This window comes from Chenopodium album, chromosome 6, assembly GCF_948465745.1.
Source record: "Chenopodium album chromosome 6, dcCheAlbu1.1, whole genome shotgun sequence".
NCBI lineage: Eukaryota > Viridiplantae > Streptophyta > Magnoliopsida > Caryophyllales > Amaranthaceae > Chenopodium > Chenopodium album.
In genome coordinates, this window is record NC_137839.1 from 58,997,094 (window position 1) to 59,069,182 (window position 72,089).

The 72,089-nt window shown below is 34.0% G+C and overlaps 2 protein-coding genes across 2 annotated transcripts in view; both read left to right on the forward strand.

Moving 5' to 3' along the window:
* The first annotated feature begins 31,436 nt into the window (after positions 1 to 31,436).
* LOC145634936 (cytochrome b561 domain-containing protein At4g18260-like) lies at positions 31,437 to 37,300 on the forward strand. Its single transcript, XM_081686263.1, has 4 exons — positions 31,437 to 31,766; positions 32,238 to 32,405; positions 36,215 to 36,363; positions 36,772 to 37,300. The coding sequence occupies exons 1-4, from the start codon at positions 31,638 to 31,640 to the stop codon at positions 37,124 to 37,126; spliced, it is 801 nt and encodes a 266-aa protein (XP_081542389.1). The 5' UTR covers positions 31,437 to 31,637; the 3' UTR covers positions 37,127 to 37,300.
* A 32,076-nt stretch (positions 37,301 to 69,376) lies between these two features.
* LOC145636118 (urease accessory protein G-like) overlaps positions 69,377 to 72,089 on the forward strand; it is a 6,361-nt gene continuing 3,648 nt past the window's right edge. The window contains exons 1-3 of the mRNA XM_081687577.1: positions 69,377 to 69,511; positions 69,664 to 69,852; positions 71,698 to 71,758. Of these exons, the coding sequence (XP_081543703.1) occupies positions 69,447 to 69,511; positions 69,664 to 69,852; positions 71,698 to 71,758 (315 nt within the window). The 5' untranslated portion in view covers positions 69,377 to 69,446. The remainder of the gene's footprint in view (positions 69,512 to 69,663; positions 69,853 to 71,697; positions 71,759 to 72,089) is intronic.

Here is a 72,089-nt window from a genome sequence, read left to right on the forward strand (position 1 = left end):
GCTGCTCGAGATCAAATCATGCAAGCTCACTTATTTGTGCTTCATCATATTGCGGAGGTTCACCCATATTTAGAAGAGCACATGGATAGTTTGCGTGTTGAATATCCATCAAAAGGGGAAAGAGCACTAATGCAGTTGCATAATAAGATGTTTGTGAAGTGGTTCCATGGTCGTGTGATGCGTCAATTGGATGAGACTTTGTCTGATACAATAAAGTGGCTAGCTTATGGTCCAAAGGAAGATGTTCATTCATTTGAGGGATATGATATAAATGGGTACACATTTTGGACTGAAAGTCGGGATCAGAAATCCTCATCGACTCAAAATAGTGGTGTCACTCTTGTGGCTTCATCAAGAGAGTTTGCAAGTGCGAAGGATACATCACCAGTTGACGCACTTTTATCATACTATGGACGAATTCAGGAAATATGGGAACTAGATTACCGTGACTTCAAGGTTGGTCTATTCAAGTGTAAATGGGTCGATAATAATAGGCGCAACGTGAGAAATGATGACTTCACTCTTGTAGATCTTGGCCACTTGCGGAATAGTCTTGAACCATTCATCCTTGCATCTCAAGCTAAGCAAGTGTTCTATGTAACTGACCCGTCCGATCCAAGATGGTCCATCGTCCTGTCTGGAAAAAGGAGAATTTTAGGGGTTGGAGAGGTTGAGGACGAGGAAGAATATGATGCATTTGATGATTCTCCCCCTTTCACTGCTCCTACACTTGATGTAGCAACTAATGTAGATGATGATGCTACTTATATTCGATCTGACCACAATGAGGGAATACACGAATGAGGTACTTTTATTAATGCATGTTTTATTTACTAAATATCTTATGCTCCAACAACTTTGTTTATTTCGGGAAGTGTTTTATTTTTTTGTATTTTCAACGTATAAGCATGTAATATGAACTAAATATATGAATTGTTTAGAGGATTATATATATGTGAATTTGTTATGAAACCAAAGAAGTTGGGTAAGTGTTTGTCTTTCATCGTGCCTCAGAATTGATTGCCATTACTGATGACTAACAACATGCTTTGCTTGTTTACTATAGGTGTGCGCATATCATGGATCCTGATGAGAACCTTCATTCTGATGAGGATATGGATGATGATGATGGAGACGAGTTGTATGATGTTAATAAGGAGACGGATATGGGGGAACCGGAAGACCAAGCTTATGACCAGTTCCAACATAAGCTTGATGAATTTGAGCGTATAGCTGAAACTGCCCCACCTATTGATAATAATGTGGTTACCGAAGTTGTAGGTGATTCACATTGTGAAACTCAAATGCAAAGGCAAGTGAAAAAAACCGGTGGTGGAGGAGGGGTAAAGCCACCGGTGAACAGAAGGAGTAGGGGTGCAACTAAAGCTTTCAAGAAATCCGGCGTTCCTATGGTGCTTGAGTTTGATGAGTTATGTCAACCTACTGGCCAATGGCGCGACAAATTTTCTAGTCAAGTTGGCATTGTAACTCGTAAAATACCAATCACACTTGAGTTTGCCGAGATACCTCACGGGTTGCTTCAAACATTTTGGGACGATACTATGGTAAGTATTTATTTCAATCAAACTTTTATTTTAAATTCATATATATCAAAAAAAAAAAATTGCAAAAATAACCCCCGGCCTAACCCGAGGGTTGCAGCCGGCAGCTGCCTGGGTGCTGCAGTTGCCCGGGGCTGCTGCCTGGGTGTTGCAGCAGCCTGGGTGCTGCAGCTGCCTGGGCTGCTGCCTGGGTGCTGCAGCTGCCCGGGGCTGCTGCCTGGGTGCTGCAGCTGGCCTGGGCAGCAGCCTGGGTGCTGTAGCAGCCTGGGTGCTGCAGCTGCCTGGGCTGCTGCCTGGGTGCTGCAGCTGCCTGGGCAGCAGCCTGGGCTGCTGCAGCTGCTGCCTTGCCCGATTCTCGGGTTTTTTTTCATTTTTTTTTCTCTTGCCTAACGTGGATGTTTGCGCCAATTACAGAGTATGTTCCATATTCCTGATGAGCCGGCCAAGAGAAAAGTCTTTGAAGCTTTTGTACAGGAGAGATTCAAAAACTTCAAGAGTTACTTGAGGACGAGATGGATCCATAAGAGAAGAAAGAGAAGACCAAAGAAAAATGTGCCTGCAGATGGAGAAGAAGAGAAACCTGATAAGAAACCGTGGGATTAATATCCACAAATAACGGTGGATGATTGGGAGAAGTTTGTGGAAAATCTTCCACTAGGGCCGCACTTGTATGTTTTTATTTATCAATAGAGTCGGCTACTCATATTTAGTTTCTTACAATGACTGATGCTAACATATATTTCTGAATGTGTAGGAAAAAAGCGAACAAGCTAGAATCAATGCCGGAAAGAAATTGTATAGCCATCATATGGGTTGTAAGACCTTTGCAGAGTCAAGACCAAAGTGGGTCAAAGCGGGTCTATACCCCAAATCCATAATGTCATCAACTGATAAACCACTTTCTTCCACGGTCACAACTTTGGTTAATCGTGCAATCGACTGGTGGTGTGCTATGCATGGGATGGACAAGGAAACCGACAAGTATGTCATGCAACCGGATAAGAAAGTAGTAGCAGATGCACTTGTAAGCAAATTTTTCTACTTATTAATTATATTTCCTTGTCAAGTACATTGTACTAAGATCTGATAAATTTTTGTGTTGTTAAAGCTCGAGCATACTTCGGAAGTGATTGAAGGCAAGCTGACTCCAAGCATCGAACATGATCCTTTCACTTTAGCTTTGGGAAAACCATACCACCCTGGGCGAGTAATTGGTTTTGGCGGGAAACAACTAGGGTGGGAGAAGGTGATGGGTTCAGAATACACCAAATCAGCAAAAAGCAGATCAAGTGTTAATTCGCCACATCGGATTGATGAGAAGGAAAAGGAATCAATTAAGGCGGAGATACGCGCGGAGCTGCAAGAACAGATGCAAAGTCAATTCAATGCCATTCTGAAGCACATGAACTTTCCGCCTTTGCCATTTCCCACGAGTACCCCAGTAGACTCATGTAGTCACCCAGGAGGCCCCGAGGACGATCCAGTAGTTGAGAGAGAGGTAATTTTAGTACAAGGACGAATTACGTCATATGAAGTTCATCTAATGAGGTCATTTGCATGTTTAATTATTTTACTTTTTGCAGGATCCAAGTACTATGGATGCAGAGTCACTGAAGAGAGCAAATCCGATGCCTGAACCTTTCCCAGATGTTAAGGTGAACTTCACTACGTAATCAGCTTTTCTTATGTTAGGCTTTCGTTTATTATTTCTTAACTTATGTCCTAACTCCTAACCAAATATGTAGGAAGAGACGCCTTGTGAGCTTCTTCACCCCGGGGAAACAACTGGTGGACAGTTGCAGTTGGTGGGGTATGGTAGTGCACAACCTTTTGACAAGGTGCATTTTAAGTCTAATACTAGCACCCATTACATCTCGGTCGGGATCGATTCTATAGTTGCTGGGTTTGAGGACTTACCACTACCGGTGCCTAGAGAGGAATATGATTTTTTTAAGCTGCGTGACGCGACCGGGAGCTTTGTGAAATGGCCACGTGATCGGTTGAGGTTGGTAGGAGGGGTAAGTAAACAATACTTGTATGTAACTACTTATATGTAACTAGATTAACATGTGCTTTGTGCAATGACCATGTTTTTTTATGCTACTAGATTACTATGGAAATTCATTCCGCTAAAAGGAAGAAGGTGGAGAAGCAAAAATCCAAGGAAGAAGGTCCTCCGAAGATGGAACAAGGACAAGTGTCGAAGAAGAGTTCGAGAGCTTCATGTACTCCACTAGTAGAAGCCAAAGTCCTTAGGCCGCTTTCGAAAGCGTGTACTTTTCTTCACAATCGTGTTAGTGAGTTGCCTACGGGTACACATATTCAAGTGAACTTGCCTAAGGCATTGTTCCACTATGATGAGGATTCGATCGCATACATTTCTAGAGAGGATGTGACGGAATTTCTAACCGGTTCCATGCTTAACATTTCCATCATTCAAACATTCATGAGGTAAATTAACGAGACTATTTCTAAACATATAGTATTTTTGATATTTTCATACCAAAACAATGCAATTAGTAATTACTTGCACACATTACTTTCTTGAAGGTCACTACAGGAGCTCCTTGCTAGTAAACCCGATGGTGAAGCAGCAGTTGGGTGGTTATGGCCCGAGCAGACCTCCGTAACCAAATGCTTGCATAACCCTCGTGATGTGATAGATTACCTTGAGCGGGGTATTAGAGAATCAATGCGTGCAGGAAACAAGTTCTTATTAGCCCCTTGTTTTGTGGAGTAAGTTTAAATATGTCACTCTTAATTTGTTTGTTAAGTATAGATGTTGACGCATAACAATTGATGGATTGATATTTGCTTTAATATACATGTAGTCTACATTGGAGCCTTATGGTGATTTGTGTTTCCAATAACACAATCTACTACTTTGACTCGGCTCGTATATGGCCACCAAAGAAGTTGCTAGTGAATAACCTATTGAATAGGTACATACCGCTTTATATATTTTGTTTTGTATCATCACCTAAGTGATTGAGTGGCTATGTTCCTAAATCGTTTGTTTTTTATTTTTTTGAAGTGTTATGAAGAAGTTGAATTGTCGTTCAGTTGCGGGTCCCACGTGGAAATATGCGAAGGTAAAGCCTTGATATATTGATTTATTTAATAAAATTGCCTTGAGTTTTATCATAGCATGACTATTTTAACTTTGTGTCATTTTAGTGTGCGCAACAAGACAACGGCGTTGACTGTGCCCTATACGTGATGAGGTTTATGCATGACATAGTCAATAGGTGCACTAAAGCCCAACACATTGAGGAGGTACTTGTTTTTACTTTTTTCCGACCCGATTTCGGGTAAAAGTCGTCCTAAAACTAAGTATAATGATAATTTGTTATGATTCCAAACATTAGACACCTAAGACAAGTTGTAATTGACATGTTATGATAAAGAAATAGCTCATTAGATAAGAAATGTAGAAATCGGGCAACGTAGTAGTGAAATAGGCGATTTCGGGTAAAAGCCGTCCTAAAACTTAGTATAATGGTAATTTGCAATGATTTCAAACATTAGACACGTAAGACTAGTTATAATTGACATGTTACGATAAAGAAATTGCTCATTAGATAAGAAATGTAGAAATCGGACAAAGTAGTAGTGAAATAGGCGATTTTGGGTAAAAGCCGTCCTAAAACTTAGTAGAATGCTAATTTCCTATGATTTCAAACATTAGAAACCTAAGACTAGTTATAATTGACATGTTATGATAAAGAAATTGCTCATTAGATAAGAAATGAAGAAACCAGGCAAAGTAGTAGTGAAATAGGCGATTTCGGGTAAAAGCCGTCCTAAAACATAGTATAATGGTAATTTGCAATGAATTCAAACATTAGACACGTAAGACTATTTATAATTGACATGTTATGATAAAGAAATTGCTCATTAGGTAAGAAATGTAGAAATTGGGAAAGTGAGCACCCGAGGCAACTACAGCACCCGAGGCAACAGCCTCGGGTTATGCCAGGCAGCTGCAAGCAGCCAGCCACCAAACTGCAACAGCTGCCAGGCAGCCGCAGCAGCAGCCTAGGCAGCTGCCCAGGCAGCAGCAGCAACAGCCTAGGCAGCTGCACAGGCAGCCGCAGCAGCCACCTGGCAGCTGCAGCAGCAGCCACCAGGGAGCTGCACAGGCAGCTACAGTAGCCACCAGGGAGCTGCAGCAGCCACCAGGCAGCTGCCTCCTCCTGCAGCAGCCCAGGCAGCGTCCGTTCAAGAAACCGAGTCGTTCATGCAATTTTGTGTAATTTTTACGTACTTGCATTGTTAGTGTATTATGGGCAATGTTTGTGAAAAAAAATTCCAAATGGAAAAAAATGTAAAAAATGGGCAAGTAGAAGTGGAATAGGCGATTTTGGGTAATTGCCGTCCTAAAACTGAGTAAAATGATCTTTTGCTATGATTTAAAACATTAAGACACCTAAGACTAGTTGTAATTGACATGTTATGATAGATAAATAGCTCATTAGGTAAGAAATGTAGAAAACGGGCAAAGTAGTAGTGAAATAGGCGATTTTTGGTAAAAGCCGTCCTAAAAATTAAAAGAATGCTAATTTGCTATGATTTCAACTATTAGACACCTAAGACTTGTTGTAATTGACATGTTATGATAGATAAATAACTCATTAGATAAGAAATGTAGAAAACGGGCAAAGTAGTAGTGAAATAGGCGATTTTTGGTAAAAGGCGTCCTAAAAATTAGAAGAATGCTAATTTGCTATGATTTCAAACATTAGACACCTAAGACTTGTTGTAATTGACATGTTATGATAGGTAAATAGCTCATTAGATAAGAAATGTAGAAAACGGGCAAAGTAGTAGTGAAATAGGCGATTTCGGGTAAAAGTCGTCCTAAAACTTAGTAGAATGCTAATTTGCTATGATTTCAAACATTAGACACCTAAGACTAGTTATAATTGATATGTTATGATAAAGAAATTGCTCATTAGATAAGAAATGTAGAAATCGGGCAAGTTAGAAGTCAAATCGGCGATTTTTGGTAAAAGTCGTCCTAAAACTTAGAAGAATGCTAATTTGCTATGATTTCAAACATTAGACACCTTAGGTAGTTGTAATTGACATGTTATGATAGATAAATAGCTCATTAGATAAGAAATGTAGAAAACAGGCAAAGTAGTAGTGAAATAGGCGATTTTTGGTAAAAGCCGTCCTAAAAATTAGAAGAATGCTAATTTGCTATGATTTCAAACATTAGACACCTAAGACTATTTATAATTGACATGTTATCATAAAGAAATTGCTCACTAGATAAGAAATGTAGAAATCGGGCAAGTTAGAAGTCAAATAGGCGATTTTTGGTAAAAGCCGTCCTAAAACTTAGAAGAATGCTAATTTGCTATGATTTCAAACATTAGACACCTAAGACTAGTTGTAATTCACATGTTATGATAGATTTTAGCTCATTAGATAAGAAATGTAGAAATGTAAAAGCCGTCCTAAAACTTAGTTCGTTGAATGCTAAATCGGCAAGTTAGAATGATGTTTGAAATATTTAACATATATATATTATTATTTTTTAATTATTAGTTTGAATTTTATGTAATATATGAATGATGTTTAATGTTTGGTATTTTTTTCTTTTCAAAGGTTTGTAAGATTCAAAGGGAAGGCCCTTTGACAAAGGAAGAAGTTGATGAAATTCGCGACATGTGGGCTTTTTTTGTGACATTTGATGGCATCTAGGTAGAATATATAATATATATGTGTTAGTTAGATAATGAATTTGATTGAGTTTTTTTTTTTTTTATGAACAATTAATATTTAATTAATTAGTTACCATATCTTTTTTATTTTTAGTATGTAGTAAATCCATATGTACATTATATTACTTATTTGTAATTAGTACTATACATTATTTATGAGTTTTATATATGTTATTATTATTATGCATTTTATTGTTATTGAATTATTATTATTCCAAAATTTGTAATATTTTTAATTAATTATTATTAATTATTAATATTAATTAATAATATTAATTAATAATAATATTAATAATAATAATAATTTTTAAAAAATTGGATTAATGTGCATATCAAAACAGGTCACTAATAATATTATTATTATTTATTATTATATATATTAAAATAAAAAAAATAAAAAAAAAATAAAAAAAAACAAATGGGAAGCGGTTTGGCGCCAAAACCGCTTGCCATTTGCACTGCACATAATCTAATGTGAAGTGCAAATGGCAAGCGGTTTTGGCGCCAAACCGCTTGCCATTCCCCCCAAATGGGAAGCGGTTCTGAACCACTTTCCATTTACATGGCAATTGGCAAGCCCCCCAAACCCATGCGGTTCAGAACCGCTTCCCATTTGGGGGTTTGAACCGCTTCCCATAATGTTTTTTGTACTAGTGTATATAATCGTACAATTGATGGCTAATATTATCCTTCAAATTCATATGAAGCAATCCACCAAAACCAATGTCTCTTACATCCTTCTTTTGCTTATCACTTAAATCTTCCAGAATTTGACAAAGATGATTAGGACCAGATTTATTACCAAGTTCTAAGTTTGAAATATCATCTTTAGTAAGAGAACTGAAAATTTGAAAAGTAAAAAATCACATTAAAATTGAGATCTATATAAAACATTCTTATTCATGATAATAATTATGTTATTCCTGATAATAGTAATCTTATTTCTGAGCATAAATATCTTTTTCCTAATAAAAAAAAACTCATTTCTGACCAAAATAATCTTATTCCCGATGAAAAAATTACTATCCCTAACTAATGTAATGTGATCACATATATATCTTATTACTGATAAAAGTAATCTTATTTCGGATTGAAGCAATATTATTCCTCACTGATGTAATTTAAATACTGACAAAAAGAAATTAATTTCTGACAAAAAAAAACCTAAATCCTGACAAACATAAACTATTATCAAAATAAAATAATCAAATTCAAGACAAGCTAATTTGTATATATATAATTTATCACAGAATAATAAGGTAATTTCTGATAGAAAAAATATAATTCCTGACAAAGTAATTGTAAATCCTAACAAAAATAATCTATTATCAAATTACAATATAATAACCAGATATGATATGTTTCCCAAGAAAAATGATTCTATATAAAACAACAAGTACAAAATGCTATGTCTTTTTGCGAATTAAATAGAATAGAATTTCACACCTAATAGGTCGACTTCGTTTAGAACCAGGTTTAGGACCACGCTTCTTTATTGGAGGTTCTGAATCGACCCTACAGAACGAAATAATAACTTATAAAAATGGATTTTTTAAAAAACAATATAACTGAAATATAATAAACCTTTCAACCATTGCAATTGTCTTCTCCTTTTTTCGTGCTTGTTTACTTCATTTAAAATAAACTTTTAAGGGAGAAGAATCTTTAATCGACGGAATGTCAGCCATTAATGGAGTCGAAAATGACGAAAGTTAGGGTTTATATAAAAGAAGTAAAAATTAAATACATGCAAATAAAATTAAAGATGGAAAATGAAGTAGTGATGCGAATAATTCGGAAACGTGAAGTTAAGACGATAGTAATGGAGTGATACTGATGAAAATGGAGTGAGAATGCAGAAAACATGGGTGAGAAGAAGAAGGAGAAAGGCGGAACTTTGGGTTTTTGTTTTTTTTTTTTAATGATGGTTATTTAATGTTCAGGCCGAGCGCGGGCTGAATTTTAAATAAACGGGCCGAGTGTGGGCCGATTAATAGAACGTGAGTCCGTTCTACACAGTATTTTTCGTTAAGGTCTAGTATCACACCCAACACCATATATCAAGCAATTTTTTTGGTACACATGCCCTAAAAATCTAAAATAGTAGAAACTTTCGAAATAAAGAAATTGTCACTTTGAATACGGTCGTTTTTCAAAATGGTAACGCTTAAATAAAATATAAGGAAAACAGATTAAAATTGAATTGTTAACGAAAAATAGTACTAACGTAAGTTGGTGAAGTGTTTTAGTAAACAGCATGATTTGTTCTTCTGGTAGTAAACCGACAAATCACATGCATGGATAATCAGTAGTAGTAGTTACAAGATCATATATAAGTTGGTCACAAATATAAAAATTAGATAAGACTTTACAAATCCTAATTATTAAGCGTTTCCAGAAGCTATATATGAGTTATGATGAGATGATAACAAACACCATTTTAGATGTGTTATCATGGCTCTCAAGAAAAGTTCTAAAATTTTCAATTGATTGCTCATATGGGACAGTAAGCAACTTGCTTTAGTTAATGCTAGAATCACAATTTTTTTGAAGTACTAGTTTATGATATTGGTCAACTATATAGATTATCGTTTTAAAAGTAAAAAAAAAAAAGAAAAAAAAAAAAAAGCAGTAAAAAAGTTTAAAGTTGCAAATTTAAAGAATATCACGAAAAAACTGAAAATTCTAATGTAGTCTTATGGCTTTTGACTACCACAATTTCTATAAAATGGACCGCTAAGATCATTTGTTTTAAATTTATTTTTAACTAGTAAATTTAATTATAAAAATTATTTTTTTTAAATTTTAAATATTTTTTTTTCTTTGCAACAATAAATTTTTTTTTTTTTTGTTTCTAGCATTTCAAAAATATTAGAAATGATTTCTGGAAGATAAAAAATATATTTAAAATAATTATTTTTAATTAAAATTACTAATTAAAAATAAATCAAAAAATAAATAATTTCAGCCGTCCATTTTAAAAAATTATGATACTCAAACGTCAAAGACTATATTAGAATCATCTCACGAAAAACATGTAGATTGTTCAATGCACAACTTTTTTTCCAAGTAAAAATGCATATTTTATTTCAACTACTAAAAAAAAAAAAAAAAAATCAACTGCTACATGTGTGTATGATTCTTGAGCCAATAATACATTTTTCATTTGATCATTTGCAACAACATTTGGGAGTGGATTGGAACTTAACCACCTAGAACTTTGACCATGAATCACAATAATATATAAGAACATTTTTTTTTTTTTTTTTTTTTGACAAGAGCTTAAACAACAAGAAAACCTAACTATATGACAAAATTAAAGGAGGATAGACTACTGTTCGCCGTGGTAGCAAGAACGTGCGCCCTGTCCACCACAGTCCGATCTACCTTCAGAATGGTACACCAATCAAAACTGTTGCTAATTTCCCGAATTCGAGCGACAGTCCATCGAACGGGAACATCTGAATCCTGCGCATCCCGAAGACACCTAACAACTCCAGTAGAATCCGTGTAAATAGTAACTTCCGAAATCGACCTAGCGAGCGCCCATTGTAACCCCGCCAAACAGGCATTCATTTCTGCATGTAGAGCTGACTGAGCAAGGCCACACGAGGCCCCCTCTAGACACCCCTGTTCTCCGTACTGACGTACCTCCGGACACCAACCCATACCTGATCTTCTAGTGCTACTGTTCCACGAGCCGTCAACCAGGATGATTGTTGTCCTCGACAGGTTACCCCTTCCTGAATCCCGCAACACAGCGCAAAAAAACCCGGGCGGGTACTCGTTCACCCCTTCTGGTGGGTGCAAGGAGCGAAGGTTCTCATTTTTCTTCGCAGTTAAAAGACCCTGTTGGCGAAGACCTTCCGAAATAATAGCCCGCGTCGATAAACTGACAGTGTCATGCGCGGTGAAGACCCTTTGATTACGCGCTATCCATAACCCCCAGAGAGTGGAAATAAAAAAGGTTGTCCTGTGTCCCTCCAGACCATCCTGGCTTATAAAAAGCCGGATATATTACAGAATCCAATCGCCAAAGGATTGGTCTGCGTTAGCTTGTGAGAGGATATGTAAAATTCCCCCCCTCCATGCGTCCTGCGCATTCCTGCAAAATCTGAACAAGTGTTGTAAATCTTCAACTTGTGTCCTATAGAGGTCACAATATATGCCTACCGCCAGACCGCGTCTTTCCAAATTAGACTTTGTAGCAATTCCATTCTGTAGTAGTTTCCACATAAACAATTTCCACTTAGGCATGATGTTAAGCGACCAGAAGATTTTATAGAGACCTGAGACGGGGTCAGTGAAACATGCAGAATTCGATCATTTAAGGAATGCATACCCTGTTTTGACTGTGTAATTACCCGATTTATGGAATTGCCAGTACAAGTAATCCTCCGAGCCATTACCATCACTCGGTAGCTCCATACTAGCCTTTAAGGAAGCATCTGTGTGGACAAACGCCGAACTTATGCGGGCGAGGTTCCATTCACTTCCCGACGGGCAAATGAAGTAACTCGCTTTCCAATCCTTAGCCTGGCGTAAAGTGACCGAAGATTTAAATTCTGGTACTCTTCCATTCAACCACCTATCCTTCCCTGCCACTATTGATCTACCATTTCCCACCTTCCAACTACAACCCTCGAGCAGCGTATTCCCCGCTCTTATCAAACCCCTTAAACCCCAAGAGAAATTTCTATTCCGATACTGAACCTGAAGACCTTTAGCTAGCGGACTCTGATACCGGGCAGTGCAAACTTGCGCGAGTAAGAGCTGAGGGTTGTGAAATAAACGCCAAGCTTGCTTCATTAGCAAGGCCGAATTAAAGGATCCGAGACTCCGGATCCCCAGACCTCCCATACCCTTAGCCATGCATACTTTGTCTTTACTCACCCAGTGTATTCCGTTGTTATCTCTATTAGACCACAGGAAACTTGCAACAAGAGAATCCACCTTATTTGTAACCGAGATCGGCATCTCGAAACAACTAAGGACATGGGAAGCCATGGCAATGAGAATAGAGTTGATCAATATTAATTTCTGAGGCTGAGAAAGATTAACTGCATTCCAACTTGAGATACGTTTTTTGATTTTATCGACGACGAATTGAAATGCTGCCCCTTTTCCCTTCTCCAAGTCAGACGGAGTTCCGAGGTGGTTCTCAAAGCGATCCACCTGCGGCATGCCCAAGATATTCTTAAAGGACTGCTGAACGGAAAGCGGAGTATTGGGGCTTACTTTGAAGTGTGACTTGGCAAGGTTAAGTTGCTGTCCTGAAATGTCGGAAAATCTGTTAATAATATCTGAAATGGCCTGGGTACTGGAAACATTTGCTCTGTAGAATAATAGAGTATCGTCTGCAAAGAACAGGTGAGAAATTGTGGGACCCCTTCTACCCAGTTTTATGCCGTCGAAAGTTCTCATGTCGCAACCTTGTTGCAGCATTTTCGAAAGGACGTCCATACAAAAGAGAAAAAGGTAGGGTGATAAAGGATCCCCCTGTCGTAGGCCACAACAAGGTCTAAACTGCTCACTTGTCTCCCCATCTAGTAAAACCTTAAACGATACTGTCGAAATGCACTGTCCTATCATGTGCAACCAAGCAGGAGGGAAACCATAATATTGCAGTACCCGGTTCAAGAAAACCCAATTTACCCTGTCATAGGCCTTGCTCATGTCCATCTTAACTGCCGCTAAGTAGTCCTGCCTTGTAGTCTTTTTGTTGATCTTGTCTAAAACCTCATGGCTCAGAAGGATATTATCAGACATGAGTCTACCTGTAATGAAAGCATGTTGTGACTTAGAAATCAGGTCTGGTAATGCTCTCTTCATACGGTTTACCATACATTTAGAGATGCACTTATAGACTGTGTTACAGAGGCTAATGGGTCGAAGATGAGCTGTTGTTTCAGGAACATCAATCTTTGGGAGCATAACCAAGAGGGAGTGGTTCCATTCCTTTAAAAGGTAACCAGTGGTGAAGAAGCTCTTGACTGCCGATACTACCTCACCTCCCACCTTCTCCCAATGTTTTTTGAAGAAGGCGGCCGTAAACCCATCAGGCCCGGGGCTTTTTCCGCCATCAAGGATAAACATGGACCTTCGAACCTCCTCAACAGACACTGGCGTAGTTAAAATAGAAACATGTCGATCACTCAATGTCGGAATATCTAACTCTCTCAGAAGCATGCTTGTTTTAGTATCCGTATCCGTAGAAGTAGTCGAGCATAAAACCTTTTTCATTGAATCCACAACCAACTCCCGTACCTGAGTTATATCCTCCCTCCATACCCCCATATCATCCTGCAGAGCGTGAATTTGATTCCTCTTATGACGCATCTTAACCCTGGAGTATAAGAGCGAGGTGGGAAGATCCCCCACGGCTATAAAGTTTTCTTTCATTCGTTGTTTCCAAAAAGCAACCCCCAACGAAGCAGTACTCATCGTTTCCTCTACATTCGTAACGTATGTGTGTGCCATTGGGAGAGTCGAAACTGACCTACCCTGCGAATCCAAGTCTGTAGTTAACAATTTCCAGTTGACACCCCAAAGCTTAGTGTTCCGCAAGCACCAGCGACGTAGATGGGCCCTAGTCATGACCTGCTTCCTAGAGACAGAGAACATAGGAGACCCTAGAGTAGGTGCATTCCATGTTTGAGTGATAATCGAACCTATGCAGCGTATTAATTATTTCAATTTCAATACAAGTTTTTAATACCAACTTTTTACACTTTTTACACATTTTTAATACCAAGTTTCCTTTATTTCACTCTCTTACGTTCAAATAAATCCACATAAGATAAGATAATGACTGATAAGTTTAGATTGATTTTTTTTTTTAATAGCAAAAATATTTCATTAATTAAAAGTCATATGACATCTACAATAGAGATTCGACGTTAATAAATACATAAGATATTGAATCAAATAGAATTTTCCTTCATAAAAACTATGATCATCGAGTAGATCTTGCACCGCGGAGCATCTCCGGCTTATATCGCTGAAAATTACATCCTTGTTGGAGAGACAATCTAACGATCCTTTGTAGCCGTGAGGATGTTTTCCTTCTGATTCATTTGTTCGTATTCAAAAACTTGATAACTTTTTCACCAACGAAATAATTTCACGACAATCCATTAGCTACCATGGATTCAAAACTAAGAAATTTCTCCCTCGAAAAGAGGAGATAAACCTTGTCTTTCGAAGGAGGTCGAAAAACCCTTGTCTTTCGAAGGAAATCGTAAACCCTTTCTTTCGAGGGAGAAAAGTTCCTCCCAAAAGGAGGAAGCATTATTATAAACCTAAAAAAACAATAAAGAAACAAGGATTGGGGCTTTCCACCGATTAAAATCGATGGAAGCCCCTTCAAAATTCAACAATGGAGGCTAGGGTTTTGGAGAGAGAAAGGAGGAGAGAGAAAGGAGAAAAAAAAGGTCTAAGAGTTAGATTGATTATTTCATATAGAAAAAATTGACATGAATAACCCAACTCTTAATTATTTTTTAATAATCTGAACTTTAATATGAATTTGCTTTCAACGGCCCCAATTGACCAGTACCATGTTGAATAGGTAATTTATTTTTTAACAAAAAGTTTTAATGTACATGTGTCATCATGTAATTGGACAAAAATAAGTTTAAGTTTAATTTTAATTTTAATTTATATTATTGGTTTAATTATTTAATTAATTATCAAAAAATATTATTAGAAAAAACCACCAATCCAACCACTCCTTGTAACACCACTGATTAACTAACTAATAATAAACAATAAATAAAGGAAAAATAGACAACCTTTAAATAAAATTGCGGAAGCATACACCTAAATCGGAGGTATCACCGCCACACTCAACAACCTGTCAACTGTTAAGGCTTACAAAATCCCAACTATACAACTCAATAAATTAAGTGAGCTATTTATACAACTTTACAAACTCTTTATAGCAAACTAATCGAAACACTTGAGCTCCTTTAGCTACGATCATTTGATTAACCTGTCACAACCTTGACTGCTCACCATTAAGGTAAGGACAAATTCTAGAATAGATCATCACAGGGCCACCATAAGAAAAAGACATGTCCGCAAACACAAATAGCACAACAAAACAACACACACTGCACACGTCAGCAAAAAGCCGAGTAATAACCACATATCATAATACAGAGTATAATAGGATAATCAACATTACTAGCTCAATTAAATAATGTAGTTTAAAACTACATTACACATTGTACTCTGAAAATAACCTCTATCAACTCAACCTCGAATAATAATACAATCCTCCACTCAATTAACTCATAACCAATAAGTGTGTCATGCTCTTTGTTCTATACCTAGCCTAGGACATGAGTAATTCGAATAAATAAATCAACAAGTATAAAACTTGAATACTCTCAATAACCATAAAAACACCTTGAACCAGACCACATGCGGGCCAATTCCCACTGAAGGGAACCATAGAAAAATATAAATAAAGATTGTACCTCATTCTTAACTCATGATCATTATCTCATTACCAATATGCCAAGGACTAAGGTCTATAACGCCGAGCCTCAAACCAATAACAAAATAATAATTCTCAACCTTTTGATCTCATACTTATCAAATCACCATTCACAAACTAATAATAAAAACTCAACAATGGCACAGGATCCCAAATAATACAACAATTCGAACTCAATTCAATAATAGAATATCTCAACTCTTATAGGGCAATAAAGCTAATACCCAGATATAATCAAATCTCAACCCAAAAATAAAACTCCGCATTAGCAACCCTAAAACTTCGATAAAACAATACTCCTTATAGAAACAATATTAAAACCCTAGAAATAATATATAACACAATCAATCATATAATAATACAAACACTAATTGCACATATATAAATCTTGATCATACAAATAAGAAATCATAAAATTTACAAATAATAATGCGATATACAATCAATAAAAACAATAATCTATATCAAACAACTCTAAAATTTAATTAAGACTCGTGTGGTTACCTTTCAACAAAATACTATCAACTACGATATTCAAACCAAGAAATAGATTGAGCAACGTCGCAAATCGCAGCCTTCATTATACATACATGTCGAGGGATTTCTTTACAAATCGATAAATAAGATAATGAAGAATGATAAAAGTCGTGAAACAACAACTTTTAACAAGAATCAATCTTTTTGGGTTTGGCTAATGAATCCCACGCACAAAAGGAATCGACAAACCATTTTTTTCTTTGATAAAATCGTTTGAGGGTTAATAATATTTATAGGGTTTAAAATAGTTTATATACGCTTAAAAATTATAGAGTCTTATTTAAACAAAATAGGGTTTTAAAACTTTTCGAACTCTAAAATAAAAATATGAGATTAGTAAAGTTATTTAATAAATAAAAATAAATTATTTTTTTTAATAAAATATATTATATAAAATCATAAAATATTCGGGTATTACACTCCTGCTCTCAAGCCAGCCTGATCCCAACCACCGACCGTTGGCGCCTTGTTGGCCCATTCCCCCCTATCCCGCCGACTCATTTCCCCCCTCCTTCGGCAACAAAGCCCACCCCACTCCTCTCCCCTTTCCGTTTGGTATTTAGGTTGTTTTGGGTTTTCTAGGTTGTTTTGGGTATGTAGGATTTACGGTTTTGGGGGACAGTGAATAGGGGACGTGGTCATTTCGGGGAGGGTAGGGGCTTTATGCGGTGGATTTGGAGAAAATGGGAGGAGGGTGGAGCGTCGCGGTGGGGGAATTTGGGAAAAGAGAAGCAGCATGCTACTAAGGTTGTTCATGGGAAGGGGAAAAAAAGGTGAGCTTCGCCGGCGTGGGAGGAAGAAAGGAGTAGGCGGGGAAGGGGAGAAATGAGACGGCGGGATCCGACAGCTGGGTAGTAGGCCAGCTAGGCACCGACAGTCGAGGTAGGGGTCAAGCGTTGGGCGGCAGTGGCTAACAGGTGGAGGTTTTTTTAAAAAAAAAATTATAAAGTTTTTTATTTTCCTTTTTACTCCTTCTATCCCAAATTACTCATAACGTTTTGACTTTTTGCACTATTCACACATCTCACTTTGACTTTCTCTTTTCGCTATTATATGAAAGTCAATGTAACCATGTAAGATGTTATTGGGTCTATTTTAATGTAAAGTTTTCTATAAATTTTATAGCTTTTATAATGTATAATAAAAGATATCGACAGTTATGAAATATGTGCATCAGCAAGCGTGTTCAGTTAAAATGTTGCAAGTAAATTGGGACAGAGAAAGTAGTTAATTATCTAAATTTAATTATAAAATTAATTTTTTTTTACATATCACTTCCTGACACGTGTCAAGTGACTTGTTATAACTTATAACAAGTTTTTTTTAACTAGTTGGGACCATTGGAAGCTAATTCATATTAAAATTCAGATTATTAAACAATAATAAAAAGGTGGGATTATCTTGAGCGAATAGAGCAAATTTTCCTATAATAATATAAGCTAATATAAGGGCTAATTAATTAATTTAGACAATATAAGATTAGGGTTTATAAGTTCAATTGGTATAATAAGAAAATGGTTTTTTTTAAGATGTGTTCCATTCTTCCAATTTTCACTAATCTGAATATAACTAAACTTAACATAACATATCTGAACTTAATTGAACTTTTCTAAATTTATTAGAACTTATTAAAACTTATTTTAATTATAATTTAAACTTGAAAAACCCCTATCATAACTTATTTCTCCTGAATTGGATTTATCTAGCCCTTGGCCTAATTTTTCCTAATCTAAATTTATCTATATTTATTAGACCTGAAATAAGTGAAATAATAAAGTGAACAAAACATACCTTTAATAGTAAGTTTCAATAAGGTCTAACAATACCTTATACCTAAGGTCTAATAAGGATTGATAAGTTTAGATAAAATAATACACTATAATACAATACAATATAATATAATATAATATAATAGAAGGGTTTATAAGTTCAAAAAAGATAAAATAAGAGATACTAAGTTAAAATAATACTGCTACTTATAATATAAGTGAAATTTAATTAGGTGAAAAGAACTCTAAGAAATATTTAGAGTAGGTCGTAAATAGATAAATTTAAAGAAATAATTTCATACCAAATATGAAGAAAGTGTTAATTTGCTACGGTTTAATTTTTATAGCTTAACTAGCTTAGGTCCCGTGCCATGCACGGTAAGTTTAACTTTTGTTATAAAAAAAAAAAGTATATCTAATAAATAAAAGTGATGCTTTAAAGTAATTTCTTTAATATAACAATAATATGAATCAATTTTACTATAGAGTATTACTTTTTTGACAAAATCTAACATTACTCTAATTGTTAAATGATTAAAAAAGAGTTGGAATAATATTTTAGGGAATATTTTGTCATAAAAATAATATAAAAGATTTGGAATAATATAAATATATTATTATAGGCGTATCAAATATTCACAAAAAAAAAAAAAGTTAAAAGGAAAAGGGGAGTTTTGGAGGGAAAAAACAGCACCAGGATGTACAACACGTGTCACTCCCGGTGTCTGTTTCAGTATTAAGTTATTGATTATTGATGATTGATTTTGTCCGTTTATCTATTCTAATCACTTAATTGCTATAATGAGCTTGAATGTTAAAAGATACATCCAAGAGACTTGTGAAATTAAATATCAAGAGGAACATTCTTTAAAGAACGGAGGGATACATGTTAATAACTACCCGTGCAATGAAAGTATATACCACATCCATCCCTCTTTTGTCAGCATACTTTGACCGGCACAATGCATGTTTTATACAATTTTAATTGAACTTTCTTTTTCTTTTTCTTTTTTTGGTGATAGTTAATTATCATTTTTTTAGCTATATTAATGATGTTATTAATTATTATTATTATTATAAATAAATCAATAAACATATATAAGTTAAGAGTCAATTCCAGTTGGAGCAAAAAAAAACTTTCAAAGAATATATACAAATTTGAATGATAGTATACTTTAATATATTATCTTATGTTTTTTATTTTATAGAAAAAAATACCTAATATAAAATATATGAAAAGTATAATAAAATATTATATTTTTTTTACCAAAGAATGACATTCTCGTTTTCGCTTTTAGTATATAGTTATTGATGCCACATTTAACAATCAAACAACATTAATACATATCTTTAGTACTATATAAAGAGAGACATCTTTGGTTGATAAATTTGACATTTCCCAAAATACCCCTCTGAAAATGTAAAATTACACATCTTTTACAATTATTTATGCTACATAGAAAAAAGTACGTAACCACCAATAAAAATTGCTTTTTTACAAAAAAATAAAATAAAAAATATGTATCACATCCAAAAACTTTTTTTTTTTTAGTTTAAAAAAAATACTTTAAAAAAAAAAAACAACTCTCTTTAATCATACACAAGCTAAGAGAAACACGCTATGCGTGTACTGTATAAGAATTTTATATTGTACAAGTGTAGTGTGTACCTCTTAAGTCATAAAAATATAAGGATGAGGAGATTTGAACACCCAACCTTGTACGAGAAAGGTGGTTATTTAACAGTCTAAGTCAATAATCATGTAAATAAATGTATATAATTGCAAATTACAAGGTCTAAAAAAAAAAAAAAAAAAAAACCATAAATAATATGAGTATTAAATACATACAATATAATCACAAGGTTTAATTAAAATTGCAACCCGATACAACGCATGGACTACACACTAGTTTTCAATCTTAAACATTGCACAGCACTGCAAATATGCTACTTGTACTCCACAGTCGTACCGGGTTGTAGAAACCAGCAAAGAAGGAAGGAAAATGTAGTGGGTTGGTGGGCGTAGACAATGTGAGGTAGTGAAGGCTTTTAGAATGTTGGGTGCGCCTGACAAACTGAACATCTATATATGGTCAATATGGACATAGTGAGTGCATATATATATATGCAATAATGCATGGGGTATGTTAGTTGTACTGTATCTTGTATGTAGTGCCTTCAATTAATTAGTGCATTTTTGTATCATCCGCTAAAGTTATCCATCTTTGGTTTGTATCATCTTAGTATTATTATTAGTGGCCTCTTGTTCCCTTACATTACTGCATTGCATTGCTGTTCCACTTAGTAGGTGCACATGTACGGAGAGTTCATAAAACTACTTCATGTCTTCATTTATTTTATTTTATTTTATTTTTTACTTCATGTCTATTTGAAGATCTGATAATGTAATAAAAGGGTTTTAGTTATACTCTAGGGTTTTAGGTGCGATTAACAAAAGTTTAAGAATCATTTTTGTAATACTTAAATGTTGTATCGTATGTATACAAGCAATACGAATCATACTATGGATTAGAAATACAAAATTTGATGCGTGATTATTAAGCTAAGTTTATTTTTCCTCTTTCTTAGTTTATTTCTTTAGAAATTATACTAGAGTCTCAAATGTTTCTCTTCCTCTACTTTTATTCCACAATTCAAGAACAGATCAAAGCTAGCTCCACATATACTAGTACATAAGGATGAACAATTCTTCTCTTGCTGATAGAATATATAAATCGATCATGGGGTTCAAGCATCATATATTCTATCACTTGCTTTTAAGGAGGGGCCGGCCATAGGATAAGAGAAATCGTGTTTAATTTTCTTTATCACTGTTGTCTTCATCTATATCACACACATTTCTAGTCTAAACTATAAAGTAACATTTAATAACGGTAAATTTTGCATCTCTTCACATTTTAAATACATGACATAATATATAAGTGACGTAATGGTCACTAGTTCATGACATCATGGGTTAAGTCACTTAAGTGTATGTATTATTTTTCCTTGATCCACTGGTTATGGTGTGACCTTATAAAATCCGATTAGTTAGTAGTTGGCCTAGTTTTCATTAGCCCACAGATGGGCTGGGTCCTTTGAGAAGGGAGAAAGGTGAGGAAATCACCACTCAAAGTGTTTAAAGTGGGTTTAATCTGAACCTATGCAAATTTTTCCAACCACTAAATCTTTTTTTTTTTTTTACAGCTATGACAAAGGGCACCTAGTCCCCAGTAGCCTTAGTACACTGAATGTTAAAGCAGTGGAAATTAGGAATTAAAGATAGGAGTTCCTGTATTTTTCTCCTACCATGAATGGCTCCTGTTAAATCTCCTTACATCCACTTGATTGCTCTTGTATCATGAGATGTAACCTTCAAGTGCCTCTGATTTCTCTCCAAGGCCGAGCTAATACCTGCAAAAAGTAAATCAAGGGTAATGGGAACTCTGTTAGCGTGATGTTGGGTGGTTTTTCCTTGATACACAGCGCCGTGTGGAGTTTTTAACACCCAGATCCCCGTGTTGTGATATTTGTTTCCTGTTTTCTTCAGCTCCAGAGTTGCCATCCTACACTCACCCTTCCCTACAATAAGTTGCACCTCAGTGTTCCGCCGTACTGTTCTCTTTTTTCCAGCTCCATCTTCAAAACCCGGGGGTAAGTTCTAATCAGCATCAGTCGAATCAACCACATCACTTGAGTTGTTGTTTGATCTATAAGCTGCCAATTTATGCTCCATTGTTTTAATCGTGATCCCTGCATTTTGCTTTGTTTTCCTGAAGATCAGGTCATTTCTCGCTTCCCATATGCTTTCCAACACTGTTAGGAAAAGGATATAGCTGCCCTCTAGCCCTCTCTTGCTATCACATAAGAGCCTTTGCCAGTTATGAATCCAATTGGCTATTGGAATGTTAGCTTGCTGAGAAACGTTAATACCCAGTGCACTACCTCTCCATATGTGACTAGCAAAAGAGCAATCACGGAAAAGATGCTCCAAGGTTTCCAGATCTGAATGATCACTTCCAGGATCATTTTGGCATAGAACACAACAATGATCCAGCCCCAAACCCCTTTTCCTTCTCTCACTTCCAACTGGAAGCGCTCCTTGTAGAATTTTCCAGATCAGAATTTTTTGTCTAGGATTGCCAGGAAGCTTCCAAACTTTCTTCCAATTTATCACATTCACCTCAGTTTGCTGAGCAGGTGTGCGGTTTACTCTGTATAAATGATTGTACCCTCCCCGAGTAGTGTAATTGCCTCTCCTGTCGCTATCCCAGATAATTATATCCTCGATCCCAGGGGTCAGGTTGCCCATGGTGGATATCTCCTTTACTGTATTTTCATCGAAAAGCACCTTACAGTCGGTAATATTCCAACCTCCACTTCTGTCAAGTAAAGAGGAGACGCTGTCAGTTGAAATCACATCTTGTATCCTCCAAACAGGCTTCTTACCGTGAATCCATGGGTGGTGAATTTTCGCTAGGCACCCATCCCCTATTGACCACGAGCTGCCTTGTTTAAGCAAGTGCAATCCCCACTTGATACTTTCCCATCCCCACGAGCCTGACTTCCTAGCACACCAGTTGTTGTCAAAGAGGGTGGTCTTACAAATGCCATATTTGGCGCTAAACACCTTGCTAACCATTGTATCCGTATTATTTATAATGCGCCACCCCTGCTTAGCAAGCAAATCTTGGTTAAATAAACGAGCATCAAGTATGCCAAGCCCCCCTTCTTCCTTTGGACCAGTGAGATGTCTCCAACTTTTCCAGTACACCCCTTTGCTGTCTCTATTACCCAACCACCAAAACTTAGCAACTATACTATTTATTTTCTTGAGAATCCCCACAGGGCACTTGAAAACAGAGAAAACATAAGTCCCTAGACTATAAAGAACCGATTTTATGAGAGTTAGCCTTCCTGCGTGAGACAAAAAAATGGAGTTCCAGGCATTTAATCTTTCTTTCACTTTATCCACCATAAACCCGAAAATCTCCCTCTTGTTAGCACCAAAATCTGCTAGAATTCCCAAGTAAATTCCAAATTTACTACTTCTGTTAATTCCTAAGATACTGCTGAACTTGTTATTACCTGATCCTCTAAATTCGGACAAGGGAGGAGCACTGACTTTGTTTGACTAATAACTTGACCAGAGGCTGTGCAATAGATATCAAGCACGGTCTTTAGGGCTGCCACATTACTTTCTTTACCTTGAAGAAAGAACGCCGAGTCATCCGCAAAAAAGAGGTGACTAATTTTGGGAGCTCTTTGGCTTACCTTCAACCCTGCAATGTTATCCAAGGCTTCCTCTCTTCTAATAAGACCAGAGAGTGCTTCCATGCATAAAATGAATAGGTAAGGTGATAAAGGATCACCTTGACGGAGGCCATATTTTGGCTTAAAAGGCTTTTGAGTACACCCATTAACGATCACCGAGAATGAAACCGAGCAAACACAAGACATTATGGATTTTACCATCAAACTAGGTATTCCAAATTTGCATAAGACACCCTCAAGAAAATCCCACTTGATTCTATAGTATGCTTTACTCATATCAGTTTTAATGGAAATTTTTCCCTTCACCCCTTTTTTGTTCTTCCTAATATTTTCAAGCAATTCGTGGGCAAGCAAAATGTTATCTGGGATTGCCCTCCCAGGAATAAAGGCATTTTGGAGTGGGCTAACCAAATCATTGATCACTCTCCTAAGCCTGTTAGTAATGCATTTTGAGATAATTTTATAAATCACATTACAAAGTCCTATAGGCCGCATGTTATCCATAGTCTCCGGAGTGTCACATTTTGGGATTAGAGCAATGTTAGTAAAATTGAACTCTCTCAATAGGTTACCTGAAGTGAGAGCCGATTAAACCGCTTTTGTAACATCCTCCTAGACCCAGGCCCAATTCTTTTGATAGAACCCCGCTTGTATCCCGTCCGGCCCCGGTGACTTCCATGGTTTCATTGCAAATAAGGCATTCTTGATTTTGTGTCTGGAATATGGCTTTGAGAGCCAGTCCTTTTGGTCTTCTGTTAGGGAAGCTGTGATGCCTTTTAACCCTTGAGCAATTTCAATCTCCCTATTCTGGGATGAGGCGTGGGTATTACAGTCATAGAGCTGACGAAAGTAGCTCACAACAATGTTCCCAATTTCCTCCCTTTCTGTTATCCATTCCCCGTTCCCATTTTTAATGCCCTCAATGCAATTTCTCGCCCTCCTTCCTTTGACAGAATCAAAGAAAAATCGTGAACAAGTGTCACCTACATAATTCCAATTTATTTTTGCCCTTTGCCGCCAATAAAGTGCCATGTTTTTGGAGTACTCTTTTAGCTTGCTACTGGCTCTTAGAAAATCTTCCATCTCCCCGTTTTCTTCCAAGAGTAATTTTGCTTCTAGGAGGTCTTTTTTAAAGCTATCCCAATCTCCATTCCATTCACTTCTTTTATCAAGACTCCATCTTTTGATTCCTAGTTTCGTAAGCTGGATTTTCCTAGCTAAAGAGAACATGGGCGAACCGGAATGGGCCTTATTCCAATTCTCACGGGCTACTTCTATACAATCCACATAATTAAGACTCCACCTTTCCAGTTTATACCCACTTTTTTTCTTAATAGGGGAAGGTTGAGTTTGGAAAATTATGGGGGCGTGATCAGAAATTTGGATGGGTTGGTGGTTTATTAATGAGTGCGGGAATAGGTTTAACCATCTTGTGTTTGCATAACCTTTATCTAATCTTTCAAGGACCAAATCCTCTCCCTCTCTGCCATTCGACCAAGTGAATCTTGGCCCTTGGAAGGTAATATCATGGAAATTATTTTGGACTTTCCATTCATTGAAGATGTTGGCCCCCCTAATAAGACAAGAGTGCTGCCCCGTTTTATCTAGATTAAAATCTACTTGATTAAAATCCCCCAAAATGACAATTGGCAAGTCAGTTAGGGGGTTTATCCATTGATTAAGACTATCCCAAACTTCACCTCTTAGGGAAGTGCAAGGCTCACCATACACCAAAATCAATCTCCAATTCCCATTAATAGTATCATTGACGTTTACAACGAGGAAATTGATACAAACAAAAACCACATCGAAAATGGATTTGTCTTTCCATGTTAACCAAATCCCACCACTAGAACCCTAGAATCTACTCCTTTAAAGAAATTAAAACCTAGACATCTTAAGCGATTAAAAACTAAACCGAACTACATTTAGTTTCCGTTAGGAAAATAAAATCCGGACCAAAAGACCCAACAAGCCTCTTAATCTTTGGAATTATCGGTGTTGTTGGGCTTTTAATACCCCGACAATTCCATAAAAGTCCAATCACTGATCGAGAGGCGGTTGATTTGGGTCAACCACCGCAAGCCCAATACCTGCATAAACAATGGAAAGACAGGCATCAAAAGCAAAAGATGGACCTGGGCCGGCTCCAGATTTTGAAGTGGACGGGCCATCATGCGATCCACTAGCAGTGTCTTTCCCTTTCTTCTTCTTCCTTGTGAGTAGAGAGTCAGCGTCATCTTCTATCTCGTCTATAAAATCGATAGAGACAAGATCAAGGTCCGAAATAGCTTTTCTTTTAAGGGGGCAGTGCTCAGATCTAAATCGCCTCTTTTCCTTCCTCTTCTTGAAGCGCTTGTTTTTCACCCTTCTTCCTCTTCTATCCTTTTCACCCCATTTTGTAAAGAACAGGGCACTATCTGACATAGTCTCAGAAGGTGCTTGCGTCTCCATATCCCTATTCCCAGTAATCACCACCTCAAGTCGTTCAATCCCAGGTTGAGGTTGATTCAGCGCATCTGCTTGTTCGATGTTGTTTTCCTCGAGTTGGTTGTCTTCATCCACCTCGATCTGGATTTTTTTTTCCCATGGATTAAGGGGGTCTTCTGGGATTTGACCATTGGGGAAAGCGTCATTCTCCTCATCTCCCTGAAAATCCATCGGGTCGTACTCCGGTGAATCTGGTTCCTTAATTTCCACCGCGCGTGGATTATTCTGATCATCGAATTCCACAAAAAACCTCTGATTGTAGCTCGAATTATCTAGGCGTCTGGCAGCAATCTCGTCATTCAATTCCACTCTTGAATGTATCGCCGAACTCATGAGAACATCAAAGCGTATTCTCTCGATTTCCGGGCCGTAATGAGGTACATCCAGATCTGAATTGGTTGTCGGGGCTAGTGGTTCCGCTCCCTGGTCCGTCACAGCCGCCGCCGCCGCCACTTGATAGGGATCTTCAGTCGCGGTGTTCGGTCTAGGGTCGCCCACTAGAGCAGCAGCCTCGCCAGTGATCGATTGATTACTCAGTACTTCCCCCGGAGCCACACCACCGTCTTCCACCTCCATTGCAGTAGTTGCGTTTTGAGGAGAAACCTGAGTTGGGCCCCCTGAATTTCCCACCACCGGACCCCTAAATGGAGCTCGCATTCTATTAAATTGTTGCCCTGGGAGCACCGTTCTTCCTCCATTCTGAATACCCAGGTCAAAGTCCACCAAGATGTCGGAAGCTCTGAAGGTTAGAGAAGGGGGTATGTCCGGCTCGTCGATTAGACGTACCTTGGTGGTGATGGTGCGTTCCGATGATGGCGTAGCCCTCAAATCTAGGCTAAACATGGAGAACCCCTCCTCATTCTCCATGGTTGGGATTCCCCTGTTTAAGTACTCCATCATCTTGTGATCGATGTCAATTTTGATGAGGTCTTCATGTCTTGTGCATCTAGTGTATTTGTGGCCTATTCTACCACAACGAGTGCAATACTTGAACAGTTGCTCATACCTAAATTGGATCCAGATGATTGCATCATCATCCAATTTCAGGAAGAAACCCGGAATTAGGGGCTCCCCTAGATTGATCATCACATTTATTCGTAGGTAATCGTTCCTAGGAACTAAGCTTGGCTCAAAGTCAATAGCGTAAGGCAAGCCTAGCATCTCACCTATAGTCTCTGCCATGTGTGAATTAAGGTACTCACATGGCAGTCCACAGATACGAATCCAAAATTTTGCACGCCTAAACCTTACCGTCTGTGGCGCCTGATTAGGCCACCACGGGAAGAAGACCATTAGAGCATCATCGAAGCACGCCTTTGACATGTCAAGCATCTCCCTTTTGTCGTCCTCATTGGTGCATTTGAACACATAGAGGTGGTTCATTTTAAACACCTCGATGTGGCCTCTCTTTCTCCATCTGGTGTTTATGAAGCTGCTGATTGAGTTAACACTAAGGCTACGGTAATCCATAAGATACCCGTAGACACAATTCTGCCAGAAGGCCCTGCTCCCTTGCACCCTATACGATTCAATCTCGGCCAAGGGAGCAGCTCTATTTATATTATGCCTATTAAGATTTTGGTTACTCATGATTAGGAAGAAGGAGGAGAAAAAACAAAAATAACAGAGTAAGGGAAGTAGATTAGAGAGAAGAAGAATAGTGATGAGGTAGAGAACGGAGTGGTTTCATTTATAGCAGCCACCTTGTCAAGGAGGCGTTTTAATTTTGTCTTGGAGGAGGTGTCCATTCCATGCAGATTAGCGTTGGATACACCAAAAGCAGCTACCGTAACTCAAATCTTGCTCCGTAAGACGAAATGGCAACAAAGACAGATTCTGTTAACTTCATAACGCTGTTAGAGGACAATAGAATAAAAAAGGAGGGTTGAGGGTTAACGGAGCTTAGAACAGAGAATAAGAATTAAGACACTGTTAGTTAGTAAATGATTGCATATCTAAAAGCTATTGGTCTTTAAAGGGGGCACCAATACAGCAAGCCACGTGGCAGCCAGAGAGAATCCTAGCTAGAAAGGAGGAGCCATAGGTACTACTCACCGCTAATTTGAAAGGATGAGCTTAAGCTAGGTAAAACAAAAAGGAATGAGACTAATTGGGTGGCTGCCACCACCAAAAGTCACTTTTTTGGAGGAACTCTATTTCTAGAGTGAGAAACTCTATTTCTAGAGTGAGAAACTTTGGGGCTTTTCTTGGAAATTAGGAGTTTTTATTATGACACAAATTTCCAACCACTAAATCAAATCTTGCTTGGTAATAAGATTATTGCGTAATAGCATTTCTTAAGCTACTAATTAGGGTGCGGTGATTGGCCATGAAGCCCATGGCTTAGTGTATCTTAAAAAGTTTGAGATAACTTTTATAATAGTGTTTGGATAATTATACATGTTAAAATGTTTATTTAGGGCTTGTTTGGTATCATTTTTGGTTTCAGTTTCCTAATTTTTTTTAAAATTAAAAACCAAAAGCAGGAAACAAGAAAAGGTATTTTTACTTTTTTGTTGTCGGTTTTCAAAATTATCATGATTTTAATAAGCTTATATAATTTTTGATTCATTATGGGACATATATCGATCATATATTTTTAAAAAAACAACAAACCAAAAAACAGAAAACCACAACAATGCAAAATGAACCCTTATTTATTTATTCATTAATATTAACTGTCTTTTTTTTTTAACACATAAATAGGGTGCGGACGTTTATGCTTTTCAAAATACAGAGTATTTGATTACATACTTTCCCTCGTTATTGCTACTAATAATTTAAGTAATTATGATATAAGGTCAAATTAAAAGAGCTCCTTAAATATTGGCTAACTCCGACACATGCGTTAGCCGCCCTAAAGAAATAAAGTGTAGCAAAATAAATGTCTTAGCTTAGTTTATGTATTCCGTTGTAACATCATACAAACAACTTAGCACCTTCAAAAAAAAAAAAAAAAAAAAACTTAGAATAATTAGAATTAGATGTCAATTAAAGTTAAGCAAGCACTTTTTATTAATGTGTAAAATAAACATCAGGTCACATCTAATCTATCAAAACCTCATAATAATACAATGTATCCACTTCAGCATCCATTACAAATTCACATAAAGTGATGAAGTCAAAAATATGAGACTACGTATCTTTCTTTGTGTTAAAAGTTCTAATAATAATTATGAGTTTAAAATATGTTTTGGACCATTTTGATTGTTGAGGAGAATAAAAGAGAATCATAAAATATTTGATAGAGTTCTTGCCACAAATATCCAAATGTGTCACATTCAACATATTGATTAACTTCTTGTCGTTTTAACTTAATTGTGCTTATTTAATTAACTTAAAAATGTGATTATTAACAAATCAATGTCGTGACTGAGTTGTTTTACGATAGCCCATTCCAAAACTTCATTAAATAGCCGCCTCCCTTCTTCTCAATCTTTTCATCTCTCAAATCCTAGCTAGCTTCTATAATCAGTGAAATAAACTAGATATAAGAGGGGCTCATTATTTTTCCTGGGGGTGCGTGCTAATCAAGTTGAACAGTTTACGAGCAACTTGAACTTAATTCGTCTAAAACCCGACTCGAGTTAGATCGACTCAAGACGTTAACGAACACAAGTTGAACAAGCTCTGACTCGACTCGATGAACTCGTGATGAGCAACTCAATAATAAATTTTTTTATAATTAATATATAATTTAAAAACAAATTGAAGTTACCATAATTTAAAATTTTCAATGCTTAATAAGTGTTAATTAATATTATATAAAAATAAAAGAGTAAATTTCAAATAATAAATAAATAAAAGTGAAAACTTAATTATATAAAGCATGTAATAATTCTTCAAAAAATTAAAAAAAATTAAATAAATAAAAAGTAAGAAAAAATTGCATGTAATTTAAGAAGCACCAAATTAAAACTTTTATGAGCAGATCATAAGCTACTCAACTCGACTCAAACCTTTAACGAGCACTTGTCAAGCAATGACAAAAAACTCTTTAATCTTTATAATTTTGTGTTTTTTTCTTTAATTTTTTGTTTTATAGTTTAAATGATTCTTAGGGTATGTTCACTTCAGCTTAATTTCAGTTCAGTTCAGCTCCAATCAGTTTAGTTTAGTTCAGTTCAGCTCCAATCAGTTTAGTTCAGTTTAGCTCCTAATTTCCTTCTTTCATCATAAAATACTCATTTTAGCTCACTTTAGTTCAATTTAGTTCAGCTCCAATTAGTTTTGTTCAATTCAGTTCAACTCTAATCAGTTCAGTTCATTTTAGTTCAGCTCAACTCAATTCAGTAAATGTGAACAAACCCTTAATTTCTCTTTTTGTGAGGGCATTTTCACCCTTAAAAGAAATAAAAAAATTTCCTCTCGTTGCTAGAGACTCTTTTTTTTTTTTAACCCAAAATAGAAATATTTGCTAGAGACTTTCTTTTCAAGAATTTCATATCTTTTATAGAATGTCATTCATGAGAGAGGATCGATATTCAAAAGGGTTTAGGGTTTTTCACTTTTTCATCGATTTTCAATTCGATCAAACAATTGTAATATGATGAAATTAGAATCTTATAGCTTTTACTTGGAATAGCTTTTACTTGGAAAAATTCAAAAACATTGGAAAACAAACACTACTTGCGTCATGACAAGCTATGGGGATGAAGCTTAATGATATCCCTTTTTCCGTCACAAATAATGCTGGTTTATGATAGAAATTTCTTAGACAGTTACTTTTATCCTTAGCAATCTAGTTACTTATTCCTAGTAATGGTACGTGGTACTAGTATATCATAAATTAAAAAGACAAGCCAAGGTATCACATGTCACTCTTCATTTGAGTGTTGTGTTTTTACTAAGTAATTAAAATCCAATATAGTTTTTTTTTAAAAAAAAACATATATAATATTTGTTAAGTATTTGAATACCCAACGGATTTCGAGTCCAAAAAATTAAGAGCCCAAATTGATCAATTTTATCACCCAATATTAAATTCAATAGATTTAATTCCGGTTCCAAAGCCATCAATTACTAATACTTTAGCATAATTGGTTATCCAAAAGGCCAAAATTTTATTGATCAACCCTTATACCAACACATATCACAATACAATAGTAGAGCTCTCAACGAACCAATCCAAAATCTTTATACTCTACACTAATAAATTCAAAAAGGTTTGTAAAATATTAGACCCACATCATGGATAGTAATCCTCCAACCCTACCCCCTCTTTCCCCACCACTTCAATTTTGTAATTTTTTGGTCACTTGGGATTCATTGGGAAAGTTGAATAAAAATCACACAATTTGACAAACAAATAATCTAAGCTTTTTGTAGTAAAAGAAAGCCATTGGTTTTTACACATAGCATCTACCCAAAGATTTTCTTAAAGACAAAAGGAATTATTTATATCATTCTTTTAACTAATAACCATATCTTTTGCCCCTCAATCATCTCAATAAAGTCTTCCATTGCCATTATTCAATGGACCTAAGTTATTTTCAAGCCAAATGATGAAAGATTTGAACTTTACTCTCTTTTTATCTATATTATATTTAATTTTTAATTTTTGGGTGTGTGTGAAAGATTGAAAATGAGGATAATGTATTAAATAGGGCTCTTACCTTATATTATCTCTACAATACAAAGATAGCTAAACAAGAGAAAAAACCTCTTTATAAAAGCTCCCTTATAATTTATTTTCCTCAAAGGTTTTAAATAAAGTATTGCATGTAAACCATATTCCTAGACAAGCAAAGAGTAAGTATAATCTTCAACAATGGATTCATGGAAGAGTAATCTCACTTCTTTCGCGCTCATCGTGCTCATTCATCTTCCATTGGCTTGTTGTTCATCCCTGAAAGAAGCAATGCCCGTTTCCAGTCACTTGGAAGATAATAGTCATAATGTAAGTTTTTTTTTAGTTAACCTTTTTCTTATTAGTCCACTAATATGTTTTAAGGGTTTTATTAAACCTAATATTCAATTTTATTCATTAATAAAAAAAAAAAGTGTCATTAATAAGCAAATTCATCCAACTTATTTTACTTCATTCAAACTATTTCAAAATAATGAAAATAATATACTACGATATGTATGTATGAAAAACCACAGTTCTATCATTAAGCTAGTATTTTTGTATAAATCCATCTTGGTGATTTATTTATTTATTTGTTTATCCTATCATTTATTGACCTCAAATTTGTATTGACAAATTAAGGATTTTTATAAACCTTTATTTATAATGTTTTAGTGCATTTTAATTTTATACTACCTCCCTCCTCATTTTATGTTTAAACGTCTTCCTCTATCTTGCTTATGATTTAATAAGTGCTTAATTATTTAATTTATATCAACAATATGTTTAATAAATTTGCAGCAATTACTAAGCCCCAAGATGACATTTGAAGTAACACTTCATGGACTTCTTTTATGGGCATCCTTAGGATTTCTTATGCCTCTTGGGATATTAATTATCAGACTGTCCAATAGAGAAGAAAGTGGAACAAGACTCAAACTTTATTTTTACTTCCATCTCACTGTACAGGTATGTAATATAATTTCCTTCTCAATTATAATTTTTTCGTTATATAGTGCAATCGTTGTAAATTATTTAACGTGGTTAAATTGATAGATTCGAACCCGTGACCTTTATGTCACGTTGGTTTCGATACCATGTTAGATGACCAACTCAACCAAAAGATTAAGCTGATGGTTGAGGCCTAAGAATATGTTTTATACTCTATCATAAACAACTTAAACGAATCAGTTCTCAACCAATCAAAATTTGCTAAAAAGTCATTTTTTTTTTCTTTCACAATTTCATAAATACACTCTTAGGCTCCTAGCTTCATTTTTGTATGTATTGAACACTATGATAAGGCTGTACTAATGATGTGGTACAAAAATTCTACTATAGTTATAATATGCTCTTTTGTTATGATTTATATTTTTCAATTCGTTCTTTTGTAATCAATGTGTGAAAATCTACACTTTTTATACACACTTAGTTAACTATCTTTTGTGATTTATAAGTTACTCTGTATTAGTTATATGAGACTTTTTAAGATTCGTCTTGATATATGCTTTAATTTCAAAATATTTCTTTATACTAGATATATTCATGATAGGTATAAAATGTTCACTAATTCTAAACGTAGTAAATCAACCGATGAAAGTGCATATAAATTGTGAAGATTAAAAGGAGTGAATTGAACATGGATGTAGGGATCCGTAAAGCTTATAAAATAGAGTACTTCCGACATATATAGTAGCTTTTCTTTTGCTATCACTATGTGTTGTTAGTTACGGGTTACTCCCTCCGTCCCAAAAAGAACGACCCATTTAGGTTGATTACGCGGGTATTAACAAAGTTAAGTAAAAAGAAGTAAAAGTATATTGGAAAGATAAATTTACATGGGGTTTGTAAAAAAATAGAGAGAGAAAGTAATAAAATAACATGGAAAATAAAATTTTTATATGGGGAAGCTAATTTTGCACAAATATTGTTGCAAATTGGTGGTGTTTTAATGCAAATGAGTCATTCTTTTTGAGACAAAGTTTTGGCCAAATGGGTCGTTCTTTTTGGGACGGGGGGAGTATTATATAAAAGAAATTTTTTTTTTTTTTTTTTTTTGAACGGTTATATAAAAAAGAAACTTTATGTAATGTGAAAATCATCATTACATACACCAACCTCCACAATTATGCAACTTTAGATATGAAGTACTCGATCATATAATTAACCTTATGGTGTGATTAGTAGCTAGCTTAGGTAATCAGTTAACCCAAGTAACTAAATAAATCACCAATCTAATCAATGTCAAATCGTAGTGATTATTCTCGTAATTATTCTAAAAAGATAGAATCGTCTTCTAATGGTATACTCCCTCTGTCTCTAATTGTTTGCTCCACTTTTCTTTTTTAGGTGTCCCCCAAAGATTGCCCCATACTACTTTTGGCATGTTTTCCCACTTGCACTCTCTCTATCTCTCTCCTCATTGATATTTGTGTCAATCCATGTGCACTATATTTTGCCCAAAGTCTTAATAAAGTGGATTTATGATTTGGGGCAAACAATTGAGGACAGAGGGAGTATTAATTTGTCTCTGGAAGTTGATTATTGACATCTCTATATATTAGCTTTAAAGTAGTAAAAAAATTTTGGACTAGATTGTCACTTAGACATTTAGACTTTGTTGCATTCACTTAGAAAGTATATTGGACATTCAGACCTTTTTGACTTCACCTTAAAAAAAATAATTAGAAAATTTTATTTTAGTTTAGTAAAAAAAAAAATTAGTTCAGTTTAGTTAAAAATTAGTTCAATTTAGTTAAAATAATTGCAGTTCAGTAAAAATCAATAACTTTAAAGAAGAAATATAACAGAAAATTAATAAAAATAATTTCAATTCAGTAAAAATAATTTCAGTTAAGTCAAAATAATTTTAATTCAGCAAAAATAAGGTGAAGTAAACGAGCCTTAGACTACTCTTTCAATTTTGAAATAATTGTGGCATTTTACTTGGTAAATACTAGTACTTATTATTATTATTGTTATTGTTATTGTTATTGTTATTATTATTATTATTATTATTATTATTATTATTATTATTATTTTATTTTATTTTTTTTTTTTTAATTTTTTTTAAGGGAAGGTGAATACTAGTACTTGTCATTACTTCAGACTAAACAAAAATTAATACTAAGCCAAAAAGGATTTGACACATTTTGTTTGAAGAAACTCGTATTACTATCATACTAGATTTTTCGTTTGTTGGATATAGTACCTTATATGTAAGATAATTTATAGGTCAAAGTGATGTGAGATCTTTAATTGCGTAGTATTAGATTTATCATAATATGTATTTTTAAAATATCAGCTTTTATGTAATTTTTACACAAATACATAATTATAGATATTACAGGTGCATTGTAAAATATTACATTAGCAAGCATAAAATAGTACTCGTAGAATGTAAACATCATTATTATGATACAGAGGTTGGAAGTGAGAATTAACTAACAAAACCTCAACAGTTATTAGTATTCTTGTTGTCTTTTGTCTCCATATAACCCCTACAGAAATTATAGCTTTTTTTTCTACTGCGATGTATAAATGAATATGTCTAGTACCTGGTCCAACATATATAGAGTTCAAATGATAGCATAAACTCTAAACAATATGGAGTATATGATTTTGTGATGTACGTTGTATAGTTTAACATTGTAAATTGTAATGGTTTATACAAAGTAATGCAATTAATCATACTATATAGTGTTTAACATTAATCATCAATACTTAGCTATAAAGGCAAAACGATGACAATATCATTTTAAGACTTGCATATGTTAATTGTTAATTGATACTCTCAATAATCGAGCATGGAATCATGGATTGTTACTTAATGGATACGTTTTAGTGAATGCAATTCATAGAATCCAATTCACAATTATCTTTCATTTTTTTTCTGTTTATTTAATGGTCAATTTAAACTTAACATTATATTTACACAATCAAGTAATCACCTTTAATCTTCCCAAAAAAAAAAAAAAAATAAATAAACATCTTTAATCTTTTCATTGCTTTTTTGGTGTGTCAAATACAGACCAAGTAATTCTTGACCAAATGAGTAACAGCTGATCAATCGAGTAATTTCTTACCAAATAATCCCAGTCACACCATGTGGTCGGCCACATATAAAGTTTGAACATAAACCATTATTAATGATATATACTTTCGATACTAAATAGTCAAAGTTATATATTGGCAAACATAAATATACTAATAACAAATACCCATAGCATTTTCCATTGGACATTATATACTACCTTCGTTTCTTTTTTAGTTGACACATATTCCTTTTTAGGAAGTTTTTTTTTTTGTTGACACGTTTCCTTTTGGGGTAATTTTTTTACCTTGCATTTACAAGATACCCCACTTTCTCTCCTCTCCTTAATATATGTGCCTAAATCAAACGCGTCAACTAAATAAAAACGAAGGAAGTATTAATTTGGATTACATAAAATTCTCCTTTTATCTAAATTATGTACTTATATGCTTATATTCTTAAGAGGGATACCTAGTCAATTCCCCATATTTGTTTATCTGGGGGTATAATTGTCTTTTCAAGTACCAGTGGAGGGGTATATGCGTCTTTTCATGTACTAGTTGAGGGGTAGATGTGTAATTTCCTCACCAAACAGTAAAAACAAAAAGCAAACAGTAATAGGACGGCTCACCAAAAGTACTGAATAAATAACCTTGCTTTTTCAATATATTTACAAAAATACCATCAGATTAACAGAATTTCGTTTATATGGCAGATTAACTTGTATTTTTCCTATTCTTAACAGATACTCTCATTGTCCATTGCCACTGCTGGAGCTATTAAGTCGATCAAAACCTTTGAGAATTCTTTCAATAACAGCCATCAGAGAATTGGTCTAGCACTTTATATCGCTATTTGGGTTCAAGCCGCGATTGGATTTTGTAGACCGCATAGGTAATTGACTAATATTGGGCGCATAAGCGATATATGTTATTCAAATTATACGCCTCAAGTGCTTTTACATGCATATATAGCTCACAATTTATGTCATTTAAACTTAGTTTTTATTACCATATTTCAATTTTAACCAATAAAAATCATCTTCATCGACTTGGTAAATTGGTTAATCAGCAAAATAATCTAAGTTAGTTTTTTCTTTTTATTTGATGATTAAATGAAAACAATCATTAAAAAGAGAAGAAATTACTCATGGTTGTACGGTGCAGCCGGATGTATATAACAATCCCTCGTAGGGTCATTCTCTTTTTCTTTAATTAAAAAGAATTTTAATAGCTGAATATTACAAATGCGCATATACCAATCAAATTATAATTTCACTTAATTATATTATTATTTTTGCAGAGGAACCAAAAAAAGGAGTTTGTGGTACTTCTTTCATTGGATATTTGGCACAATTACTTGCATAGTGGGAATTCTCAACATTTACACAGGCTTAGAAGCTTACAAGAAACGAACCAAAAGAAGTGCGACTCTTTGGACATTTTTATTCACAATTGAAATTTCTTCAATGGCTTTCTTCTATCTTTTCCAAGACAAATGGGATTACATGCAAAAACAAAGTGTTTCTTTAAGAGAAGGAGGACAAGTAAGACCTTCAGATGATCATGAGAGCTCTATAAGGGATGATAGTGATAATAAAAATTTGTGGAGGGAGCCCTGCTCAAAAGTTAATGCACTCAAAAATTTGTTCAACTAGAATGACATAAAATTATATATATATTTTTTCTTACTAACAATTGTTTTATGATTTTCTCTCTTTATAAGTTGCTATTTTTATTTACAGTTTTGGATGGTTGCAAATTTGCAATGCTATGAAAAGTTTTTTTTTTTTTTTTTTTTGACAAAAGATTGTGATGGTTGTATTTGTAAATATGATTTCAGTTTTATAATTCAATCAATTTATCAGTTTTACATTTAAATTTCAAGTATCTATCTATATTCTATACTAAAATAATCACCAAAATTATCCCAAGATTATATGTGTCAACTCCTCATAAAATATTTTCCCGCCCAAAAACTTGGGAGTTTTTTTGTTTTTTTTGTTGTGCTTTTTTTTTTGGTAATTTTATTGTATTTTAAAAAAACTTGAAGTTTTTCTTATATATTTACTCCGTATTATTTAAGATCCCATATTCAATTTTGACCGAATAATAGACGAAAGGTGTGTTAATTTTGATACTAATTAAATCATCATACATCTTAAAAAAAAAAAAAAAGAAATCATCAAACAAAATTAATTTTCTATATTATGCATAAAGAAAATTTAACCATATATTACATGAAGAATCCGAGCATGGCTCGGGCATTAACTAGTTCATAAATAACATAATACTAAAAGCGAATATGATATGACACTTGTCATGCTTTGATTAAAAAATTTCACGCCACTTTCACTTTTCCTTTTTTTTTTTTTCAAATCTTCATGCATATTAATTGTTATTGGTATATCCTATAATATCTTACTTTTAATTTCATAACTATATTCTACGTATATTATATATATATGGTTGGTTCAAAATAAGTCAACCTTTTAACTAAAAGTAAGTTAACGTTTTAGTTGTATTTTTTTTAAATAAGTCAAATGACTTATCACCTATCAAACAAGTCACGTTCTTTCATTTTTTTTTTAATTAATAAAGGGGGTTGTTAAATATCGCCCTCGATTTTCTAACTAACGCCCGCAAAATAAAATTAAATTACGTAATTAACCTTATAATAACGATTATAAAAATAATTAATTTTACCTCAATTTCACACTTTAACTGTACACAAAACTTTTTACCGTTCTCTCTAGTGGTCAACGGCCACCGACGTTCATTGGACAACCACCCCAACCACCGTGAAATCAAACAAATTTTTTAAATTTTGCAAAATCAAATTCGTTAGATCTTATGGACAACGAGGAAATACCATAAACTTTTTAAGAAATTGGAGAAACTAAGCAAATCACAAAATTTGGATAGATCTAACTTTAAATTGAAGAAACTAAGCAAATCACCGTGATATCAAACAAATTTTTTAAATTTTGCTAAATCAAATTCATTAGATCTAACTTTAAGAAATTGGAGAAACTAAGCAAATCACAAAATTTGGATAGAAAAGTTGTAATACCTCAGAAATTCCCTTATTTTAAATTACTATTTTTATTCTAATTAAAACTATTTTAAGGAAATAACCAAAATATTACCGCCACCGTGATAACGGCTAAGGCTATTTTTCAAAGTTACACAGCGGAAGTCTAAATTAAAGACCAACTTTTTAACATAAAACTTGAGTTCACAATCTCAAAACAAAATAAAATAATTAAATCGATCACAAGTTGAAACCATTCCAAGCATGACCCTTTCAAAAATCCAACTTTAAATAATACATAAAGGTTAGTCCATAATAAAATAATTCAAAACATAAAATTAGGAAAGCATAACAAGTAACTCTCAGCACTCATTCCCATTATGCTCTTCATGCTTCAAGTACCTGTCACTTCCCCTTTATTTCAATTCTCTACTCACCATATAAATGGGTCATAGTAGGGCAAATTAAAGGAAAGCCAAACACAAACACAAAAGTACAAATCAGCAAAAGCTGAGTACATATGCACCACACTAACATGAATATCCTATTAATAAGAATAGCAATAAAACATGCTTGCTATACAATCAAATTCAACTTACCTTTGACTCATAACTAACAATATTAATTATTAATTAATATCTTTGGATTACGCATCGAACGAGTTTCCTTCCTTAAAAATATAACCCATTAAAAATTAAATCGTTAATATATGCTCATTTTATGCATTTAATGTATTAAATACATAAAATGAGCATATATTTTATAGAAATTGTATTAAATGTTCATTTTTAGTGTATTAAATGTTTTTTTTTTGTACTAAATATTCAATTTTAAAGTACTATGTGCTCATTTATTTTATAGAAATTGTATACTTCGATTGTAATTACTTTAACTCTAACATTTTTTATATCCACCTGAAATATTATCTCAATTCGTCATGAAGACAATAATTGTCGTTCTATAACATGATAATTATTTAGGAATTACAAATGCAAAATTTATAGAAAACAACAAATATAACATTCACATATTTATAAGCAACAAAAATAATCTAAGGAAGGAGAGGTAATAATTTGAAAGAAAATTAACTTATATGGAAAGGAACAAAGAGGAGAGAGAAAATTTTGAAATGAGAGATAACAGAGGAGAGAAAATATTAATATATGTAAGAAAGAAGAAGAGAGGAGTTAAGATATGAGGAAAAGAAAAAAAATGATCTTCAGCTTAAATTATTGCATGTTCATATATATGACTTAGCTGCACCAGTATGTAGCTAAGAATTTGCGTCTATTACGCCCTCTCATACGAGAGTCCGATGGGCTTGAAGTGTGGATGGAGCATGAGTGCTCCTCATACCCAGCGCTTAATATATATTCCACTTTGAAAGGAGGGGTGGTAAAATATAAAACATAACTTTAAGTCTTAACCATCAGCTTGTTGAAGCCAAGATCAGTTTATTACATACTCTATCACTATATATTTGGCATTGGCTTACTATCTGCTTCCTCATACGTATAACAAGTATCCTTCTATTTTGTTTCAGTTGTTGTACTACTATAAGTTCCATGTTGTGCATGATTTTTACAAGATTTAATTACGAATTACAACATTTAGTTATTAATACAATAATTAATTTTAAAAATGAATTATATTACTGAACATAAAAAAATAACTTCATTAGATAAAATACATTATATCAATAAAAATCAAGGTCAATACCCGTGCGATGCACTTTTAGTCCCACACCTTGATAGACACATGAGTAATTTAGTTGATTATTTGTTTCATTTTTAGTGAATGGTGGAGAATTTAATTTTTGTTTTATTAGTACTATTGTTATGATTATAGTCAATGGTATCTTTATCTAATATTCCTATAATATTAATAAAAAAATACATATTTATGCAAAATATATAATTTGGTTAATTTTTTAGGATTGCATATTTGTAATTATATTTACAAAATGAGATGCAATGTTAATAAAAGTATAGATTCTGACAACTTTATTTATTTTACGTTTATTCTTAAAAATAAAATACAAAGTACAACATATGCATATAATTAGACAAAAAAGAATAATTTAAAGTCTTATAGAAAAATACTACTTTAATACCCAATAAAAATGGTAAGAAACTAAGAAAGATATGAAAATATATATTGGTATAATATATATGGAAGAAATTTGATGTCAAGTATAAAAGTTAATATTTGGCAAAAAAAAGAAAAAAAAAAAGGCTGAAAAACTTTTAATTAGACGATGACATGTGTCATCTTAGAGTTCGTCTTAATTATTAAATTTCAATGCGTATTGTAATTACAATATTTCTAAGTGCGACTAAATAAATTTAATAGTACCATCCTTTTTTGTTGTCACTAGCCTTTATTTCAATTTCATGACCTATTCTCATTAAATGTAGTTTTTCTAAAAAATAAAGAATTTTGACAATTGAATAGTAGGGAATTTCTTCGCACAATGAGTCATCTATCTCTAAGACACCTCAAACATATATCACACAAGGGAATAATGTTTTTGTGCATAACCTAGGTCTGGTCAATGAATATATCCTTCTCATCTAAATCATGTCCATTACTCTTAAACCAACATTACTCCAATATCATTATTTATATAATTACTAGTTCAATCCCATTTGCATGTACCCGGTGTACAGTATTTTTACTGTACATCGGGTTTTTCGCACGTGCAACCCATTTACTGTTTTTTTTTTTTAATCGCGGAATTTCAAAATCGCGGAATTTCATACCTAAAAATAAAAAAAACGCAGAACAACAATGGAGGAGAGAGAAAGTGAGAAAACGCAGCTATCGATCATCCATTGAGGAGAGAGAAAGTGAGAAATCGCAAAAATTGCAGAAAACGATCATCAATCGAGGAGAAAAAAGGTTAGAAAACGCAAAAATTGCAGAAATCGATCATCAATCGAGGAGAAAAAAGGTGAGAAAACGCACAAATAGAAGAATTCGATCATCAATTAAGGACAAATAAAGTGAGAAAACTTACAAATTGCAGAAATCGATCATCAATGGAGAATTCGACTTTCGATACAACAAATTGCAGCAATCTCATTCACGAATTGCTACATAAACAGAGGCAAATTGAGACTGAATTTGAAATCGATTTAAATCGATCGATTATAGAAGAAGAAGAAACTAATTGTTTTGGAGATGAATTCGTACCAATATTCAACAATCCAGACAATGCAGATGAAGCAATCGATAATGCAGATGAAGCAATTGAGAATGCAGAAGACGCAATTCACAATGCAGAAAATCAAGTGGTTCCTGATAAATCAATTGATTCAAATTCAGAACAAACAACCAAATCAAATGCAACTGAAGGTAATTTCTATAAATTTTTGAGATTGTATGCAAAAAGTAACCCATTAAATACATAATTGTTACACTTTTCATGCATAAACGTGACCGTACTTATGCCTAAATGTTACCCTCAGATTGAATGCAGAACTTTTTAGATTGCATGCAAAAAGTAACCCTTTGAATGCCTAAATGTTACCCTTTTCATGCTTAAAGTGACCCTATTTATGCACAAATGTTACACTCAGATTGTATGCTGAAAATTCAGATTGTATGCAAAAAGTAACCCTTTGAATGCCTAAATGTTACCTTTTTCAATGCATAAAAGTTACCCTATTTTCAAACGAATGTTACCCTTTTTTTATGCTGCCTGTGGTTATTATCTGATTTGTTTGTATTAAATAACATATACAAATCCAATTGATGCTTCTGGTTTAGATCTTAGAGGATCATTTGTTGGTGTGGTAAGAGAAACTTTTGAAGAAATTTTGGAATTATATGAAAAACATGCTGCTATACTGGGGTTTTCAATAAGAAAACATACAACTAGATTCAAACAACACACAAAAATAGTAACTGAGAAAAACTATGTGTGTTTTGCTGAGGGAAAGAGACATTCAGGTCAGAAGAAAACAAAGTTAGTTGAAATGGTTGATGAAGAGGATGTAAATGTAAAAACAAGAAAGCCAAGACAAGTATCCATTACAAGATCGAATTGCAAGGCATGCATAAGAGCAAAAGTGAATAAAGAAGGACAGTTTGAGGTGGTGGCTCATGTTATTCAGCATAACCACGAGCTAACAAAGCCACAGTGGCATTATTTGCATCATTCTGAAAGAAAAATGACAGAGGAAAAAGCTGAAGCAATCAAAACAATGAAATCTTCAGGTCTAACTACAATGGACACTTACAATTACATGGCTACAGAGGCTGGAGGAGAACAGAATGTAGGCCATAGTGTTGTAGATCACCTGAATTTCTGCTCAAGGTTAAGAATGGAACAAATTGAGGCTGGAGATGCTTAAACTTTAGTGAATATTTTAAGTCAGGAACAATCAGAGGATCCAAACTTCTTTTTTAGAGTGAAGTTTGACAAAGAAGGAAGAATTTGCAATATCTTTTGGAGAGATTCAATGATGCTAGAAGACTATAGGATATATGGAGATGTTCTTGTCTTTGATACAACATACAGAACCAACAGATATAATCTTATATGTGCTCCATTTGTTGGCATAAATAACCACTGGCATAATTGTATGTTTGCTTGTGCTTTTATTGGGGATGAAACGACAGATTCATTTGTGTGGTTACTACAAACCTTCTTCAAAGCTATGGAGGATAGAAAACCAACTTCAATATTCACTGATCAGGACCAAGCAATGGCAAATGCAATTCTGAAGGTAAAAGATTTATATTGACATCTTACAGATTTGAGCTCTGACAATAAAGTTTTCCTTTTTCACATAAAGTTACCCTTTTAGCTGCATAACGTTACCCTTTTTAGTGCATAAAGTAACCCTTTTAACAGCATAAAGTGACCCCTTTATTTTCAATGCAGGTGATTCCTAATACAAGGCATAGACTTTGTATATGGCATTTGGAGCAAAATGCCATAACCAGATTTGGAGCTCTTAAAAAAGACAAAGAATTCAAATTTGCATTCAACCAGTGCTTAAAGATGTGTGTGACAGAACAAGAATTCGAAGCAAAGTGGCAGGCAATGTTGCAGAAATATGAGTTGACAGAACACTCTTGGTACAAAAGAGTGTATGAGTTGAAAGACAAATGGTGTCCTGCCCTTAGTAGAGATTTCTTTTCAGCAGGGATCTTATCGTCACAAAGGAGTGAAAGCACTAATCATGCTATAGGATTCAGAGCAAGTAAAGCAACTATTTTGACAGAATTTTATACCATATTTAAGAAGACAACCAATCGTTGGAGAAGCACTGAGAAATATGATGAGTTTACCTGTAGCAAGTCAATAGCATTCACTTCATTGCCTCTATCTGGAATGCTAAAGCATGCTGCACAGGTAAAAAGTTAACTGACAAGTACATAAATTACACCTAATATATGGCAATTTAAATGAAGCTACATGATTTTGATGTACAGGTTTTCACTTTATCACTCTTTAGAGATTTTGAAGAGGAGTTTGGATACTCTATGGCAACAACTGTTCAGATGTTAGGCAGTAATGAAGAATGCCTACTTTATCAAGTAACACTAGAAGACAAGCCATGGTCTGCACATCAAGTAAACTATATACATGAGAGCCAGACTGTATGGTGTACTTGCAAAAATTTTGAAGCATCTGGATGGTTATGTTATCATTGCATCAGAATTCTACATTTGCATTCAGTAACAAGAATACCAGACAAGTATGTTTCAAAAAGATGGACTAAGTTTGCAAAAACAGAGGCATGGGATAGGTTGAAGAATCAGGATCCTAAACAGTAATATATTCCATGGAGGCAAACAATGATGAGGAAATACTACAATCTAATCTTAAAAAGTCAAGAAAATGAAGAGACAAGAGCATTTATGGAAGAAAGCTTCAGAAACAGTCTTAAAATGGTGGAAGACTTACTTGCTAGTGCTGCTCAGAAAGAAAGTGCAGAAGCTGCTTCTAACATTCCTGATGTGGCAGACAGCACTCAAAGCAATACTGACGTTTCTTCAGCATCGAGTACAAGCACAAGTGTACCAATAATACTTGATCCTAAAAGGGCTGTAACAAAAGGAAGAAGCAAGAGAGCAAAAGGAGGACTTGAAAAAAGCAAGAGAAAAAGAAAACCAGCACTGCCACCTCCAAATTCAGAATTTGGATCAAAGACACCTAACTTACGACTCTTTTAAGATCTTTTTTAGAACATTTTTTTTTTCGAAATTAATATACCTTGTATTGTTAAACTATTTTTCTTTTGTTTTTTTACTCTATGACTAGTTTAATGAAAATGTGATTGACACTTTTATTAGCACATGTTTAATTATTGGAACACATCAACTTATGTTACCCTTTTAACGTATAAAAGTAACCCTTTTCATGCATAAAAGTGACTCTTTTCATGCATAAAAGTTATCCTTTCTATCCACTAAATCAACCTTTTCTTTGGTAATAGTTACCCTTTCTGTTAATAAAAGTTACCCCTTTTATCAATAAAAGTTACCCTTTTCATGCATAAAAGTTACCCTATCTACCCACAAAAGTATACCTTATCATGTATAAACTTATTATTTCTACCCACAAAAGTAACCCTTTATGCTAAAAAGTAAACCTTTTTATGCATAAAAGTGATCCTTTTCATGCATAAAAGTTATCCTTTATATCCACTAAATCAACCTTTTCTTTGGTAATAATTACCCTTTCTGTTAATAAAAGTTACCCCTTTTATCAATAAAAGTTACCCTTTTCATGCATAAAAGGTACCCTATCTACCCACAAAAGTATACCTTATCATGTATAAACTTATTATTTCTACCCACAAAAGTAACCCTTTTTATGCTACAAAGTAACCCTTTTTATGCACAAAAATGACCCCATAAAAAACATACATAAGAACCTTTCAAATTACTTAATGTATGCACATACATCAGTATTCCAAAAGAACCAAAAACTATCCACTAAGTTTAATTACATCATTTAACTTGATGTATATGCACATACATTAAGTTTTTTCATTGTTCAAAAAATACTCCTAGACCTAATCAACTAATAACTAACAGTCATTTCACCCTTTAGAAGGAGTGTACTTGTCTGTCTTCTTTTTTTCCCTTTTTCCTTTGGGATTCTCTTCTTCTGCCTCTGCCTTTGCTTCTGCTTCAGCTGCCATTTTTCTTTCTTCTTCTTTGCAGCAATTGCATCCTTTCTTCTCATTTCAATTCCCTGGCAATAAGCAGGATCTTTCTTCTTCTCATTGAACTTCTCTAATTCTGACAACACATCATTCCTAGATTCATTCAAATCACACAGCACCAGTGTGGTACAGATCTCACCTCGCAGAAATTTTCTCCCAATAATCTCACAACAGAAAAAAAAAAAAAAAAAAAAAAAAAAACTTATCAATATGTAATTAATAAAAGCATTAGAAAGGGAAAAACTACAGAAAAAATAGATGAATAATTACTGTTTTCAGTTCATTTAATTTGAACGATTCGCCAACAAAATGGAGCATGTGATACATGATAAACACCCCACAGTCCAAATTGTCAACTTTTTCTTTTCTCCATTCCAACTCAACAATTTGAAACCCATAAGAAGGTAGCTGAGAACTCTTTGGATGATTTCTTTTTCCGAGAAAAACACCCATTTGATCACACTGACATAAAATATAAAACTTTAGAATAAAATAAAAACAAAAAAAAATTTAAATGGAAACAATAAGTAAACAGACACATAACAATGAATCAACATAAACATACCAAGTGTGAAGACAATTCTTTGGTATATTCAAGAGCATCATCACGCCAGATAATATTGTCAAGATAATATACCACCTCTTTTGTATGATCAATAACAAACAAAATGTAGTGATTCTTAACAAGAACAGGAAAATAGATCTGAAACAGAAAAATTAAAACACTGATTTAGACTGAGTAACACAAAACAGAACTTTTTTAAAGTTTTGATAGTAATTTAGCATGAAATATACCAGTTCAGCATCCATAATATCACATTCAGGATTCTCATAGCTCACCCAACCTTCCCATAAATCGTGCAAATCATTAACAGCTTGTGAAATATCACCTTTGCCAATGTTTTCACAAACATGTAAGAATGCAAACTATTAAAAGTATGAGAACTTGTTTATATATTTATATAAAGTAAATGTGTTTAAATAAAAAAAAATAAAAAAAAATCAAATTACTTACACTTTGCCTCACACCAAAGAAGAATTTTCGAGGATCAGAATCAAAACATGCCTTCTCATTCAAATACAGATAGTAGCAATCAATGATGCACCATCGAATTCTAAGTGGAACTACCAGGGACACCATGTCTTCTCTTGGAATTAAAAAATTCATCCCAAAAGTAACAAGGTTCTCACTGCAACAATAAAAAAAAATAAGATAAGCATTAAAAAAAATAAAGGAAAAAAAACATATAAAAATATAATTATCATAAAAAATGACACTTAACTTCCTCATCATTGAATCATCCTTCAGTAAACAATAATCAAGAATTTCCAAATGTAACTTAGGCAAATTCTTGAAAATCCGAGCATTAGCCCTCAAAAATAGTGCAAGAAAAGGCACATCCACACCTACTGGCCCACAGTCGAGTGAGCACAAAGATTTATTGCCTCTGATGATACTTCTAGAAGCATTTTCTACAGAAGGCCCAGCATTACCATTGACATCATCCTCAGACCTATTCATCACAACACTTTTTCCATTACCATTGACATAATCCTCAGACCTATTCAAATTCAAATTTTGTGCAGGTTCATCTCCAGGAACATCATTGTTATGACCTTCAGGTTCATAAAAATCACGAAGCAATTCATGAACAGACTTCATCTTATTACACTCCTCAATTAAACCATCTAAAAGCTTTAGGTAATGAGGATCAGAGAGTAGCTGTTGAGTTTGAGAAACTGCAACAGCATCATCAGAGGATAATGAAACAGTTCTGCGAGAAGAAATCATACCACTCAAGGCTTGAAAACCCTGTGACTGAACCAACAATAATACATCCATATTTCTTTTAACCAAAAGAAATGTTTCATGAACAGCCTGCAAACATATGAACTAATAAGAAACTATACAAATGTAACAAATAAAAATAAAAAACAAATGAAAATTCATGATATATGCATAAAGTTACCCTTTTAAATGCATAAGGTTACCCTTTATTATGCATAAAGTTACCCTTTTAAATGCATAAAGTAACCCTTATAACTGAATATTAAGGGTAACTTTAGTGCACATAAAGGGTAACTTTAGTGCATATAAAGAGATAATAACTAAATATATATAAAAAAAAAAACACTTACATCAGTTGAAATTTCTTTAATTTCATCATCAGTCATCACATTTTCCGGAAGCTCAAATGCAAGAATGCGGCTACTTCTACCACTTGTAGAAGCCCCCTGACCACAAGTTTGCTTAACAACAGGATCCCTAATTTGAGGCCGTGAAATAGGATATGTAAGGGTATCCAATAGTCCCTGCCCAAAATCACCAGCTTTGATCTCCAAATTGATCCGCTTCTTAATCTTCGCATCAGTACAATGTTGAATCAAAGGAAGGGTACTACTTTCCTTTTCTCCTTGAAAATTTAATCGATGAAAATACATAATTTGCAAAGCTAGCAAACAACCACTCACATTTTAGCATTTTCATCATTCTTATACTTCACAACAGCCTTCTTTAACTTTTTCAAAACATATGAACACCAATCAAATGTTTTGATTTCATCAACTTCTTCAACAGCCTTCAGCAATTTCAATGAAACAGTCCTATTAGTAGTAGGAGCTAAGAAGCTAGACATAGCATGAAGCACAAAACATCTCTTAAATTCTTCCCCACCATCATCCAAATCAACCATCCTAGACTCCATTTTTGACAAATGCAGAGGTTGCTTCTCAGTAAGACCATAATCAAGTCTCCATGACTGAATGATACGTTTATCTACACTACCTTCTTCAGGATTCTTCTGAAGTTCAGGAACAACAATCTCACTCATAGGCAAGCCAAAGACATCGCATATATCATTTTTAGTAACTACAAACACTTTACCAGCAGCAATAGTAAACATGCAGCTACCACCATTAAAGTGTTTAACAAGCCAATGTAGCATTTGACGATTCAAAGTTTTCAATTTCAGATGTAATAAACCACCAAAACCTATTTCTTCAACAGCTTTTTTTTTATTAGGACTAAAAGTACTCAACATAAATTCCAATGTGTGTGGTCTAAACCTTGCAATCAAGGGTCTTTTTTCCCTAAATAATAATAATAAAAAAAATAAGTTAAACAATATCAGAATCAGAATCATGATATATATAATTAAAAAATGCAAAACAAAAAACATGTATACTTACACAACGGTATCAGAATCAGAATCAGAAACCACTTGCAATTTAGAATCAGCTACTGTTTTGGCCTTCTTAGATACAATTTTAGACTTCTTAGGAGCTGCTTTAACCTTCTAAGACTCTGCTTTGGCCTTCTTAGGAACAGTTTTAGCCTTCACAGTTTTAGACTCTGGTTTGTCCTTCTCAGGAACTGTCTTGCTCTTTTTAGGTACTGTTTTGCCCTTAGCAGGCTCTTTACCCATTGCTTTTCCCCTTGAAGGCGATTTATAACGATATCCACCTATTGAACCACCTATATCTAATTAATACAGAGAATAACCATAAATTACAAATTCACAAATTACTCATGGGAAAATTCAGAATATATGCATAAAATCCTTTTAAATGCAAAAAGTGACCCTTTTAAATGAATAAAGTGACCCTTTTAACTGCATAAAGTCACCCTTAAAAATACAACAAGTAACCCTTTTAACTGAAAAAGTAACCCTTTAACAAGCATAAAGTGACCCTTTTAAATATATAAAGTGACCCTTTTAACTGCATAAAGTCACCCTTTAAACTACAACAAGTAACCCTTTTAAATGAAAACGTGACCCTTTTAACAGCATAAAGTGATCATTTTCACAGCATAAAGTCACCCTTTTAACAGCATAAAGTAACCTTTGTCATGCATATAAATAACATATATATCTATTACTCACACACAATGCACAATGCACAATGCACAATGCACAATGCACATATTACTGTTACTCAAACACATATACACAAACACAATGCAGATATGCATACTATTCTCATAATCTAACTAAAACCTAACATACAAAATTTGAAAAATAATAAGCAATGAATAAAACTTCTGAAAACAAACATGCAAAATTTGTTTCACATATAACAACACCACAACACATGTATAACAAATTTTGAACCAATTATCACAATGAACAATAAAATAAAGCACAATTAAACATAATAACTTTAAAATTAAAATTCAATTATCATAATATGCATAAAAAATCAACTGAAAACTATAAAAAATAACATGCACTACTAATTCGACATATATAAGCGAAAATTCAATTGAAAATTTGAAAAAATGTTGAAAATTTTAAATAAACACACCTTCTTCAGCATCTACAGCCTTCTTTGTAATCTTCTTCTTCACCATTGCTGAAACAAACACTACGAAAAACGAAAACAAAATCAAAATAAAAAAACCTAAAAATCGAAGAACCAAAACAATTTAAACTACAAAAATCTCAAAAAAATAAGTAAACGAACCATAATTCAGCAAATAACAACTTCACAAGTGAAAGAAAAGAGAGAAAAAGCTCGAAAATCAACAATGGAGGAGAGAGAACACGCTCGAAATCGCCAGTTAATTGCTTTTTAGAGAGAGAAAAACGAGGAGAGAGAAAGCTATAGTGAATAAATGAAGAGAGAAAATCGAGGAGAGAGAAAGTTCTATTTCTTTATTTTGGCAATCATTAGGACGCACGTGCCAACCCCACTAAATTGGCAGTTGTTGCTTGTCCGAAAATTCCGCCATTCATTAAATTAATGAACACCGGGTTTTTTAAAAAACTTGTGTTACTAGTTTAGTCTCCATCCGCCAACATTACTCCAATATCATTACTTTTATTATTAGTTTTATTACTAGTTTAGTCCCCGTCCGATGCACGGTTTTAAACAACCACGTTGTGAGATTTGTTAATAATATACGGAAAGAAAGTTTTCTATTCTATTACTATTTTTATTTATTTTTTGTTTACATGGTTAAACTATAGCATATTATTGTAAAATATACCAAAAAATAAAAAATACAATGAATATTGTTGAACATTGAAATATTAACATTAAAAAAGGATTCGATAGGGATGACGGGTAAAGTATATGAAAGATTTATCAAATAAAAAAGATATTTAAAAATTTAATAATAATAATAATAATAATAATAATAATAAAACTTAGAAATTTAACACCACAAAAAAAAAAAAACGAAAAAATGGTTTTTAACGCTACACAAAAAAAAAAGGAAAAAAAAAAAAAAAAAAAAAAAAAAAAAAAAAAAACCTTTTATCTTAACACCATTGAAAGTTTAAAAAATTTGGTTTCACCACCACTTAATGGCTGCCATCCAAAATTCCATTAAGTGGGGTCCATTGTGCCACGTGTCGACATATTATTAGTTTATATATAAAATATAAAAAAATATTAAAAAAATCAAAACCCTAAACTAACCCAGCCACCCCAGCCCCATCGCCGGCAGCGCGACACCACCATAGCCTCACCCTTACCCTCCCATTCCCAGCCAAAGCCACCGTAAAACCCCCTCCTTCCCTTTCCCCTTCCCCAAAATCGACAATCACACCCCCTACGGTCACAATCTAAGGTCGTTTGATTTTCAAACAACCAAAAAAAGGCCCTAAAATGGGCACTTACGGTTAAAATCGGCTATTTTAGGTCGAAATCGACCAATTTTGACCACTCGACCATTTTTTATCGCCGATGTTAAGGTGTCTAAAAAATGGCAGTCGTTTAAGGTGGTCTTTGGGGAGGGATGTCGATTTTGGGGAAGGGGAAAGGAAGGGAGGGGATTTATCAGTGTCTAGGGCTGGGAACGGGGCTGTCAAGGTAAGTGAGTTGCGGCGGCGAGCTGCCGGAGGTAGGGCTGACGGTGGAGGTGGGGTGGCTAGGGAAGTTTTAGGGTTTTTTTTTAAATTAATTTTTTTTATTATTTTGGATCAATAATATGATGACACGTAGGCATTGTGGCCCCACTAACAGGAGGAAGTAAAAATGGAGGGTTCTGAGACAAATGCAAATGTCTCGCAACCATTAAAATAACATAAAAATAAAAAGAAGATAGAGAAAGGAGGAGAGAGATAGGAAGAGTGAAAAAGGTGGTGTGGGCCCCACTAAAACTTTTCAGAATTGGTTTCACGTGCAAAAACGACAAAAAAAAAATTGGGACCACAACTACTGAGAGTACATTTTGTACCGCTAAGAATTTTTATAAGTACCACTAAAACCGCATTGAGTACCACTGGGAGTGTATTTTGTACCACTGAGCTGTAATGGTGTTATTTGACAGCCTAATTAGACATTTAAACCTTTTTTTAAATACCACTAAAATTATATGTTGTACCACAGAGAGTGTATTTTGTACCACTAAATCTAAAATGGCAAAATTTAAATCCCGCATGAAATGACCAATCTACCCCTGTGAGATACTTCTAAATCTCTCTCAACCCACTGTTTATATAGCACTAACAGATTTCATCACTATAGTTAAGTGGTGGGTAAAAGCCAATTTTTTTAAAAATTTGTTGTGTTAAAATAAAAAGATTTTTTTTTTTTTTTTTTGGTAATGCTAAAAACTTTTTTTTTCGTTTTTTTTTTTTTTTTTGTGGTGTTAAAATTCAAAATTTCCAAAAAACTAATGATATCATCATATCAAATTGGCGAAAAAAAATCATGTGAGAGTGACATATATGCAATTTGGGGAAAGGATGATATCAGCATTTTTTTGAAATAAATCAAACCATTAATCAAAAGGCATACGACATCTATAAATGAAATCTAAATCAACAAATAAATAAAATTGAATCTGTAGGGAATAATTTCAAGCGTTAACCCCTAGCTTGAACCCCACTGTGATCATAAACTAAAGTACGGTGGCGTCCAAAAGGAAAGAAGATAGAGCAAAATAGTCGCCAACAAGTTTTAGGAACTTGTAAACCGTTCACAGGGTGAAGGTTACACCCCTTAACGATCCAAGAGATCGTCAACTCCATAAGGTCTTGAACCAAATAAGGGTTCGGGGATGAAGGTACAAATCCAACCTAAAAGAGATTGAACCTGCCCTAATAATAGACCTCTACTTTATTCTGATCGTATTCACGTGCGCTTCTTGACTAACATGCAATCAATAGGATTAACCCTAAACCAGTTTATCTATGTTGGTTGAATATAATGCACAAATAAAACTATTATTGGCGATCACTTGAATTATAATCAAATTAACCCTAAACAAGATTATTAATTATCTTATTAAGCGTGATTACAAGTACCAAATTCCTTTTAAACATGCATAAAAGGCGTGATCAAGCAATAACAATAAATAATCAAGCAACATAATAATCAAAATAATAAAATTATAATAACAATTATAATTAAAAATAATCATCATAACAATAATTATAACAATTATAATCATAAATCATAAAGTATAATCATAATAATGATCAAAACAATAATCATCATAATAACAATCATATTAATAATAATAATAATCATGTTAAAGCATAGAAAGATCCTAAGCTAGGCATGATACTAACAAAATTAATAACAAACCCTAGCATGTCACAAAGCAATAAAAATCAAATTTTTAACCCTAACATGATACTAACAATCATAAATATTAGGAAGAACATAGGAAGCATCACAGGAATCATAATAAGCATATTTGATATTATAACATTTTCCCTAAACATGATACTAGGAATCATTATTGTCATTCAAAACATTAAGCATCCTAACATGATACTAGGAATCATAATAATAACCCAAGCATGATTTCTATATCATAAAAATCAATAAATCAACTAAAGCACTTACTTGGATGCCTCGTATCTCTTTCTAATAACAAAATACACACATTAGTAACTTCAAGGAAAATAATAATCAAACAATTAAATTAAATAATGGAAAGAGAGATTTGGGACCAAACCCTCATAAATAAAACCTTTCACGTCTAGGGCGAAGGCAACTTCGAATACAGCTAGGTGTTTCTAGATCTAATGAATGCGGAATTTTTATATTTGAGAAAAGCTAGTTTAGAAAAGAGAAAGAGAGAGTAATCAAGAGAATCTTGATGAGAGTTGGTAGATGATTATTGAAGAGAATGAGAGAGAATTGATGATTGTGAATGAATGAAAACAGAGTTTTTACGACGTTATTTATAGAGAAAATCAGCCAAAAAGATAAAATTATCGAAACAGAGTCTGGCGCACATGAAATTGAACTAGCGCCAACGCTGGCCATTGGCGCCAGGTGCTACAGTTGGCGTTTGGCGCTGATTCAGAAAATCACGCGTTTTCTTAAAATCAGATAAAAATTGTCGTATAGGAGGATAAAATCGTATTTTCCTCAAAAATGCTCTTTGATTTTAATTAAAACTCTGAAAAGTCAACAAAAGTCAATTTATCAATGGTAATTGAATTAGGAATGAAAAGAACCTTCTAGAAGAATCTAGAAGACTAAAACCATTCCTAATTGCATTAGGAATGATAAATCTATATTAGGCCCTCCTCTAGATCATTTGGCCGCATATAAGGCTCAAAACGGGCCCAGTTTAGTAAATTGGCCATAACTTCCTCAATATTCATCGGAATTGGGCTTATAATATATCGTTGGAAAGCTCTTGTCAAGCCCCATCCAACTACACTACTATTGGACTTATATCATGGACCAACCAAACTGGATTGGCTGTTTTCTTAAAATAAGTTTTCAAAAACAAAGAGAAGAGAAAAGAAATTAAAACTATCCGCAATACTAAACTTTCCACACTTTCACTTCATTCGATTATGATTCGACGTGAAAGGCACTCATCATTGGGTTTGGTTTTGGGGAGACACAAATGGGTGTCTACAGCAAATAAGGGTTTTCTTCATCAAAGCTACGATCGTTGAATAGATCTTGCACTATAGTACATCTCTTGCACAAATCGCAGGAATATATAGCCTTTTCGGAGAGACAGTCTAACAATCTATTGTAGCCATAAAGATGATTTTCATCTGATGATTTACTTGAACGCTTTTGATGATTTGACAACCGTTGCTAAGGGTGTTCAAATCCGGGTACCCGGAGTTTCGGGTACCCGAAAACCCGGGTATCCGGATCTTCGGGTAATTCAAAATGAGGCCCATGTCCCGATCCGAGAAAATCGGGTACCCGATTTTCTCGGGTCGGGTCATAGGGTACCCGGATTTTTATGTTAATAATGAAGTTGGTGCCAAAAGATGAAAAGTGAAACAATCTGAATCTACTACCCAAAAACCAAAATAAGTTGAGGACAACCAAGTTAATGTTAACCGTAATTAAATCATATTCACTTTAAAACTTTAGTAAGTTGAGTACAAATAAGATAATGTTAACCACTTGTTTCAAAAAAAAAAAAAAACAAAAGATAATGTTAACCAAAATAAAATCTAAAGTATCACATGGTGACAAACAATAATCAATATACAAGATTTAAATATATAATAAAAAAAAAACAAAGAACATTGGTATTTGCCCATTTGGTACTGTTGCAACATAGAAGTGGTGGATTAGAGATTTAGAGGTGGAGTAGTACGTAGCCTTAGAAGCAACAAAGGAGGATATGTGTGGGTGAAGTCGCAAAGCAGCAAACAACAACGAGTCAGCAACGAATGAGCTAGTGAAGGAGGTGGGAAAACCAGTAGCGTCCAATGGCGACGGTGGGAGAAGCATCAACGAATTATCAACGAAGGTAGGCAAGTAGCAGCGGTAACGGTGGAGGAGTGGTTTGATACTTTGATGTTAGATCTAGGGTGAGGGTGTTGAAGCATAATGGTTTTGATAATGAGGAAAGAGAACTAAAAGCAAACTCAACTAATCAAGATTCTCTAGTGTGTGATTAGTCTAGGTGAAGATTGATCTTGGTGATTGAAGAACCATCTGAAACTAAGAAGAAATAAAGAAGATCTTTATTGAAGAAGTTAAACAAATCAGAGGAAGAGTTCTCTAACAAGAACTAAGTTCCCTAACAGGAACTTGAAGACAAGCAATTTAAGTTCTTTGGTGGAACTTAATATGCTTGAAGCCCAAGTAATTTACCTGATCAAAGTGCGGCGCAGCAATAATATTTAGTTAAGGTTTTTATCTTATAAATTATTGTTAATATGTTAAGTAGGTTAGTGCACGAAATTTATTAGAAACGTGATAAGTTTGCTTGGTAAATAAAATAAATATGGAAAATAATAAAAGATAGATTTTAGGAAAAGATTTTCTAAAAAGATTATTTTCTTTAAAATCGGCTTGTTAAAAAGATAAGTCTTCTTAATAAATATCTTTTTAATCTTATTTTCAGAAAAGATTTCATCTCACTGGATTTGCATAAAGCCATGTTTAAAGATAAGTTAAATTAACTTATTTATCTTTTAGAAAATCTACTTTCTATACGAGTGTTACTTGTATAAATAGTAGAGAGCAAAATGAGTTTAAGTTTTTGTGAGTTTATGCGTGGAGAAATCACAGTGCTATAATTGAGTAAGTTTACCAAGCTTCTAACTTGTCATATTAGTTTCGAATTTTGTGCATTGCTTACCTATCATAATAGGTGTCATATATTTGTATTGGTTGGGTTGTTTGGGTGAATTTATAGTTTGTTTTATATACAGTTTTGTGTTGGCTTCTAGGTGAAGCTGTGAGTTTTGTACTTAGGTGGTACGAGTAGTTGTACTTTGGCAGTACGTGTAGTACTTTGGTGGTACGAGTGAATCTAAGTGTGGTACTTAGATTGGGTAGGATAGGGTCCTATCAAGTAGCAAGTCCAGTGAGGAACTTGTGAAATAAAGGTCCGTGTCTAATAGGTTGTAACTTGGTGTTTGCCCTATTATAGTGAAGTGATTTGTGTTTGAAATCCCTAAGGTAGGGTCGAGGTTTTACTTCCAGTTGGGCCCAGAAAGGTTTCCTCGTAAAATCTGTGTGTTTTAGCAAGTTCCTATATGCATTGTTTATTTATCCGCAAAAAGTTGTCATTAGGAACTCAATACAATTCACCCCCCTCTTATATTAATCGTCTCAACTAACAATTGGTATCAGAGCAAGGTACTCTCGTGTAAGAGAATAACTTTGCTGAGTAAGTTCCTGGAGAGACGAATTACAAGGAGAAACTTGAAGAAGGGTACTCTACCCGACGTCCACCAATGTTCAATGGTAAGTTTTACACCTACTGGAAGAACAGGATGGAGATCTTTATTAAGGCAGAAAATTACCAGATTTGGCGTGTCATTGAAACCGGTGATTTTGAAATAACCGTAACCAATGAAAAGAAAGAGGTAGTTCCTACACCTATTTCTGATTATGATAAAGAAGATTATCAGAAACTTGAACTGAATGCTTTAGCTATAAAGTATTTGCACTGTGGACTTGGACCTCATGAACATAATCGTATCATGGGATGCAAGTCTGCTAAACAGATTTGGGATCTACTATAAGTAACTCATGAAGGTACAAATGAGGTAAAACGTTCTAAGATAGATTTGTTGATGTCTAGATATGAAAGGTTTGAAATGCAATTAAAGGAAACCATAGAGGAAATGTTTACTAGGTTCAATGATATTATTAATGAACTAAATTCCCTTGGCAGACACATTCCTATTGATGAACAGGCTAGGAAGATCTTGAGGAGTCTACCACAAGATGAACGATGGAGATCAAAGGTTACTACCATGCAGGAAGCCAAGGACTTCACAAAGTTCAACATGGAACAACTAGCTGGATCATTGATGACTCATGAACTACATCTGAGTTCCAATTCTGAAAGTTCCAAGAACAAGAGTCTTGCTCTTAAGGCCCAAGACTCAGAGGAATCAGATCCCGATGAGGAAGAAATGGCAATGCTAGTTAGAAAGTTCAAAAGGATGATGAACTACAAGAAGTTTGATAGGAACAAGAAATATGCAAGTTCCAGAAACACAACTAGCTTCAAGTGTGGCTCAAAGGATCACTTCATTAAAGATTGTCCATTACCAGATGGTGAGAAAGGAAAGACAAAGGGCAAGGAGCAATCCAAAGAGTCAAGAGTCTATAAACCTTACTTCACCAAGGACAACGTGAAGAAAGCCATGCTGGCTACTTGGGGAGATTCAGATTCAGAGGAAGAGGAAGAACAACCACCAGAGGAAACTGCCCATCTAAGTTTGATGGCTAAAATTGATGAAAAAGCAAAGCTGAATGAGCTAGAATCTGAGGTATGGTTTTCTCAAAAAGAACTGAGACATTTCTCTAAAGAAAACTTAATATTAGCTGTTTTAGAAATTCGAGAACTGAAAGAGTTGCATAAAGCTAAACAGAAAAGTGATGAAGCTTTGGTTATTTTTAAAGAAAACAGCGAGTGGGTTGATAATTTGAAATTCGATATCCAATATAGATTCTTTAGTCTGTTTAATGATAATAATTATTTAAAAGAAACTATAGACAGGTTGAAACATGATAACACAATGCTAAATGTGGAACTATCCTTGATGAAACTCTGTCTTAGTGCTCCTGATTCTGAAGTTCCTCCACTTGCTCAATATCCGAATTTTGAAAAAATAAAATCTGATTTGGAAGATATAAAAGCGGATAAGGCAAGACTTGAGGGGGAACTTGAGAAATCCAGGAGAGGCAAACAACCTGTAGATTACAGAGTTCCAGATTGGATCACCAAAGCTCAAACCAAAAGAACAGAAGGTTTGGGTTTCAAAAAGAAGTTCCAAAAGGAAAAGAAATATGTTGACCTGCCTAGTAGTATAGTTTGTTATTTCTGTGGCAATACTGGACACAAACAAGTTAAGTGTCCTAAGAAAGAAAAGAGTACACAGAAAAATGAAAAACATGTAGAACAGATTTGGATTAAAAAGAGTAAACCTACTGTTGTTACACAGGAACCCAAGGAAACCTGGGCTCTTGAACCTAATGTTTGATTTCTTATGCAGGTTCCAGTGAGGGGGAACAACACTTGGTACCTCTACAGTGGTTGTTCTAAGCACATGACTGGAGACATATCTAGATTTCTCTCACTGGATGCCTATTATGATGGAACTGTGACCTTTGGTGATAACATGACAGGAGATATAGTTGCTATTGGCAAAGTATGAAGGTCAAGTTCCCATGCTATTGATAATGTATTTTTGGTCGAGGGTCTCAAACACAACTTGTTGTGTATTTCACAATTTTGTGACAAAGGTAACTCCGTAAGCTTTACTTCTAATAAGTGTAGAATCATTCACAATGACACTGGGAACATAATCTTAGAAGGAACTCGTAAAGGAAACACATATGTTGTTGATCTTAACAAAGTTCCTAATAGCAGTTTAAATGTCTTAGTGTCATTGAGAATGATCCTTTACTGTGGCACAAGAGATTTGGACATGCAAGCTTTACTTTACTTGATAAATTGAGATCTAAGGAACTAGTGGAAGGACTTCCATGTATCAAGTTCCTGTATGACAAAGTGTGTGATGCTTGTGTTAGAGGAAAACAGACTCGAGTTTCTTTTAAGTCCAAGAAAATGGTAAGTACCAATAAAAAAAAAAAAGACCTTTGGAACTTGTTCATATGGATCTATGCGGTCCTATGAGAATCCAAAGTAGAAGTGGTAAGAGATATGTTATGGTTATTGTTGATGACTTTTCAAGGTTTACTTGGGTTTTCTTTCTTGTTAGTAAAGATGAAACGTTTGATGAATTTGTAGCTTTTGTAAAGAAAGAACAGAGAAGAATAGGTAATCCATTGATACACCTCAGATCAGATCATGGTACAGAATTTGAAAATTCAAATTTTGATGAATTTTGCACTGAGCATGGAATGGATCACAACTTCTCTGCCCCAAGGACCCCTCAACAAAATGGAGTGGTGGAACGCAAGAACAGAAGCCTTGAAGACATGGTTAGAACAATGTTGATCTCAAGTGGTTTGCCTAGGAACTTCTGGGCAGAAGCAGTGAATACAGCATGCTATATTCTTAACAGAGTATCAGTTAGAGCCATCACCAACAAAACTCCTTATGAGTTGATCAAATGGAGAAAACCTAATATTTCTTACTTTAGATCTTTTGGTTGTAAATGTTTTGTTCATAACAATGGTAAAAGGAACTTGGGAAAGTTTGATGAACGTAGTGATGAGGTTGTATTCTTAGGATATGCCTCTAATAGTAAAGCATATAGAGTTTATAATAAAAGGACAATGTGTGTTTAGGAATCTGTACATATTATATTTGATGAAACTGAACAATCTCTAAATGAAGTACATGACTGTGATAATGATTTCGAAATTGGACTTGTACGCAAGACAGATCCAGATGAAAAATCAACATCATTGCAGAAGCAGCAAGTTGAAATTGCTGAGCAAACGAATCCGGAAGCAAATGAAGAACCAGAAACAGAGAATGCACCAGGAACTCCTTCTCAAGAACAAAATCAAGATCAGAATGAGGAAAATCCTATTGAAGTTCCAACTGAGACTCAAGAACAAGTTCCTACAGAAGAACCAGTCAACAATGATCAGGAAAGATTGTATCCAGTTAAGGAATTTACACCTAAGCGATGGAAACATCAGAAGTCACATCCTGTAGATGCAATCATGAGTGATATTACAAAAGGAACTCAGATCAGATCTCAACTTAGAAACTTCTGTGCATTCTATGCATTCCTTTCTTCTATGGAACCTAAGAACTATGTTGAAGCTTTAACTAACGCAGACTGGATTAATGCTATGCAAGCTGAACTAAATGAGTTTGAAAGAAATAAAGTATGGCATCTGGAACCTAGACCCAAAGATAAGAAGACAATAGGCTTAAAGTGGGTGTTTAAGAACAAGCTGGATGAGCATGGTATTATTGTCAGAAATAAAGCAAGACTGGTTGTACAAGGTTTCAATCAACAAGAAGGAATAGACTATGAAGAAACATTTGCTCCAGTAGCCAGGTTAGAGGCTATTCGTTTACTTATTGCTTTTGCTGCTTATATGGGATTCACGTTGTTCCATATGGATGTAAAATGTGCATTTCTAAATGGTTTTCTGAACGAAGAGGTCTATGTGGAACAACCTCCTGTATTTGAAAATCCAGAGTTCCCAAACCATGTCTACAAGCTTGACAAAGCTTTTTATGGGCTAAAGCAAGCTCCTAGAGCATGGTATGAAAGGTTGTCAAAGTTCCTATTACAAAATGATTTTAAACGTGGCAAAATAGATAAAACTTTGTTTTTAAAATCAAATGGAACTGACATATTAGTTGTACAAATTTATGTTGATGATATTTTGTTTGGTGCAACTAATGAATCTTTGTGCATGTATTTTGCTGATCTTATGAGTGGAGAATTTGAAATTAGCATGATGGGAGAATTAAATTTTTTCCTCGGACTACAAACAAAACAATCTGAGAAAGGAATCATGATCCATCAACAAAAGTATGTCAAGGAGTTGATCAAGAAATACAAACTTGAAAATGCTAAGACAAATGATACTCCAATGGGTATTGCAACCAGATTGGATGATGATCCATCTGGAACTTGTGTTGATCAACCTATGTACAGAGGTGATTTGGTGAATAGGAAAATCACTTCAGGTATGGTACATTTTTTAGGACATTGTTTAGTTTCTTGGGGTTCCAAGAAGCAAAACACAGTTGCATTATCTACAGCTGAAGCAGAATACGTGGCAGCAGCAGCATGTTGTTCACAAGTACTCTGGATAAAGCAACAGGTTAGAGACTTTGATCTTATTTTTGAATGTGTGCCTATCTACTGTGATAACACAAGTGCTATATGTATTTCTAAAGATCCAGTTCAGCACTCTAAGATAAAACACATCCACATTAGGCATCACTTTCTAAAAGATAATGTGGAGCAAGGGAATATTAAATTGGAATTTTGTAATACGGAATATCAACTTGCAGATATTTTGACCAAACCCTTGAACAGAGAAAGATTTGAGAAATTGAGACTGGAACTTGGAATGATCAAGCTGAATTGATTGCTTATGAAGTTCCTAGATATGGCAAAGTCGAAAATAATGGAAATAGAGCAAAAAGAGCATTTAACACAATTTTGGTGTGCTAAGCATAGCTGAAGTGTCACCGTTGTTGACTACCAAAGGTAAGTTCATTAAATAGCTTAACTGTGTAAGTTATTAAATATATACATTGCACATATGTAAAAAGCGTGTTCCAATTGTGTATTTATAGAAAGTTTCTTTTAAATTAAATGAATTTGAAGAAAAGTTTTTTTTGGTAAAATTCATCCAGTGAATTTAAAAATTGGAAAAATTAATTGAATTTGTTCAATTAATGACTGAATAGTGAAATCCCTTAAAATACCTCACACCGCTTCATTTATTATAAAAGGCTGATTTCACCCACCTCTTTCACCTCTCTGTCAAATCAATTAACCCCTTCTCAGTAAAAAAAAACCCTCTTGAACTTTAAAACCTTCTCCAGAACAACAATGGTCATCATTGCTGAAATAGTTTTATCAGAAAACTCTCAAAATTTCGAAAACACCATTCAAGAAGAAACATCTCCTTTAGCCATGGTGAACTACAAATCGTCTTTTACCTCAATCGAAACTCCTGAAAACCCTAAAAACTCATCTCCTAAACCTAAAGAAGTAGACAGTAAGAGTGATCGAGGAGAATCTTCTGTCTCAAGTGTCCTTCAACGGTTAAAAGAATGGAAAGAGAAGAAACAAAGGGAAAAGTCTCTTGAAGAGCAAATCGAAGAAGTTGACGAGTTTGCTCAAGAGAAAAACTCATAAGAGACAAAAGAGGAGGACGAAGAAGAAGAAGAGATGAATGTGGGAGAAGAAGATAAAGAAGATCAGAACAATTCAGAAAAGGAAGAATCTGAAAAGGAAGATGAAGAAGAGGAGGTAACTGATCAAGCGGAACTTGAGTCACAGGCAGGGAGTTATGTTGTAGGACATCGTATTGATTTAGTTTGGTGTAGGAAAGCCATATTTTTAGAGTTTCTTGATTTGATTAAGTTCCAAGGCTGGGAATTCTTGCTGTCAAGAGTCTCAACAAACTATCTGTATCCAGTTGCTATGACTGAGTTCTGTCAAAATTTCCAAGCAAAATTAGGGGTAATTTCTAGTGTAGTTGATGGTGTTAAAATCGAATTAAATATTGAAACCCTAGGTAAAATTCTGAAAACACCTACTAAGGTGTATGAAACATATATCAAAGGAAAAGCTAGTGTCAAAGTAGGAAACTACTTGACAGGTGACATTGTTGAAGCCCTAGGTGGTCAAAGGGGGAAGAAGGTCATGAGTCACAATGATCTAAGTCCCATGAACAAATTGTTGTTTAACCTTGTTAAGAAAACCATTCTTCCTAGAACTGCTAAGAAAGGGGAAGCATGTTTGATGGATATGGTAGTGATTTTCTGCATTTCTAAGAAAATTAAGGTTAATTTTCCTTCTTTAATGTACCAGCATTTAGCACATTGTGTTCCAAGTACGACAAAAGTAGGATATGGAGCCATTTTGTCTACTGTGTTTGAGAATGCTGGAGTGGTTCTGAAGGGTAAGTATGGTGCTTTGGATGAGAAGCTTGAAAATGTGATCAATGAGGAAACACTTGCTGGACTGAGTTTGGAGGTAGTAAAAGGAAAAATTCAAAAAATAGAGAAGGGAGAGAAAAAGAAAGAAAAAGTAACAGGAAAAAGAAAGGAAAAGGAGGTGTCTAAGCAGCCTGTAAGGAAGAGCAGGAGGATTTCTGCCATTTCAGTTCCACAAGCAAGCATGGAACAGCATCTAGAGTTGGATGTTGAGGAAAGTATCCTCGATGGGCAAGTTGCAGAATTGGTGGACAGGATGGAAAGGGTTGAAAAACAGATGTAGGATTCTGCTGGAAAACTTCAGATGCTAACCCTGGAAAAGCTGGTGCAGGAGCAGGGGAAGGAGTTAAAAGAACTCAAGAAGTTGATGCTGAAACAGGACAAGGAACTTCAAGAACAAAAGAAGTTTCAACAAGAACTGAATAAGGCTTTACAGGAACAAAAGGAGGAGTTCCTTGTGAAACTCAAGAGTCTTGAAGAGAACCTGGAAGCTTCTGCACAACAAACAAAGGAGGACTACAAGAAAATTCTGGAGTTTCTTGAAACCTAGCCTATCTTATTCCTTTTCAATCTATATTCAGCCTAGCCTATTTTCTCTATTTCAATCATGAACAACTTTAATTTCTGTTTTAGTGTTTGAACAATTAATTTTGGTTGTAAATTTTCTTAAATTGTTCAACTGGATGATATATCTTTTGGTTTTTTAATGACTAGTTGGAACTTTGCTTATACTTGTGTGTTTATGTATGTACTGAACACTTATGCAGAAAAGTAGAACTTGCTTGAGGTAGCTTAGCAGCGCTGCCTTCAGTTTCCCACACTCGATGAATTGCTTGTGGGGCTGTGGCTAGATGCTTAATACCTTGAAAAACAGGACTTTTTGATAATGCCAAAAGGGGGAAAGGAAGAAGCAAACTTTGAGGGTAAAGTTGTTCTGGGTTCTGGTTAAGAAAGTATCAGAAATTTCTCTGATATGATGCAGTAGTAGTTTAGCTTATTTCTGCTTTGTTTATTTTTTTTCTTATTTTTTCTTTTATTGTTCTTTTTTTTTTTTTTTTTTTGTTGTGAGTGTTAACTTTTGTCAATATATAACAAAAATAAAAAATACGACCTTCTATTTTGTTTAACTTGTTTTAGAGTTTGCTTAAGTTTGTCATCATCAAAAAGGGGGAAATTGTTGAAGCATAATGGTTTTGATGATGAGGAACTTGAACTAAAAGCAAACTCAACTAATAAAGATTCTCTAGTGTGTGACTAGTCTAGGTGAAGATTGATCTTGGTGATTGAAGAACCATATGAAACTAAGAAGACATGAAGAAGTTCTTTATTGAAGAAGTTAAACAAATCAGAGGAAGAGTTCTCTAACAAGATTTAAGTTCCCTAACAGGAACTTGAAGACAAGCAGTTTAAGTTCTTTGGTGGAACTTAATATGCTTGAAGCCCAAGTAATCTACCTGATCAAAGTGCGGCGCAGTAATAATATTTTGTTCAGGTTTTTATCTTATAAATTATTGTTAATATATTAAATAGGTTAGTGCACGAAATTTATTAGAAACGTGATAAGTTTGCTTGGTAAATAAAATAAATATGGAAAATAATAAAAGATAGATTTTAGGAAAAAGATTTTCTAAAAAGATTATTTTCTTTAAAATCGGTTTGTTAAAAAGATAAGTCTTCTTAATAAATATCTTTTTAATCTTATTTTCGGAAAATATTTCATCTCACTGGATTTACATAAAGCCGTGTTTAAAGATAAGTTAAGTTAACTTATTTATGTTTTAGAAAACCTACTTTCTATACGAGTGTTACTTGTATAAATAGTAGAGAGCAAAATGAGTTTAAGTTTTTGTGAGTTTATGCGTGGAGAAATCACAGTGCTATAATTGAGTAAGTTTACCAAGCTTCTAACTTGTCATATTAGTTTCGAATTTTGTGCATTGCTTACCTATCATAATAGGTGTCATATATTTGTATTGGTTGGGTTGTTTGGGTGAATTTATAGTTTGTTTTATATACAGTTTTGTGTTGGCTTCTAGGTGAAGCTGTGAGTTTTGTACTTAGGTGGTACGAGTAGTTGTACTTTGGCAGTACGTGTAGTACTTTGGTGGTACGAGTGAATCTAAGTGTGGTACTTAGATTGAGTAGGATAGGGTCCTATCAAGTAGCAAGTCCAGTGAGGAACTTGTGAAATAAAGGTCCGTGTCTAATAGGTTGTAACTTGGTGTTTGCCCGATTATAGTGAAGTGATTTGTGTTTGAAATCCCTAAGGTAGGGTCGAGATTTTACTTCTAGTTGGGCCCTGGAAGGTTTCCTCGTAAAATATGTGTGTTTTAGCAAGTTCCTATATGCATTGTTTATTTATCCGCAAAAAGCAGTCATTAGGAACTCAATACAATTCACCCCCCTCTTGTATTAATCGTCTCAACTAACAGAGGGAATGAGAAGTTCAATTAAGGAGAGAGAAAGAGAAATGGAGGCATTTGAAATTGGTTTGAAACCCTAAGCTAAGAGACAAATATAGTGGGCTGGCCCATTTCTATTCTATAAGTGATGTAAAACAATAAAAATCCAATAATAAATTCTAAAAAAAATAGCTATGCGGGTTTTCGGGTACCCGTCAAACACAAACAGTCGGCCCATGTCCCGTCCCACTAGCTGGTTTTTTTTCGGGTCGGGTACTCGACCCGGTAATTTCATATAATTTCATTTTATTACCCGGTTTTTTTAGTCAGGACAGCGGGTCATCGGGTCGGGTATTTCGGGTCGGGTTTTTTTTTAACACCCCTAACCGTTGCAATCTCACACAACTCTTTACCAACGAATAGATAATAAGGTAGAAGATGATTACCTTTTTCATAAACCCTAACACACTGAAAAACTCTAAACAAAAAAAACAACCAAAAACTAACTACTACACCATAAAGAGACACTCCACCATACGGAGACGAACGAATATCTACAATACTTGTGTAGATTTAGTATAAACTAAATTGCAAAACTAAAGAAAATTAAGGAAAAGGGGTCAGAAATAGTCTAATTTCTTCTTAGACTATTTCTGGCCTAAACAACCAAGAATTTGGAGAAACCCTAGAAAAGAAGAAGAGAGAAGAGGAGAAGAGAGGCTTGACCTTTGATCAACATGTTTTGTCTTAGTGTTTGGTAATAGATTAAAATTCAAAAAGACAACATGGAATCGCCATGTGTCACCTTCCCACAAAATGACTAGGCGCCACATGTGTATTATGTGACATCCCATGTGTTCCATCTTTTTCTCAATATGAAATGGTCCCACCGCCTTCTTTCATTTAATTGTTTTGCTTGATTTACTCTTAATAATAATCATCAATCTTCAATTGGATGTTTAGAGCAAAAATTAGTGCCTAATTTAATTTGGTGATTGATAGGCCTATTCTAATTTTTGACTAATTTAATAGCTTTACTGTTTAAATTTATTTCCATTTAATTGTTATGCTTGATTTACCCTTCGTAATAGTTATCAATCTTCAATTGGAGCAAGGAATAGTGCCTGACTAATTTGGTAATTGGTGGGCTAATTTCAATTTTTGGCTAATTTATTGAATGATTGAACTAAATGTCAATATTCATTTGAATTTGGTCTTTATATATATTTTATGTTTTGTATTTTTTTGGTCAAAACTTTAAATGGAAAATTAAACCATTATTGTTCACGTCATTTTTTTTATTATAACGTTTGGTCAATAATTCCAGTGACTCAGTGAGCATGGAAAAGACTCATTAATTTTTAGCTAATTATGTGGATTGAATAATTGAACTATATAATGCTGCTCATTTGTGTTTAATTTTTGTAACCGATGTATCTTATTTTTGCTTAAAAATAAGGAAACCATTATTTGTTCCCGTCATAGTGAAATAAATTTGACCATTAACCCGACCCTTCCTATCTTGCTAGACTATTGTAGTTAATCTGCCATCATAACCCTCCGAGGTAAATTATTATGGTGTGTAGCTTAAAATTTCATTTATTTTAATTTATGTGCCGAATACTTTTTAAATTAGTGTTAATTACTTTTTGCTTACTTATGTGCTATTAGATTTGTATTGAAGGCCAAATTGCATATTGGAGGCTATTTTCTCTTCTGATAAGTAAGTCATTTTTGGAGCGTTATTTTTTAATTTATCAACTAATGCTTCAATTTGAATGCATGAATGAATTTAAGTGATGTTCATTTGTTATAAATTGGATCAAACTTATAAATTTATGATGATTGGGGACATCACCCTAGTTTTAGCGCAAATCTTAATTAAGGAAATGAATTTCTATGGTACACTCAGGTGCACCAAAGAACATTAGCAATAAAAGAACATTATATACATTTACAAAGAACATGAGCATAATATGTTCTTTGAGTTTGATCATTATGTTCTTTGGATATGAACCATATGTTCCTTATATTATAAATAAATTATGGTCTTTAGTGTATGTATGTAGATTAATAACAACATTTGGGGTTTAAATAATTCAAAGTAGGTTCTTTTACTTGAATAATAAGTTTTTTATGCTTAGGTTGTTTGTTCCTTTGTATTCTTTTGGGTATTAGATTTATTTGATCATTTTGTTATTTTCTTTTATCCCTTATGTATGTGTTCTTCAAAGTACTTGTTCTTATTGTTAAACTTGTACGTATTTTAGTGTCTACGTTATACTCCCTCCGTTTTTAAATACTTGCTCCACTTTTCTTTTTTGGCCGTTTTTTAATACTTGTTCCATTTCTTTATTTGGAAAGTTTTTACAATATGTAACTAATTTCTCTCACCTAGTGGACCCACCACATATTTTCTCTCATTTAATCCTCTGCACTACTTTTGTTTTTTACAATTTTTTATTCTTCCACCTACCACACTACCTCCATATATTATTATTTTCTCCAATTTCTCCTAAAACTCCGCGCATTGTGAGAAATGGAGCAAGTATTTAAAAACGGAGGGAGTATGAATTTATCTCTTATATTATTTGAATTTGACCCTTAATTTTCAATATAATTTATTAATTCTATGTTTTTTTTTCTGTATATTAATTATCATCTTTTTTTTTGTAAATTTTTAGAAAAATTAGTGGGACCCACTATGACGTCATATAAGAGAGTCGGCAAAAGTGGTGGTAGTTTTTTTTTATAAAACTAAGTGGTAAAATACAATTTTTTTTTTTTTTTAAAAAAAAAAAAACTTGACGTGGTATTATACAAAATGATAACAATAGATGGTGGTAATTTTCAAATTATCCTTATATAAAAATAAAAAGTTGGTGAAATAATATAACTGAAATAAAATATTTAGAAAACCGAAATTTTGTAAATAAAGTTTTAAATTCGATATTTGAAAATAAAATCTTAAATTAAATTATTTTAGGAGAAATTAATTTTAGAGAGAAAATTATTACAAGAACTCACGGTATTTGCAAATAATGAGATGTTCTTTAAAATTTCTAACACGGATCAAGAATCAATGAACTACTACACCATTGGGATAGTTGTGAAGGATAACGCTTGAAACATTTTCAAAATACAACTACACAAATATAGCTAAACAGGTTTCATCTTCTTTGGACACAAGTTGACTCCAAACTCTCATCCAAAAATATCTTTGTAAGAGGGGTGGGTATTTTTGTCGACGAATATAATTGAGCACCATAATTGCGCATTTACGCTGAAATTTCGCTTTCAAGTCAAGTACTCCGTAGGGTTTACCCTAACTTTTTAAAAAATGGGGTGTACAATAATTTATTGTACATCCACTATACAAATAGACTAGATTGACCAAAAGTTACCCCTAAAATAAATAAAAGTTACCCTAATATGCATAAAAGTAATCCAATATAAATAAAAATTATTAGTAAAGAATCACATTTTAAATGACTAAAAATGAATTATTTGTGATTAAATGTAATTAAATTACCATTATAAAACTTTTCTTATTGTCTATTTATATAAAAATTGTATTATGTTAAAAGTTACCCAAAAAAAGGCAAAAAGTTATCCTAAAATTAGGTAAAAGTTACTCTTATACTGCTCGATGTATAGTAAAATTAGTGTAAACCGGGTGTATACAAAAGTTTTTGTAGTGTTTATCACGACATGCATGTGCGTTTAATGTTTACTGAACTGTCTGATGAACCAAGCCTTAGTGACCATAAACCAAGCATTATATCTCGTCATTTCACAGTTTCACTTTCACTGTCTCACTGATTTACAATGGATTCCCAAAATCGTCACCCAGATTCTCACTCTCATGACCACCATCATCATCACACCCACGAGTAATTTTTCACTTCTAACCACTCAAACAACAAAACCAATTTCTTCAATTCTTCAATTTTGTTGGAATTGATTTTTATTTTCTGCATCTTTTTTCACTCGTAATTCAAACAAAATTCTGATTTTTAAATTTTATATGTAATTTATAATACAGGGAAAAAGAAGGAATTGAATACACATATCGTGATGGAAAAGTATATCACAGCCATGATGGATTAGCACCACATAGTCATGAACCCATTTACTCACCTGGGTATTTCAGCAGAAGAGCTCCTCCTTTGATTACCAGAGATTTTCATGAAAGAGCTTTTACTGTTGGTATTGGGGGTCCTGTTGGTACTGGGTAATCTTTATTTTTCATTTTCTTTTATGTTTTCAATTGATTTTCTTCTTTTTTAATCTTCGCTTCTTCTTCTACTTGATCGCCTTAATCCCATGAGTAGGGTAGGCTTTGTTATTATTTAATGCTATACTATATAGTTTACCCATTATTATCATACATTGTTTGTCAAATATGGAGTACTATGGTATTTTGTTGATGTAGTGGATCTGATAAGGCTCCACCACCGGTACGGCACGGCATGGTAGTGCGTGGTGGTGGTGGCTGGTGGGGTTGTTCCTCCACCTAAGTTGTGGGGAATGTACAATGTGGGTTGTGCTTTAGTGGGCTGTGCTGTTGGTCGGTTGTGGGCCGGTTGGTGCTGTGAGGTGCTCTTTTGGGTACGGAGTTTACTCCGTTTATCCGGATTAATTTGTCACGTTACTAGTTCAAATTCATCTTTGTACCAATACATTAGTTTAATTTTGGATCAAAGGTGTATTTTTTTAGTTCTTCCTGTGATTCATAATGATTGTCTTGGTTTTAGTTGAGGGACTGGAGTTAGGTAACTTGGTTAATTGTTAGCCTAGTGCCCCAATTTTAAATTTTAATTATACTAACTACTATGTATACTCTAACGGCCTGTTTGGTAAGATGGCCCATGAATTTGTGTGTTTATTTTAGATGAAAATCATGTCATTATCTATGGTAATGTGAATCATTATCCTATTTGTTTTTTTCATAAAAAATCATTTTCACTTGAAAGACGGTATTCCTTTCGTTTAGGGGAAGTTTTATGGCATAACACATCACACATGTTTAATTGTAATGATAAATTATGAAGAATCACACATGTTTAGGGGAAGTTTTATGGCATAACACATCACACATGTTTAATTGTAATGATAAATTATGAAGAGTCACACATGTTTAGGGGAAGTTGCATAGCATGGTAATGATTAATGAATATGAGCTTTTCTTACAAATTTACACACAAATTCATTAGTTTTCGCTACTAATGTCCACTTGTGTAATTACTTCAAGAATATGTACTAAATCAACTTCACTAAAATTCTTTTTTATTAGGCTTTGTCCATCTTTCTTAATAAATGTGAAAATTAATCTAGGACAAACACTATGCAGTCAACCTAACACAATCATATGAGGGCCATTGTCATGCACAGTTGTGGATCTCTATGTCCTGGGCCATGGGAGATTGGGAGTCCATTACTAATATCATTCCGGTCCAATGCCAACCTTAGTTTAGACTAATATTTTTACTCCTACAAGGCTACAAGTGTGCAGGGATTCTAGCCTTACCCTTATGATCACAAAGATGGCCATTTTCATTACTCTTGAAGGGATAGATAATTGACTGACCTACATCCTTTCCTAGCTTAAATGACATGTTCCAGTGACGACTACTTTCGGAAAGAACAGGAAATCCATGATAAAGAGATAATGGCTTCCTGAAAAGAGTAAAGAAGATTACGCTCAGAAAAATAGTCTTTCCTGATAGGATTTGGTTGACTGTCACTGACCTCACTGTATGTCAACTTGAAATGCTATCAGGCCTACCACCATGACTGTATGTCAAACCTTGAGAAACTGAGAAAGAATGGGAGAACAACTGTTAGATAATCTGTAAGGAAGATCGCTTGTTTCTTGTCAAAGATGGGTTTAAGTGCTAGTTTCTAGGTATATAAGCGTGTATAATACTCTACCTTATACTTTTTTACTCATTTTCTGAATTGCTATGAATCTGCAGCTGTCAGAAGAAGAATAATTTGTCCTACTCCTAACTTTACCGAGAACTTGAGAAGTGGGAAGCAATGTAATTCTGAAAATATTCTGGTGTATTGTATGCAGGAAAACAGCTCTGATGCTGGCTTTGTGCAAGTGTTTGAGGGACAAATATAGTCTTGCTGCAGTAAGCTCAATTGCATCTCTTAATGTCCCAATGTTAAGAAGCATTAACTCTCTGGATACTGGTTAGGACTGTGTTTTTAAATATGTACTGCATGAGATTCCTGATCATTATTATGTTGGTGTTTGACTGATTTTACATTTTTTTTTTTTTTTTTTTGAACAATGACTGACTGATTCTACATAGCTCTTTGTCAATGGGATTAAACGGGTATTACATTGGGAATATTTTTTAACAGGATGTAAATCAAGTGGATCATTACTTGGTGGAATAAAATGCTATTGTTTTATCAAGAATATATATGGATGTGTCTGTTTTTGTTTTAGAAATATTT

Coding starts and splice junctions, on each gene's coding strand:
- LOC145634936 (XM_081686263.1), top strand. CDS start 31,638: ATGGATTCATGGAAGAGTAATCTCACTTCTTTCGCGCTCATCGTGCTC. Junction 31,767..32,237: donor TGGAAGATAATAGTCATAAT/GTAAGTTTTTTT, acceptor ATAAATTTGCAG/CAATTACTAAGCCCCAAGAT. Junction 32,406..36,214: donor ACTTCCATCTCACTGTACAG/GTATGTAATATA, acceptor TATTCTTAACAG/ATACTCTCATTGTCCATTGC.